We start from the raw sequence: 72,089 nt of genomic DNA, 5'->3' as shown, positions 1-72,089 counted from the left end.
TCAAGCCAAATCCCCTTCCTGGTTGAAGTGTTGGGGGTCAATAAAAAATTTCAGTAGGATTTTAGTAGGATTTTGGGCTCCCAGATATCTATATGATTTTAACTTAAATATCTCTGAAACTACTGAAAAGATTTACACCAAATTCAAAAAGCAAATTTTCTGGACCACCATCTAGCTTTCTGCAAAATTTGGTGTCATTCTGTTCAGTGGTTCGGGCTGTAGTTGGGAAACAGGAAAAATCCCCATGGGCATAACATGGGGAAAATGCGTTTTGGGCCCCACCCTTTTTTCTCGGCCCCCGCTTGGTGGAGCACCCTGAAACTTTCAATACAGCAGCTAAACCATAAAGGGAAAGCTTTTTTAAAATTACGTGAAGGTTCGTCAAGCGGCGACAAAGCTATTGGCAAAACAAAAAATGCTTTTCCTATGGAAACTCTGGTCCGAATTATAACTAGCCTACTGGCTATTGCTTATACAGTCAGTCATGTGATGCAACTGAGTTTACCAGCTCTATACATTCATACTCACAACTCTCATTTGGGCCCATATACATTCATACAAGCAATGAGCTGGCAAATATCCACTGGTCATCAATTTTATTTTACCCTAGGAAACCTTTACACCAGTATTCTTATCACTCCTGTCTCCTGAGTAAATGAACAATATGATAAGATCTAGTAGTAGATTAGAAAAGCGAGGAAATACGATAATGCATTTAACTTTTATTTAAAAGAACCACAGACTCAGAAGGAGTTTTAAGTTTACCTGAATTAATAATTTTATGAGTCAAATCAACATACACATGAATATATCAGAAGTCTCCCATCAGGAAAAATAGTACAGTTAGCTTATAATCAGTTTACATTAATACATTCTTGCAATGACAGCACCTGAGGAGAGAAAAACTGAGAGCAAGTACGGAGCATTAACCCTACAGTTATATTTACCTAGAATGGTGTGAGGACCCCGACATCAGAGAGTCAAGGATTCAGGGCAGGTTCAGGACAAAGGAAAAAGGTGACCTCTTCTAGTGTAAAGCTGGTTCTACTTTCTCCGGTTCAGGCTTGTCCGGACCCCTTCCTAGATGTGCCTTCTCGGTTGTTCAGCGAATTTCCCTAGTGTGGGATTCTTCAGTCAGATTGCAGTGAAATCGGGCAGCATCTCAGCATAGCATCAGCATCTCAGCATCAAGTGTGTCTAACTATCTATAACTTACCTCTGTTATACCAAATTCAAGTGTATGATCCACCCCCAAATGTTTCAATTCCATGTTCACCCGCAATTTGATTGGGCCAAGCAGTGGGGTGAGGACATCACACCATACTAAGTGCAATAATTTTCTTTAGTCTATTGTCTAGTTCCCCGCCCCTTAATTTCAATACCCACAAGCTTTATTCCCACAAGCATTTCACTTGTGGATCGATAAGTCTCTTTTACAATCTTGCTTCTCTTTCCTCTCGTACGGTCAAAATTTGGTTTCCCATGTCCTTGCTAGGCTTAGGGTTTGACAGCCAGTCAATTTACTTCACTTGTTCAGAATAGGCAGACATTTGCGCATGTGTAGAAGTCACAAGGGAACAGACTCCAAGGCCCAAATGTGAACTATTAATAAAGTCAAAGAAGAACACGTTAGAATACAAAATAAAATGAATTCACTGTATACCACTTACTTCTACTCTAACCCCATTTACTTAATAAATCTTTCGCATTAATAGCTTAGTAGAACTTGCATAGATTAGTTTTAGCTCAGCATGTGCATTAGTGTGTTACTTTAATGTGGCCATATTAGAAGCTATTGCGCAGTTGCAAAGATTTCCCCCCCAAGCGACAGAAAACGTCATACTACGTAGATGTAGTAGACAAATGAGCAGAAGAGTTCCCACATTTTCGGCGGCCCATTTAGGACACGCGGGTTATTCATTAGTAAGGCACATAGAAAAGCGTCCCCTAGATACAATATGTTGAATGTGGTGCACTGTTAGTACTCACAGACAGGTTGATTATAGAGTTACAGGTTATTTGAGGGGATTGCATACAAGCAAGATTCTTTTTATGCAAATCTTTCTCTATCAATCCCCTCTCTGATGGCATTTTATGCCATCACTAAATTCTATTAAATCAGATGCCAACTATAGCATTCTGCGAAAGTAACTGGAGCTGAATGCTCTAGACAGGGACTGCACTACCTTTGAAAACTCAAAAATGAGTGTATGACAAGATTAACTGAGCAAATATGAATCTATAGGTGTCTGAGAACAATTTAACATAGCTGTGACAAGTATGTACAACTGATTTGTCAAAAAAACATACAAATATGTGATAAAAATTAGATCAAGGCTTCTTCTTGTTGAAATTTTGTTAATCACACTCCTTTCGAAATCCAAAATGCAAAGTTCATAGTGAAGTAATCCAAATCAAATGTGGAATCATATAACAAAGCTCAATTTTCCCAATGCATTTCGGGTGAATTTCTCACCCTTCTTCAGGGGTAATCTACAAACGAAATGAAATACATATATTCAGTAATGTGTATGAACTTGTAACGAAGTTAAAGATGGAAGGGCTCAACGCCACCAGAGAATATTAAATACTACAAAGTAGAGTCAGAAAGTTGAAGATGTAAACCACATCACCAATAATAGTAAGAGAAACTGCTGAGAATACGAGGAAAGGGAGTGGGTTGTCAGATGCAAAAGTACAGAAAACTGAGGATCACCATGTGGAATGAATGGACCAAACACCACGTGTGGTGTGCTTGAATCAACACTACCTTGAAGCGAGATTGAGCTGGTCTCAAATGTGAGGCTGTAGCTGTAATGTAGGGTTACCTGTAAATGTCAATTAAAAAATGGACAATAAGACCATGGCAATTCTTATGAGTAAGACGATGTGAGCACTCCGACGACTGTCGCAAGTGCGAGGAGATAGAATGAGATAAAATAACTCACCGAGCGTGCTCAGAACACCTGGGACCATAACGCGATAAATGGACAGCTGCGTGCTGCTAAATAAATGCAATGGCAGTGCTGGACTGGTCGTAGTGATACCGTGTCTGCCAACATTGTGGTGTCGTTACCTGCAGGGACCGCACCCCAAGTTTAAAAATTGCAATTGAACACACCATTCACTTGGTATAGTTGTTAAATTAGAGTGCACGCCAGCTGTTTTATTTACCTTTATTCAACTTTAGCATTCTACCATTTCGATGTCTTCAAATCTTTTATTCCTTCCCTTATCTTTCTTAAATTGTGATCCTTTCATTCTTTTGTAAATATTTCCCTTCAATTCTTCAAGTCTTATTTCTTCTAATTTTCTCTTTCTACCTTTCTCATTCACTTCCTACCTTTTTCTTTTCCCACTGCATTTGCGACAACACATTATCATCAGAACTAGCAAAGTTATGCCCATGATTGGCAATAATGTTTGACCTAAGATACCTTTACCTATATTAGAAAACCAACTACTGATGGTGGAAAAACTATTTGTTATTTTCTTCCATACACTGTCAAACTCCAGTGGTTTCAGCTCTTCTTCCAAATGTGTAATATTTTTATTATATCTTGCAATTTCTACACTTTTGTCAGGTATATACGTGCAACAATGTTGCACTTTCAACATTTTACAGACTCCACCCTCTTTTGCCAATAAAATATCAAGGGTAAGTCGATTTTGCAAAACCATAGATCTGACAGCAACTAATTCTGTATTGATCAGTAAAAATCCAACTGACACATTTTTTGAGAATTTAGCAGAACCCCCACTGAAGGTATCAATGCACCAAATATATCACCTACTATTTCAGAAAAACTCTCTCTTTTATATCTAGTTAGTCCACTACTGTCATTATTGCTTCCAGTGATTCTTTTAACATGATAGACTTTAGGGAATACTATTCCGAAATAGCAACTCCTGTACCAGTGATCAGGCAACCGAAAATAGGCTTTGTTTCCACAAATATAATAAATTCCAGGGAATACTGGATCAGTTCCTCGTTTTAGTCCCCAACCCCCAATTACTAAGAAGTTATGTTCACATTCACTGGAACCAATAAATATGTTGTTATATTCTGTTTTAAGTCTATGGAGGCAGATTTTCTTTTCAAAGTCCAGGGACATAGCAGCATGAGTCTTGCCAGTTACTAAAAGGTCTTCCCTTTCAGCCCATTTAGGTATCTGAAGTTTCGGTTCAGAGGCTCGTCTTTGGAAATCCTGTCTCCTGTTTTCTACTAAATTCAAAAATATATTTTCTTCTTCATGTAATTTACAGGTTAAGTTGTGTTTATGTGCTTCAGCTATATCTATTGTCTTCATTGTTAGGAAATATTCACCCATGAATTGTGAGTCTCTAGTACTAAGGACAGGGTTCATGCTCTTTCGCATGGGAACTTCTGAAAATATTATATCTACATTCGAATAATAATACTGCAGTTTTCCAGTTCTATAGAATAGACTAGCTAGTACACTACATGAAATTCCATATGTCAAGGGTAAATGATGATAAGTTACTCCCTCAGCTACTGAGCTTGGCAATTTCATACAAACGTAGCAATCACTGACTTCCATAGTTTCTACATAATGTACTAAGAGAGTTGCAAATACATTTAAATCAGTTTCATTTTTATCTACAGTGTGGTGTAAATCTAGCTCATCTGGTGTTTCTAAGTCTACTCTATCTCCTTTAAAGTTTGCAACTTCTGTGTGTGTGTTAGTACTATTTTGTTTGTCAGTAACCATCAGATAGGGAATAGCTATTGCTAATATCACCCATATTATGAGGACTAATATTAAACTACATATACAGATCCTACAACACTTCTTTATACAGCTTTGTTTTGGTTTTCCAGCAACATTATTATCAGACATCTTGGGCAAGAAGATTATATCTTCTTAACTTCAGAGCCTTGTTTGAGATAACACCTTAGGCGCCTTTTCTTTTTCAGGTCGATGTCACTTCTTCTTTAATTTGTTCAAAACTCAGTTCTTCATCACTTTCTTCATTTAAATCGAGATTCACAAAGTCTTCAAAAATAACATATGTCCATTCAGGGCCCTTGAACTTGTTATTCAATGTCTTCAATCTTTAACTCCTTCGTTTTGGTATCACCTTGGAAGGTCCAGATTGAACAGTTACTTCATTTACTTGATCAGGTTCTTCATTGATTGTCTTAAGTCAATATCTCAGTCTCTTGATAATTCTTGGCCAATTATCACCTTTTCGACTTTTCTTAAACTTTATTGCACTGCCAGGTTTTTCAAGACTCCTCTTATTTTCTTTAGACTTTGGCACCACTTGATCAGCTTCGCCTTCAGATTTCCCCACTATCTGACCTTGTCCAGGGTTTATTATGTCGGCCTGTTCTGCCTGGATGGGTTCATCTACCTTAATCTGACCCTGTTCAAGATTAGTGATGTCTGGTTTTTCTTCTGTATCCTGAACTTGCGTTTCTATGCCTATCTGGCCCTGTTCAGGTCTTTTTACATTTTCACCTTCTTCTGCCTGAACGTTTTCTCTAAGTCCTAACTGTCCCTCCTCAGACTCCATGATGAGGCTTTGAGTTTCTGAGAGAGCAGGTCAGGGAGTGGATCACTCTCTTCTTCCTGTCCCTCATTCGTAGCCATGAGCAAACCCATGTCAGCCCTGTCAACATATAGTTTGAGCCTGTTGACATGGAGCACCCCATGGGGAGCTCCTGGGAGTTTCAAGATCCACTAGGTAGGTAACCTCTCTCTTTTGCTCAACAATTGTATGAGGGCCACTCCACTAGTCTTGGAGGGCTGCTGGGGCCACAGGCTCCAACACCCATACTTTCTGCCCTGGCTGGTAAACAGTCAGCACAGCCTTTTGGTCATGCCAGACCTTTTGCAATTCCTGGCTAGCCCTAACTGGATGTCCAAATATAAGTTAAAATGGGCTGTAACCAACCCCCTTCTGAGGAACCTCTCTGTAGGCAAAGAGAAGGCAGGGCAAAAGTATGTCCCATCTGCGCCTAAGCTTTTCTGGGAGACCTTTAATCATGCCCTTGAGGGTTTTGTTGAACCTTTCAACTAACCCATTGCATTGTGGGTGATAAGGGGTGGTAAATTTGTAATTTACTCCACACTCCTTCCACATAGCAGTCAAGTAACTCAACATGAAGTTTGCATCTCTGTCTGATACTACCACCTTAGGAAAACCCACCCTGGAAAAGGATTCCCAGGAGGGCCCTTGCTACCACAGGTGCTGTGGTAGTTCTAAGGGGAATTCCTTCTGGATACCTATTGGCATGGTCCATCATCAACAGTATAAATCTGTGCCCAGATGCAGTTTGAGGATCCATGGGACCAACTATATCAATCCCCACCCTCTCAAAGGGAACCCCCACCACAGGTAGTGGTATCAGGGGGGCCTTTGTAGTACCACCTGCCTTACTACTGGCTTGACAGGTGGCACAGGAGCAACAAAACTCCTTGGTGTCTTCAGACATGTGAGGCCAATGAAAGTGAGGCACAATTCTGTCCCAAGTCTTGTTTTGGCCTAGGTGACCTGCAAATGGGAAGTCATGTGCTAGTGTCAATAGGAAGCCCCTAAACTTCAGAGGTATAACCCACCTCCTGGTAGCTCCAGGCTTGGGGTCTCTACACTCTGAGTAAAGGAGTCCATCATCCCAGGAGATCCTATGGGACCCACTAGCACTCCCAGCAGCCTCAGTACCAGCTTGCTGTCTGAGGGGTTCAAGAGATGGGCAGCTCAGCTGCTCCTGGCTCAGATCTGCCCTGGAAGGACCCCCTGTCCCCAAGATCTCAACCTGATCAGGTTCAAGTCCCTCTGAGACAGTTCCTTCTTCAGGACTAAGATCATCCCCCTCAAGAGACTGATCTGTCTTCTGAGTCAGGGGGGAAGACACTGCCTTACCCTTACTGCTCCTTCTCTTGTAAGGCGCCTGGTCCATTTTTCCAGGATTCAGGGCCTGCTAAGGGGATGACATTTTTGACTGTGATTCCCAATATTTCTGCATGTCTCCTGAGCTCCATCATTTCCCAACAAGCATTCAACAGTGAGGTCTGCACGTACCACAACCTTCTTAGGGCCAGTTACCCCTCCCCAGGTGAAATTAACAACTGCCAAGGAATGGTCTGTCCTGACATTGCTAGCATTGGTCACTTGGTACATCTCACCAAGTATGATTTGCTCAGGAGCCACAAGATCTTTTGTCACCATCGTGACACTTGCTCCTGTGTCCCTGAATGCAAAGGCCTCCTTTCCATTTATCAAAGGCTGCTGTCTGTATTTGCTCAGATTACTGGGACTGACAAATAAGGAGGCAATATCCATGCCTCCATCACAGATCAGTACAGCCTGAGTAGGGACTCTGACTTGGCCAGAGTCCACCTCAGATCCCAGGGTTAATCCTACTACACCCTTATTCTGAGTACCACCACTTGAAGCTGAACTAGGGGGAACAGTTGCCTTAGGGGCAATGGTGGCTGGAGTTGAGTCCTTGGACTTAGTACAATCACTTGTCCAATGGGTCTTCTGTTTACAGATTTTACACCATGGTTTCTTCTTGCGTTTTCCCTTGTTGGGTTGAGACTCCCCACCAGATGCGAGGTCAGATCAGAGTCCACCAGGTACAGATGCAACAGCTGATTTTGACAATTAGGGACCTGCTCTCTCATAATTAAGTTGTACAATCCTTTAAAATTACATACCTTACTGCAAAGTAACTAGCCCTCCAGAGCCTTAGTAGCACAATCTATAAAGTCAACCCAGTCTTGAGTCTGTGCCTTCTGGGTGTCTCTGAACTTAATCCTATATTGTTCAGGGGTTAAGCCAAACCCATCAATCAGAGCGCTCTTCAAGAGATTGTAATTATCAGCATCTCTTCTCTAACGGTGAGGAGCTTGTCTCTACCTGTGTCTGCAAAGGAGAGCCACAAGATTGCTGCCCACTGCTCCCGAGGGACCCTCTGTACTTTACAGGCCCTCTCTAGAGTAGTTATCCATTTGTGGATGTAATCCCCACTCTGGTAGGGAGGGACAATCTTGTTCAGGTTCCTATGGTCATGGGTATGTTCTCTACCTCTAGGGACACTGTTGCTGCCACCATGGGGCTCTAGCCCCAACTTGTGAGAAGCTCTCTGAAGCTCCAAGGATTCCCTGTCTACGGCCAATTGTTCTCTCTTGGTTCTGAACTTAGCTCTCTCAAAATCAAGCAGTTGGCACTTCTTATCATAAGAGGACTCCCTCTTATGAGAAGCAGAGGTCCTATGAGAAATAGAGCTACCTACTGAAATGCCAGAATGATTAGATTCCTGAGAAGTAGATCTTCTTGGTAAAATGTTAACCCTTTCAGATGGGGTAAAGTGAGGACCACTGAGGTCTTCTCCCTCACCCTAAGGAAAGATTTGATTGTCCAGGTAAGAATCATCTTGATCCTTCTGGCCAGCATCAGAGTCCTGGTCATAGATGTTTTCACTTCCTGTCCTTTCCTCTTCTGCTGCCCCACTCAACTTGCCTGCCTCATCAGACCCTGGAGTCTTTCTGAGGTCATCTAAAAGCAAAGCCTCTGTGAGGCGTTGAGTTATAGGGTTTTTCCCCATCTTCAGTTTCCTAGCAGTACACATACTCCTCAATTCTTGGAATGTGATATGGTCATACTTAGTTGCAAGAGGCCCACTGGCTTCTGCCCTTGAAGACGTACTAGTGTTATGTGGTGTGGCACCTACCTAATTTAGTGGGAACTACTAAACTCTCTTGAGTTAAAGAAAGGGTTTGCTAGACCCTTGACTTACCCAACTCTAAGTTCAGTAGAACTTACTTTAGTCTAAACTTGATTTATATGTACCTATGTACATATAGTGGTTTTCAGTTAGTCACTCAATGAGATTATCTGGTAAAGCAATAGCAAGCTTGAATCCCAACCGTTGCACACCAATGTGAGAAGCTGCCTGGTATATGCTGTCCACTACTTATAGTGGGCACCTTGCACCAGTCCAAACAACCCTTATTGATGATTAGGTTAAAGACAACCTTTATTGAAAGCTAACCTAGTGGTAGCTATGGAGTGCAGCCTTCAGACTAAGTCTCAAAGGAATGTAAAGCAGCTTGTTTTACCAGTATCTATCCTCCTGAATGACCAAATGAAAGGAGAACCACACAAGGTATATATAAAATATATGTATTTATTACTAAACACTCTCTACTAACCTCTTTATGAGATTAGAGAACAAGATACACAATATTAAAGCACTAGAACGACAGTAAATAGCACAATACACAGTGGGCTCCAGGGGGAGACCAGACCATATATGAGGAAAGTGGAATAACAACCCGACTTGACTAGACACAGTGCCTAGAGCACGTACAATCACTGGGACCCCAAGGAACCACCCAAGGTGGTGACACAGGGGACCCACGGAGGACGTGTGCAGTGTGAGAACACAGACGCGAGTTCCGTACAACTCCGTGGGAAGTCGCGGTTGGAATTTTAAAGATTAGGGACACTTAGGAGAGGACTTCAAGAAAACCCTTTGGAACATAGAAGGTTCTAAGGCCAGCACCCTTGAGAGTACTGAGGTACCTATGTTACCTATCGCAGGAGAGCCGGATGCATAGGGGTCAAGTGGTGTCGGAAACGCTCGTTGTTTTCAATGCGCGATGCGAAGAAGTGCTGCTGCTGGGAAGATGAGAAGTGTCTGGTGTGATCCAAGCCTGGATCAGAGTTGAGAAGAACCTGAAAGCAGAGGGGACAGAGTCTGGGTCACTTCACAGTGACCAGGGGCACGATAGATGAATGCCCACCAATGTCGGGTGTTTCAGGTGAGATGAGGTGAAGCTTGACTCTGCAGCCATGAGGACCAGGAGACGTCGATGACAACCAAAGTCTGCAGGTGAGCTGTCCCACGAAGGATGCCGAGTGCTGGGGGTCAGTGGCCAGATTGGAGACCAACAAGCCTTGGCAACTGTAACCCACACGGTCAGAAAATAGATGCTTCGGTGTGGACCAGCAAGGTCCTGGGGACTCCCCAAGCAATGGAGAGTCAGGGCACATCTGGGAAAACCAGGAAAGCCCACTGAAAGTTAAAGTTGCCTTCACAGGGACCCACAGTTCGACGGACCAGGGATCACGAAGGGACCTCGTGAGGAATCACAAAATACCAGCCCACGGAACACTCGTGGATTGTAGGCTGGTAATCTTCAGTGGAAACTCCGCTCAGGATTTGGACTACAAGTAGCCCAAAGCACAGCTTCAGGGATCGCCAAAAGGCATATGCTGTTGCAAATGTGCACGGTGTCCAGGGGTACGGGTTACACGGTCCCCACAAGGGCTGCGGGTCTAAGGTTTGCTGAGAACACTGGTCGACCTTGGGAACCCACCTCCTGTGTTGCAGAATCTTCGGAGTCCTTCAGGAGCTGCGTAGATGCAAACCGGTCCGATACGTTTCAGGTGCCTGCCTTGCAGGGGAGTAACTCATTTACTCCAAGGGAGTTTCTTCAGTCATCCAGCGTAGTGTAGATAGTTAAAGTATTTGGTTTCTGTAGCAGAGTTTCGTCCAGGTAAATCTAAAGTCCTGTAGCCAGGGGTTCCTACTTTATACCCAAGGAAGGGGTGGGGCAAACTCTGGGGACCCACCTATGGGAGGGTCAGAACAGAGTCCACCCATGTCCTCTGTCCAGTTTTGTGCCAGAGCAGGGGCTGATAGCCCCTACAACCGGTTTGAGCTGGATTATGCACAGGGACACCAAATGTGCCCCAGTGCAGACATCAAAGCACTCTCAGAGTGCACCCACCCAGCCCCAATACACTAAAGCCTGTCTGGGAGGTGGTCACACCTCCCTGTGACAGGAAACCTATTGTCCAGCCCCCCCTACTGGAGTTTCGTCCAGCAGAAGGAGGGCAGACTTGTGTCTGTGGCTGGCAGCATCCATTTTGTGATGCCAGGGTTCTGTGAAGCTGGTACCAGTTGTACCGGTGTTGCCATGTTTCTCCCTCTAGTAGGGTGGAATCCTACCTCCCACACCAGTTACTGATGTGGAGGTATGATTCCAAGGTGTTTAACACCAAACACAACATGTTTCAATGCAGCCGTTTTGAACTTAGCATTTACTGCGACGTTATAATGCACTTACGTATATATGGTTGGCTGCATCACAAACAAACAAAATAGGTTCCGAAGGCTGCAGAGGGGCTCTGCTCATGCATGGGCACCCACTCACATACAACCCAGCACCCTGCTTTCAGGATTGTTAAGGCCTGCCATAGGTGCAACTGATAGGTTTATATGTGCAGTGATATGGATAGATATAGGGAACCTATATCTAAGTAAGGGGTGCATACACCACCTTACACAGGCTGCTGTAGCAGACCTGCTGTGTCATTTTGAAGGGGTCCTCAGGGGTGGCATAATACCTAATACATGCTGCAGCCCCTGAGAGGCTTCTGAGGTACCTATGCCCTAGGTATATAGTATACCATATACTAGGGACTTATAAGGGTACCCCAGAATCCAATCTGGAGTGTACCTAAAGTACATGTAATCAATTTAGAGGAGAAAGCAGATAGACTGGGGTCCTTATTAGCAGGATCCCAGTAAGACTAAGTCGAAAACAGTGAAACATCAGCAAAAAGTGGGAGTAACTATAAGAAGCAGATCCTACTTTCCTAAATCCAGAATCTGTCCAACACTTTCTAGTGGGGATAAAGTGGGATACCTGGCTACAGGACTTTGGATTTTACCAGTACAAAATTCTGCTAATACTTCGACTGTCTGCACGACGCTGGACGACTAATGAATCTCCCTTGGAGGAAAGGAGTTACTCCCCTGCAAAAGCAGGACCTAAGCGCATCTGACCGGTTTGCTTCTCCCAAGCTCCTGAGGACTCTGAAGATTTCAGCAGGGTGGGTTTCCGAAGGACCCTGAGGGTGATCTGACCTCTCATCAATTCTGAGACCAGTATTCCTCGTGGAGGCCGTGTGACCCAAACTCCTGTGCACCGCATACACTTGCACATGCATATGCTTGTTAGCGATTCCTGAGCTTGTGAATTGGACTCCAAGTAGACCTGACCCAGAGTAGTATTTGCACTGAAGATATCCAGCCTCCTCGCACTGAGTGCTCCGTGAGCTGGTGCTTCTCAGACTTGCTTGAGGTCTCCTCTCGATCCCTGGTCCGTTGGCCTGTGGGTCCTGGCGAGGGTCACCTTGCTCTTGTGCTTCCCTGGTTGCTCCAGACGTACCCTGATTCTTCATTTCTTGGAGAGTCCCCTGGACCTTGCTGGCCCAAACCGTAACCTGTTTGCTCTGCCCACATGGATTTGATTTGCCAGGGCTTGTTGGTCCTCCAGTTGGAGTGCTGACCCCTCAGCACTCAATATCCTTTGTGGGACATCTCATCCCTTGATTTTGGTCATCCCCGACATCACCTGGTCCCCACGGCTGCAGAGTCAAGCATCCCTTCTTCGCACCTGAAGCACCCGACATCGATGGGCATTCGACTACCGAGCCCCTGGTCACCTGACGTGACCCGGACTCTGTCTCCTCTGCTTTCAGGTTCCTTTCACACACTCTTCGCCTTTCCGCCAGCAGTACTTTTTTGAAATTCTTGTTTGAAAACGAAGAAGGCTTCCGACCCCTATGCCCCCTGGCTCCTCTGGGATAGATAACACAGGTACCTAATATTCATTGGTTTGTTGGCTCTAAAACCTCCTATGTTCCAAAGGGTTTGCTCGAAGTCCTCGTAAAAGTGTCCTCAAACCTTAACTTTGCAATCACGACTTTCCCCTAGAGTTGTATGGAGCACGCGGTCGTGTTTCCTCACTGCACCCGTCCTCTGTGGGCTCCCTGTGTCACTGCCTTGGGTGGTTCCTTGGGGTTCCAACAATTCTACATGCTCTAGGCACTGTTTTAAGTCAAGTCATGATTGTTACACCATTTCTTTTAGTATATGGTTCGGTCTCCCACTGGAGCCCGCTGTGTATTGTGCTACTTCCGAATGTTCTATTGATTCAGTATTGTGTGCTTTATGTTCTAATCTCGAGTAGAGATTAGTAGACAGTGTTATAGTAATAAATACATATTTTCAAATAACTTCTGTGTGGTTCCTCTTTCATTTAGTCCTTCCGGAGGTGATGTTCTGATGAAACAAGCTGCTTTACAATCCTTCAAGATTAAGCCTGAAGGCTACTCTCCACAGCTACCACTAGGATAGCTTTCTAAAGGTTATCTTTGACCTCATACATCATAAGGGTCGTGTGGACTGGTACAGGGTGCCCACTTAGTGTGTAGAACTAAAGAAAATACCAATGCTGACAAATATTTGTGCTATTTGACTGTAGAAGAGAGATGATAAACAACAGAGAGAAAAAGTATTCACATACGATGGTTAATACATTCACGACAACAAAGAAATAAACACTGGGACTCAACTACCCAAATGGCAGAGGAACGAATCTGACAATCAATCATACACCACTCCTCATTCATACAAAACACTCGCACGAAAAACTAAACTCTATATGCCTTTGGTGATAAGTAGAGACAACCAAAGGAATCTCCACACAGGCACACTTTGAAGAAAAAGTACAGTTGAAGGGGTATACAACAAGAATATCAATTTGTAATCAAATTGTAACAACATCAAACAAAGCGCCCCAACGGACTACAAATAAACATGGTTGGAGAAAACAGAAAAAAGGGTCTACGCGTTTCGAACCCCGTTGATTTTAGATGCTGGAGTTCTCTTCAGGACCATAACACCAGAGGGTAGTGTTTGAAAAATGCCCTTTTTAGAATTTCAAAGAGGGATACTCTTGAAAGTTGGTGAGCCCCAGGAGCCGAGCAGAGAAGTACGGCTGAAGAGGAGGAATCAATCCATCATAATCGAATCCAGTCAGAGCGGAGCAATCCGCACTTGATGTAGAGAAAGATGGTCTTCCACACACCGTCTGCGGGGTGGGCGAGCAGCAATCTTCGCCTCTAGCGACGAAACTAATTCGTGGCTGAACACCGGCGTCTTTGAAGGAAGCTTAATTAGCGGACAGCATATATCAGGCCACCTTTTCATAATCAGTAGTACCAGGATCAGGGAGTCCAGGAAGTCCAGGAAGTGCTAACAAAAGGATGAGCCAGGAGCATGGAAAGGTAGACCAGGATCAGAAAGGAATATACCCAGGAGCATCACATTCAGAAACATACCTGTACCAGGGTGACCAGAACTTAGTTGAACCAGGGCCTGCATGTGGATCAGAGTAACCAAAACGATCTAGAAAAGAAGGAATTGGAAGAGGACTCGGTGGAGGACACATGTTTAAAGGCACAGAAGGACCTGGAAGAGAAGAAAGAAGAACAGGAGCAGGAAGACATCTACGTGATTCCAGGACATATCTATTAGAGTATCCCTTTTGTAAATGGTTCTTATTTATGTTTTTTAAGCTGCCAGGCCCTACCCCTCCCACAACCTCTTTAGCCCATGTATAGTACTAGCAAGTATCTGCTGAAAAATCATAACATGCCAAGTGAATAAAAAGCTGCAACTGTTAGACTCTGACCTCTAAGTGATAGAAGACTCTGTCTGATGCTGACACAGTATCTGAGAGTAGATCTGTGGCATCCGGGCTGAAACTTGGCAGGGGAATGAATTTAAAGGTAGATAGGTGAAAATGTGTGTGTTCTGTGAAGTATGGCAGAAAGAGTTTGAGTAACTCAAATGGCTGACATCAGGAAAAATGGTTAATGGATAACAAAAGTGTCAGGTGGATCTTTTAATCAAGTGGAGTTAAACATAAGAAAAAGGCTCTCATATACAAAAGAGGGGGTGATTGAGGATCCAGCTAGATCATCTCAGATAGCCCAAAGAGGGATTCTGTGTGACCCCTAGATATTTGTGCTAACATTCCATGTGTGTGTATGTGAGGTGGATATGAAGCATGTGCGTAGTAGTAAGACTCCTTGTGTTGTAAAAGACTAAGTGCATGGACTAGTGGGATGCCTTTTTCATGACGTGAAGGACACTAGATACAGCTCCCTACACATAGGCCGTGTATTGATTGCATCCTCTTGGATGGAGGGTGGAGACCCTGAACTGAAGTAAGTGAGAAAGGATAAAAGGCTACCTAAAGAAATTCTGTGAGGTCCTTTTTAGCAAATGGATACAGATTAGTTCTTCCTCTGTGAGGACGTAGGGTAGATGTTCGGGGGTAAGTCAGAGATTTCTCTTATTAAAGATGACAAAGTTTCTAAGCAGGGTGACCTTTTGTCTGTGCTTGATGACTGCTCAGGAAGGAGTAAGTCCCTGAGCTTGCTCCCCCTCGCTGCTGCGCGCTGCAATGTGCTCTGCAGCTCTTCTGACTCTGCCAAGCGTTCCCCTGCTGCCCACATTCAGCCGTGTCGGTCCGTGCTCCTGCAGAGTGCTTTTGCCCTTTCTCCTTGAGCCTTGTTGTAGTGTTGTTCTTGCCACTGTTGTCCATATCTGCCTTGCTACTTTGCATCCATTTTCCTATCTTTTTGCCTTTTCTGCCTTGGTATACTGTTGTCAGTCATGTTGCTATCTGCCTTGCTACTTTGTATATGCTCTTCCAGCTTTTGTCCTTTTAAACTTTGTTGTAATGTTGTCAGTCTTGCCGCAGCTGCTAATATCTGCCTTGCTACTTTGATTTTGTTGTCGTAGCTTCTTGTTTCCTTTTAGCCTTGCTGTATTGCAGCCAGCCTCACCACTCACTCTTTTCCCACTCAGGATCACGCTCAGACCCTTGTCCCTACCAAATCCTTAAGCTTGGAAGCTAGAAGACCAGCAGCGAGCTCTCCTCCATTCTCAACGCTTCCATCACTACAGTCAACTTCTCCGAATAATGGAAGCACGCAGAGGTTGGACCCGTTCCCAAGAAGCCATCCCCTGACCCCAATGAGCTCAAGAATTACTGCCCCATCTACCTGCTCCCTTTATCCACCAAAGTCCCGAAACAGACCATCACCCACCAACTCACAGAACACCTGGAGCACAACAGCCTGCTGAACACCCCAAATCCGGATTCCACATGAACCACAGCATGGAAACAGCCCTCATTGCCTCCACAAATGACATCAGAACACTCCTCAACTGCTGAGAATCACCTGCCCTGATCTTTCTCAACCTCTTTGGAGCATTCAATACCGTATCCCACCACACCCTCATCCAGAGACTTCACTGCATTGGAATCCAAAGGGACACCTTCAAGTGGATCACCGCCTTCCTCAAGAAAGAAGCATTCACATATCTCCTTTCACCTTGGAACCCAAGATCATCTTCTTCAGCATCCATCAAAGTTCATTCCCCAACCCCACTCTGTTTAACACTTACGTGACCCCCCAATCAACATTGTCAGAATCCATGGATTGAACATCATATCTTACGCAGACGACATCCAGCTCATCCTCTTGCTATCTGAAGACCCCTCCACCACCAGAGCCAACTTCCACAGGTGCATGATAAGAGTCACTGATTGGATGAGGAACAACTGCTTGAAACTCAACACTGAAGCGATTCCCTATTTTGCGATGGCCTTTTGGGATGAAACATCCCAAAAGGCTTTTTCCCATTCGCAAAAGGGCCGATTTTGAGAATCGGCCCTTTTGCGAACGGGAAAAGGCTTCATACATTTGGTACTATGTCTTCACCGATGGTGTACTGGAGTTGCATTTTGTGTCATGTCTGTCAAAATAACTTTGAAACATTCAAACATTTAGGACTTTTAAACCTATAATTTAGTGCCTGCATCTAAGTCAGTTTTTGCACTAAGGGCCTCATGTCACAAAACCACAAGGTTTCGGGAAACAAAAGTGCTTATTATTATGTAAAAAACCTTTTTCATGATTTGGAAAATTCTTTTTACTAGTAAAGGAACATTTGCAATTTTATCTGAATTGTAAATAGGAGGGTTCATGAAAGGGGTTTCCTCCCTCCCCTTTCCAACTTGAAAAGGATTTTTTTTTATAGTTTGTGATTGCAAATGGTGTTGCAAACCATTGATGAGCTAATGACCCTCGAGTTGGGGTGGTAACTTATTTGCAAAGAAGATAGGGTCTACTTAGGACCCCTTTTACTTTTGCAATCATTTTGGCAACTTCACAGGGGAGACGTTTTCCAAAACTGAAAAAAGTTAAACTAGTACTGGTTACTTTAAGGAACACGAGCTGCTTTTGAAAAAAAAATTAACCTTTTCCATTTTGGAATGCAATTATAGAGATAGTGGTTTGCTGTCCCTTACAGGCCACCATCCCTGTGATTAAAGCCAATCATAGAAAGTTGCAAATTGGCAACTGGCTAATTAATAATTATAGTTACATTATTCTGCAATCCCAGCCGAGTAGATGGGTTTGTTTGCAAAATACTATTCCATTTGCAAAATGTATCTGTGGAATTTGCGACCACTTTTTTAAAATTTCAATAGTATTACATCAGGAACTTTCATGAGATGGATGCCAATTGTGTCCACTCCTTGTTTGCTGTAAGTACCTGTTGAAATCTGCATAAAGCATAATAATAAATAAATTAAGCTGTTTAGACAACAATCAGATACGTATTGAAGTTCTTCTGCTATTTGCATGGCCATTGGCAACGTTGTGCATACTCTCTACTACTTAGCCAGCCACCAGGAGAATAATAAGGGTTATTTTCAAGTTATTTGCAAGGTCACCTGCAATACAGTACAATATTTCTACCATTTAGCCAGCTGCCTGGTCAATATTGAAACTTCTTTGGTACTTGCCAGGCTACTGATCAAATAATAAATAATTTCTGTAATTTAACCAGCAGCCACATACTTATGTTTGCTATTTGCACGGCTGCTGGCCTAATTGTGCATGTCTACCAGCAGCTGAGTAATGAGTGAAGTTTTTGGCCAATAATACAAAACCTCTGCTATTTAGCCTGTGACCAGGTAAACAGTGAAGTTTCCTTGTAATTTGCGCAGCTTCCAGTCAAACACTGCAAAAACTGTGCAGAATATCTACTATTTAGCCAGCAGTTTGGTTAATAGTGATGTTTTTCTGATATTTCCATGGCAGCTGGACAAATAGTATCATTTCTACTATTTGGCCAGCTGCTGGGTAAATAGCCACGACTAACTGAAAATGCAGGCAAATGTCTGCGGCTCTATCTTGATAGGCAGAGCCAGGCACCTGTTTGTGATTGCTTTATTTGCAGCTAGTACTGCTTGGAAATTAATTCACTGTACCCAACGCAGGCACATAAAAACAGGTGCTGAACTTTGTCCTTTGGCAGATAACGGCCCTTGATTTCATATGGTGCACACTTTCCGTTTCTCAGGAATAGAAACCATGAATGCAATCAATTAACCTTGTGACTATGATTTCCACTACTATTGGGACACTTCTATGCAAGTGCCAACTTTGAACCACGGGGAGGAGTCAAGGGGAGGAGTCTGAGACATTCCTATACCTTCAGCAAACATATTTAACAGGTCACAGGCGATGCATCTTACTTCGGTAAAGAATAAAGCGGCTGCAAAACAAGGTAAGCTTCAAAAGTTCCTTTTTAGATAATGTTATCTTGATTATCTTTGCTTGCTTCAGGCCTCTTTCAACTTTGATACTCCACTAGTTTTAGGACTCCAAACCAAGAATGGGAATAGTCAGGAGCATTAAAATCCAGCAAGATCTGGGTAAGCAGCCCACGCAGGCATCAGGGAATGAATCAAAACACAACAAATCAAAGTTGTATTTTAAACATCCACCTTTGTTGTCATATAGAGGCTTCGATCAATGTCACCTGGTAAACACCAGGGCAGTGTGAACTAAAAACTATCCATATAACAGAGGTTTTCCTGATGCAAGGTCCATGGTACACAACACTGTTGAATAAATGACTTTCCTATGTCTCTCTATGTCTGAATGTCAGCTGCAACATATGCAATGTGCTTTAATGTTCTTAGTAAATGGATGAATATAAGTTTTATAAAGCGCAAACTTAGCCCAGGGGCATCAAGGCGCTACGGAACTGGATCGACGAAGGAGATATCAGACGATGTAAACGCTAACAATTCACATTAGACCCAGCAAACGGACAGGTGAAAAGCCAGGTTTTCAAGGACTTCCGGAAAACCAGATGGGATTCCAAAGAGGAAACATTAGAAGGAAGGGAATTCCACAAATTGGCCCCAATCAGGGAGAAGGCCCTCCTCCCCCACCTGGCTCTTCTGGTCCTGGGAACAACAACCTCGTTCTTATTTGCAGATCTAAGGCCCCTACCAGTGCAATATCTGTGAAACATTTTATTGATGTCTTCTGACCCCTTTTTATGTACAGCCTTGTGAACCAGACAAAGGGCTTTAAACACAATTCTCATCCTCAAAGGAAGCCAATGCAGGCTCCTAATAGTGGCAGCAACTGAATGGAATTTGGGGAGGTCCATCACCAGCCTGGCGGCGGCATTCTGTACTAGTTGGAGTCGATGCAGAAGTCCCTTATTAATCCCCAAATAAAGGGCATTGCAGTAGTCCAACCTGGACACCACAAGGGCCAGAACTACCTTTTTATGGGCAGGCAGGGGCAGAAAACAGAAAATCTTCTTAAGAATCCGTATCACCCCAAAACAGGTAGCAACTGTCTTATTTATTTGAGACCCCAGGGAAAGCGTGGAGTCCATAATAATGCCTAAATTCTTGGCAGTAGCACTGGGTATGGGGCAGGAACCAAGCGAATCAGGCCACCAGGCCTCTGACCAAATATCAGTCTTCCCACCGAAGATAAGGACCTCCGTTTTAACTCCATTGAGTCTCAGATAATTCTCAACCATCCACGCAGCCACCGCTCTCATGCAGTTCTTAAAATTGAGTGCTGAGGCAGAGACACTCTCGGTGATGGAAATCAAAATCTGAGTGTCATTGGCATATGAAAGCACTTCCAGGCCAAAAGACCTTACCACAGCAGCTAGCGGTGCTACATAGATATTGAAAAGAGTGGGACTCAATGAGGATCCCTGGGGAACTCCACAAGATAGTTGTTTTGGTGCAGAGAGATATTGGCCCATCTTAACTACTTGCGATCGGTTCAGAAGAGACGAGGAGAGCAAATTGAGTGCAACATCCACTATCCTGATTTCCCGAAGTCTTCCCAGCAATCTGCCAGGAGAGATGGCATCAAAGGCTGCCGTCAGATCCAGGAGGATCAGTAGGGTAGAATGGCCAGCATCAACCTGTTGTCGGATGTTATTAAAGACAATGGTTAGGGCCGTCTCCGTGCTGTGTTCACTCCTGAACCCATGCTGTGACCCATCCAGTAATTGATGTTCCCTCAAGTAGGACCTAAGATGACCATTGAGATGTTTTTCCAGGATCTTAGCTGGAACCGGCAAAAGAGAAATGGGCCGAAAGATTTTTAATTCTGTTGGATCCAGAGAAGCCTTTTTAAGCAAGGGTTTAACCACCGCCGTTTTCCATAAGGCAGGAACCTGGCCGGAGGAAATAGCAGCATTGATGATGGTAGTCAAGGGGGGTACAATGGCCTCCCTCCCTAGTTTTAAGATCTTGAGAGGACAGGATTCAAGGGGGGAGCCAGATCTAACCCCACTTAGCAGCTGCTCAGTCTCCTGTTGCGAGATAGGGGGAAAGGAACATAAATAGCAATCCCTCGGTGGGCCTTCCCGATACTCAGCAGGGAGGCTGATTTTGGGTCCAACTGAGTTTAACTTCTCCAAAGAGGAGTAAATGTCGCTAATTGTAGAATGGAAAAAGGCTGCCATTTTATCACAAAGGACCTGAGAGACCTCTGTAACAGCCGTGGTTGAGGGAGCTAGGAGTGAATTGACGATAGAGAACAGTTCCCTAGAAGATCCAAAGGATTGCACCATCTTGGTATAATAGGAGTCCTTTTCCTTATTGATGGCTTCCTTATATTCCTTTAGCCTAAGTTTGTGCAGATCCCTTTGCACAGTAGTGGGGTCCAGGCGCCACTTTCTTTCCTGCTGCCAACAAACCTGTCTGAGCTTTCTCAACCCCTCAGGGAACCATGGGGCAGAAGGGAACCTCCATGCCACATAGTGCTTTTTAAGAGGGGCAAGGGAGTCCAGGGCTAGCATTAGCCAGCTGGTGAAATCATCATAAATTGTATTAACATCCGCATAAGGGGGGCAGCTATAATTGCTAAGTTTGATGAGCAGATCCTCCTTACTAATCCCTCTAAGATTTCTTTTCATCTCCACCTTGTTCTTAAAATTGGGGTCTTGGTTGGAACTTACAATCTCAAGGGTAAAAGGAATGGCGAAGTGATCAGACTAAGAGAGGGGAATAGAATCCCTGACCTTTATCCTTGGGTGATTGGAGAAAATCCCATCCAGGGTGTGTCCCGCAGTATGTGTAGGGCTCTTACCTAGCTGAGGAAACCCATAGGAGTCCATGACCTCCAACAAGGCCTGCGTTTCGGGACACAGCGTTTTTTCCAAATGAAAATTAAAATCCCCCAGAAAAGGGACCTTTGAGCTAGTTATAATAGGCTCTATTCGGTTGCTGAAACTTTGCACAAAGGATGCCCTAGGTCCAGGGGGCCGGTAAGTAACAACACCTAAAAAACATTCCGTCTGGAGAATTTTCAAAGAGAAATATAGGGCCTGATAGCTGTCTGAAGGAGAGGAGAGGACTTTGGTGGAGCAGGAGTAAATGTATTTATACATTATCCCTAAACCCCCACCCACCCTCCCCTCTCTATCCTGCCTGTCAAACAAATATCCACCGGGAATGGCCTCCACTAAATCCGGTCCAGAGCCTTCTCTGGCCCAGGTTTCCGTAATGAAGACCCAATCGGGCTTTCGAAGGGACACGAAGTCAAAAAACTCACTGGAATGTTTAATAAGGGATCTGGCATTAAGTAAATATCCCTGACGAAAATGATTCAGAGGCAGGGATTTGTGTTCACACTCATCCTCCGTGGGACGGAGAGCAGTACCCAGGAGAAAGAAAGCCTCACAATGAGCACATTTAAAGCTCTGGCCACCCCCCAGGTTCTCTAGGTCCATCAAACTACAGTGGCCCTGCACTTGGGGACGACACTGTAGAAGCGACCCCCTAGAATAACCACGATTGATGCCATGAAGGGGTGAATGGTGGCCAGGGTTTCTGGCGCAGGGCGCAGACTTAGCGCGGACGGGCGCAGACGGGCGTGCCTTTCAGGATCAGAAAATCAGAAAATCAGTCATGCTGCACTCCTCCAGGAGACCCAGGCTGCACTCATACCTCACAACTAGCACCTAAATGATACAAAGCACAAGTCAGAAGACGTGTGCAGTGATCGGCTCCTGCTGTGCTGCCTGCAGTTCATGGATTAACAAAGACAATTGTGAGTTATAAGTATCACAGTTCAATTAATCTGGGATACTCTGATACAATATAGTGTTTGATATGGCTCTTGCACTGGTGGTGGTTACAATATAGTTGTCACATTTGGGATGCACACAAAACACAGCAGCCAGACTCACACTCAGAGTCCCACCCTGTACCCACATCATCTCAAACCTCTAAGAGCTCCACTGTCTCCTCGTCCCCATACACACCATTTTCACACTCTTCACAAACAGTTATAAAGTTGTGCATAATCGAGGTCTCTCTTACCTTAACAACAGCATAAATTTCCAATTCCCTACCAGAAATCTATGCTCTTCCAGCCTTCTGCTCACTGACATACTCTGCATCCACAGAGTCAGAGCCGATGGCTACACCTTCTTGTACCTCACATCCAGACAATAGCCTGGAACAACCTCCCCCCCAAGCTCCCCCTGCACATCAGAGCCATCCCTCCACTCCCTAGATTCCACAACACACTGAAGACCTGGCTCTTTGCCTAGACCTCAGACTCGGCCAGCCCAGTCCCCTCTCATCTCATGCCTGTATACCCTCCAGAGTGAGATGTGCGCTCTACAAAAAGGCAAAATATACCATGAGGAGATATAGTTCAAAATGGTGTGTGTGTCTTTTCTATCCCAGACAGTGTAATTGGGATTAACATCCATAGACGAAACACATGTTGGCTACAGTTCATATATTGACTGAAAGTCTGAAATAAAAGAAAACTGGTTAAGCTTCTTTATGGACTCACTTTGAATCAGTTATTACCAAAGAATTACTACACTGCTATGAGAAATCAAGACCAGTTTGCAGTGCCCCCCTCCCATTTTTTGCCCCCATTTTGAATACTAGATGCTGGTTTTCTGACTCTGATTGTGCCCTGGGCTCAGATAACCATACCCATGGCCAGTGCTCTGTGGAAAAGGTACATGGCAATTACACATAATCACAGTTGGAAATTACAACCTACCTGTAAGTCCGTAGTATATGGCAGGATATGCAAGTTTAGAGGCCCAGTGGCTTTGATGAACTTAAGTGGGCACACCTGTGTTGCCTACTGTCCTTTTAAAGACAGCCCTGATTTGCAGGCTGCTTTTAAAATGAAATGATATGCAAATTCGACTTTGGAATTAAAGGTACTTCTAAAGTCTTGAACAACCTTATTTTTAGGTTGAGCGTTTGAGACCTATTGTAATTTCATATGTTGGGTTAAAGCCATCCCCCAGCTTTTCATTTGTCTATGTCAGTGTCCTTCAAAAATCCTTGCTTGCCAGTGGTCAGTCCTGCCTCTTTGTCCCTCCTTTCCCTCTTCCGTTCCTACCATGCAGCAGGGACTAAGAACTGTCTCATTCCACCATGATTCTTTATCTGTTCTCTGGGGGACTCTTTTCTTTCTTGGTTTCCTGCTCTGTTAGTGTTTGTCAGTGTTCAACTGCAGCTTTCTACCTGCTTACGTTTGAATGTAGCTTTTTTACTCCCATCCGCTCTTTATGCCACAGATACTTTACTGATGCCTTCCCTACAGTGCTTCCAGCTCTGTTGCTTGTATTATTTTTAGATTTATTTAGGCTTTGTGATATTTGCATTAGTTTGGCTTTTTTGTGGTAGAATAGTTTGGTTTTGGCTTCATTTTAAGGTGGGAATGGGCTAGGTTTTTTTTCCTGCCAACCCCTCCCACAGTAGTGCTTGTGTGGACCCCACACCACCCCTCCAATACCGATAAATCAATGTTTTTTATTTTTATTTTTTGTGTATTTTAGGGCGAACATTTGCCCACAATCATTCGCAGGATGTCAAACTGATGCCGAGGCTCGAACACGGATCCCCAGCTCTGAAGTCTGCAGCTCTGGCTGCTGAGCCACGCCCTCTCGCTCTGGCGATCCCTGTTGGAGTCACTCTTTGTTCTCATCAAGCCACGCATGAGCAGCAGCTCGCTCTCCGCGTTTTGTTTCGTTTGTCAGTGCTTTCCAAAAGCATCAGTTACATTACACAATTACAGCTTCATATTTTTTGTAGACACAAGGAGATTATTCAGCAGCTCAGGACATTACTTAAATGTCTTTAACAGAGCTGCTGATTAATTGCCCAGTGTCAACAAAAAATATGAATATGTCACTGTGTAATGTTACTGGTGCTCATGGAAAGTGCTACGAAAGTGAAACAAAAAGCCTGCAGAGAGTGTGAAGGCTTTGTAGTCACTGGATAAAATGCATCAAGTAATGAGGAATTCACGGGACTGATGTGCATGGTGGTGAAGCACTGACTCAGCGTCTCTCTTGAAGTGCCGCTGAGAGTACATACTTAGTCTCTATTTTACGGTGGTATATTGTCTCGGTAACGTAATTGGTGATCATGTAAAGAGCGCCAATACCTTCGGGTGAATTTGCGCTATATAAATATGCAAAAAACAGCATTTGTTTGATTTTGAGGAAGAATTCCATTAAATATATACAGCCTGATAACACTACACTGGTGCCAGTCTCTCCAGTGTAGTGTTATCAGGCCGTATGTATTTAACCCCTTCTCTGCTATGCCTTTTTTCCCCCTGTGCTAAGCCTTTTTTTGGCTATTTAGGGTAGTTTGCGCTTAGGCCCCTGTTACTTTTTGACCACATAAGGTATCCACGCCAAATTTGCGTCCTTTTTTTTCAATATCATGGGAATTCTAGAGGTACCCAGTTTTTTTTTGTTGAAAAATGGGAAAAAAGGGCTACAGATGAAAGTGTCTGGTTTTTCCATACAAATGGTATCTAAAAAGGGGTTGTGGTGCTCACAGAAATTTGAGAAAAAAGTGCATTTTCCAGCTAAATTTGAGGTTTGCAGGGCATTCTGGGTAGAAAAACGTTCGGGGACCCATGCAAGCCATAGCTCGCTAGACTCCCCCGGGTGTCTAGTTTTCAGGAATGTGTGGGTTTGGTAGGTTTCCCAAGAAGGCCACTGAGCCCGGGGCCAAAAACCCAGGTGACTCCTCTTGCAAATCCAGGTTGTTTTGTGATAGGTCATTTTGATGTCTCCTCAATACGTTTTGGGCCCTTGCCTGTCGTGGGTACTTGACCCACCCACATGAGTGAGGTATCATTTATATCAGGAGACCTTAGGGAACACTGGGTGGTAGGAAATTTGTGGATCCACGTAGATTCCAGAACTTTCCCACAGAGAAATTTGAGAAAAAAAGGGATTTGTTTTCAGCTAAATTTGAGGTTTGCAGGGCATTCTGGGTAGGAAAACGTTGGGGGACCCACGCAAGTCATACCTCGCTAGACTCCCCCGGGTGTCTAGTTTTCAGGAATGTGTGGGTTTGGTAGGTTTCCCAAGAAGGCCACTGAGCCCGGGGCCAAAAACCCAGGTGACTCCTCTTGCAAATCCAGGTTGTTTTGTGATAGGTCATTTTGATGTCTCCTCAATACGTTTTGGGCCCCTGCCTGTCGCGGGTCCTTGACCCACCCACACGAGTAAGGTATCATTTTTATCAGGAGACCTGAGGGAACACTGGGTGGTAAGAAATTTGTGGATCCACGTAGATTCCAGAACTTCCCCACACAGAAATTTGAGAAAAAACGTGATTTTTTTCATCAAAATTTTAGGTTTGCAGGGGATTCTGGGTAGTAAACATAGGGGGACCCACGCAAGCCATACCTTCCTGGACTCCCCAGGGTGACTAGTTTTCAGAAATGTGTGGGTTTGGTAGGTTTCCCTAGATAGCGGCGAGCCCGGGGCCAAAACCCCAGGTGCCCCTCCAACACCAGGTAGTTTTGTAATAGGTAATTTTGAAGTCTCCACAGTACAATTTGGGCCATTGCCTGTTGCAGCTACCATGCCTACCCACACAAGTGAGGTACCATTTTTATTGCGTGAACTGGGGAAACTCTGGCTGGTAGGAAATTTGTGTCAGCCCGGTGATCCTACAGCTTTCCCACACAGAAATGTGGGGAAAAAAATAGATGTTTTCAACAAAATTTGAGGTTTGCAGGGGATTCTGGGTAGGGAAATGTTGGGGGACCCACGCAAGCCATACCTTGCTGGACTCCCCAGGGTGTCTAGTTTTCAGAAATATGTGGATTTGGAAGGTTACCCTAGATGGCCACCGAGTGCAGGGCCAAAAACTCATGGGACCCCCCCCTTGCAAAACCAGGTTGTTTTGTGATGGGTAATTTTGAAGTCACCTCAATAGGTTTTGGGCCCTTGCCTGTCGCGGGTACTTGACCCACCCACACAAGTGAGGTGCCATTTTTCTCTGAAGACTTTCGGGAATGCGGGCTGGGTGGAATTTTGTGGATCCACACAGATTCCAGAACTGTCCATCATAAAAATGTGAGGAAAACTTTTTTTTTAACACATTTTGAGGTTTGCAAGGGATTCTGGGTAACAGAACCTGGTGAGAGCCAGACAAGTCACCCCATCCTCAATTCTCCTGGGTGTCTAGTTTTCAAAAATGTATAGGTTTGCTAGGTTTCCCTAGGTGCCAGCAGAGATAGGGTTCAAAATCTGCAGCTAGGCACTTTGCAAAAAAGGGTCAGTTTTCACTGTGAAAATGTGGTGTGTCCACGTTGCGTTATGGGCAGTTTCCTGTTGTGGGCACTAGGCCTACCCACACAAGTGAGGTACCATTTTTCTCTGAAGACTTTGGGGAACACGGGGTGGGTGGAATTTTGTGGATCCACGCAGATTCCAGATCATTCCACCACAGAAAAGTGAGGAAAATGTGTTTTTTTGGACACATTTTGAGGTTTGCAAGGGATTCTGGGTAACAGAAGCTGGTGAGAGCCAGACAAGTTACCCCATCCTGAATTACCCTGGGTGTCTAGTTTTTAAAAATGTAAGGTTTGCTAGGTTTTCCCAGGTGCCAGCAGAGCCAGGGCTCAAAATCTACAGCTAAGCACTTTGCAAAAAAAGGGTCAGTTTTCACTGTGAAAATGTGGTGTGTCCACGTTGCGTTTTGGGCCGTTTCCTGTCGCAGGCACTAGGCCTACCCACACAAGTGAGGTAACATTTTTCTCGGAAGACTTTGGGGAATGCTGGGTCGGTAGAATTTTGTGGATCCATGCAGATTCCAGCACTTTCCACCACATAAATGTGAGGAAAAATTGTTTTTTTTACAAAGTTTGAGGTTTGCAAGGGATTCTGGGTAACAGAACCTGGTGAGAGCTAGAAAAGTCACCCCATCCTGGATTCTCCTTGGTTTCTAGTTTAAAAAAATGTACAGGTTTGCTAGGTTTCCAGATGTGCCAGCTGTACTAGTGCCCAAAATCGGCAGGTAGGCACATTGCTAAAAGAAAGTCGGTGCCTAGTAGGCTTTCTGCCGCCCTGGGGGGAACCTTGGTTGCCCCGATATGCAGAAAGACTGTGGCTATTTTTTGTGGGGGTGGGGGATTTGGTATGCCTTTTCTGGGCAGACCCACCCCCACGCATTAAAAAAGCCAGCATAATCGCTGGCGCCTTGTGGGCTTTTTGCCCACAAGGGGGGGCAGAAAGACTGGAATTTCTTAGGGGGGAGTGGGGGTATCGTCATGCCCATTTTGGGCAGCCCCCACCCCTCCATGAATAAAAATAAATCCCTGGTTTCTTGTGGGCTTTCTGCCCCCCCCCGGAGTGGCAGATTGGTGGCTACTGTGCCATCTGCTCCCCAGGGGGGGCAGAAAGACTGTAATTGTAGCGGGGGAGCGGTGGGGGCATTGACATGCCCGTTTTAGGCAGACCCCACCCAAATTCAAAATGCCCCCCTAAAAATCCCTGGCGTCTAGTGGGCTTTTTGCCCCCCGGGGGCAGATTGGGGGCTACTGCCCCCATCTGCCCCCGGGGGGGCAGAAAGGCTGTAATTGTGGTGGGGTGGGGGCATTGGCATGCACGTTTTGCGCAGCCCCCACTCTAATAAAATTGCCCCAAAAAAAATCCCGGCCTTCTAGTGGGCTTTCTGCCTCCCCGGGGAGGCAGATTGAGGGCTACTGCCCCCATGTTCCCTCTAGGGGGGGCAGAAAGGCTGTAATTGTGGCAGGGGTGGGGGCATTGGCATGCCCGTTGTGGGCAGCCCTCATCCTAATTAAAACTTCCCATAAAAAATCCCTGGCGTCTAGTGGGCTTTCAGCCCCCCGGGGGGGCAGATAGGCTGTCATGGTGGCGGGTGTGGGGTAATTGGAATGCCCGTTTTGGGCAGCCCCACCGTATAAACAAGGGCCTAAAAAAAAAGTCCCTGGCGTTTAGTGGGATTTCTGCCCCCAAAGACTGAATTTGGCCAAATTTGTTGGAGGGAGCAAAGGCCCTTGCCCAAGGGGCTGCTCCCCCCTCCCTGGTGGATCCAGTGGGTGGATCCCTGCTTGGGGATCGCCCTCTTGGAGATTCTCCCCTTTCCAATGATACCTCTCCCATCTTTCTACGTGCTCAGGGGGCTCAGATAGCCCCTTGAGCATGCAGAAAGTGAAACTGAAATGAGCCTAAAGGCTCATTTCAGTTTCGGTTTCTGTGAAATGACGTCAGTGCGACGTGCGCGCTGATCGTCATTTCACAGAAACGGGAAGGAGGGCCTCGGGTGCTGGGGAAGCTCTTCCCCGGCTCCCAAGGCTTTGGAGGAGTAAAAAAAATCCCTCTGGTGCCTGCACCAGAGGGATTTCTTCTGCAATGTCATTGGATGCGCGGGAGCCGTCCGACACACATGAGAACTTGTGCGTCAGACGGCTCCCCACGATCGACGCATGGAAGGGGTAATGAAATTCTTCCTCAAGACACTGCCCGTCCATTGCGCAGCCTCTGATGCGCATTGTTCTCCATTCGCATACATCCGTACCAACCGTCCTGATAAGTCACTACGGGCCTGGGGTCTGATAATGCTGGCGCTCGATGGGGTGGAAGCTTCTTGCGAAGTACTTGTAGGCTTAATATCCAAGTGGAAAGAGTTACAGCGCATCCCTGAATGAATGTTGGCATGAGTTGTGTATTTCTTGAAGTCTTTTTAACAGGGCCCCTTCGTAAAGCACACGTACTTGTACCGATTGGTTGCTTCATTGTTTGCCCAACACCTTGTAGCGGCTAACACCCAGCCACACAGTGATGCCCCCCTCTCCACTTTAACAGCACTGCCGGGAAGGGCTTATGCGAGAGTTTTCTCCTGGTGGGTTGTTGCACATGACTCTTGGTTAAGGCAAGCGAGTAAAGCTACAATGTTTTGCCATTGCTATGTGTAACTGGTTATGGGTGCAAGTTTTGAGATGTTAAAGTAGATTATGATGATGTTTTAAACTGTTTCAGAATGCATTCATTAACCGGAATTATATCGTACCGTAAAGTATGTTTGGAGCAGATAGGGATATATACTTGAAATGATGTCACCTGAAAACCTTGTGCATTGATTGTCTTTGAAGCAAATTGCACTTTACAAATGGGTGCCAGGTTCAATCTTCAAGCACCACAGACTTTTATTAGTCAAGTCTAGCAAAGCAACACGATTGTACTCCTGCCCCCTCCCTTATTGGCGGATTTTATGCAATTAGACTCAAACTTTTAAGTTCCTCCATGGTCCCAAGGATGGGCAACGACATGTTTAAAGCAACTCTTCAATGCGTCTAAGCCATGTCATCTTCCTCACTGTTACTGCATGGCATTTTTGCCTAAAGCTAGATCCCTTAATTCACTCCACAGACATGACAAGTAGAGCCGTCACCAGAAACGAAGGCAGTCGCAGAAGGTAGCCGCAGGAGGGATAGGCGTAGCAGAGACCACGATCGCGGCTTCTGGGGCCCAAGACGTCGCTGCTGTGGCCGGGGTGCCGTTCATTGGCTTACACCAGTGAAGGACGAGACAACCACTTTAGGGTTAAGCGTTTCTTACCACCTCATGTAAGAGGTCGCATTTTTCTTATTACACCTATTTCAATGACTGTAGCAGGATTTTCTAAGCAGCCTTAAAACCGCCATCGACTTCCATGTGCACAAGTCCAGTCGGTGTTCTAGACCGTCTATAACAGGTACCAGGGCTTTGACTGGGTCGGATTCTGCTGGTGCTCAGCACTGGCAGTTCTTAAAAGAAGGTGACGAGACGGGTCCCTATCAGGCTCTCTCCATTTTTACCCTCAGCGTGAAAGGAAACTTTTTTTTTAGGTGTCGCCTGACCTAGCGCATGCAAGACTTATTGAGAGGGCTCCAAAAAGTGCTACCAGGCCAGCCTAGAGCTACAGTGCATGTGCGCGGGCGCCGCGCTTGACCGCGATTACTTTCACTTTCGGGGCCGCGCGGCCGCTTTGATGTTTGATCGCGATTCCTATCACTTTCGCGGCCGCACTGCCCCTTGGCATAGCCAATAGGTCTCGCCTTTGGGACCTTATACGTATTTAGTTATGCAACTGTTGCATGGCTAAACACTTATAAGGTCCCAAAGGCGAGACCTATTGGCTATGCCAATGCTTGTTTAACTCTGCAATAGTACCCGCCATCACTGCTTTTGGTGAAACTTCAAAGAGACTCATTTCTGTTTCATATAGCACAAACTTGGAGTGCTTTATTACAAGAGGACATTTTCATGTTTTGAATCACAGGATGTGGAGCCGACCTGAGGATCGAACCTGCTTTTTCAGCTGTAAAGTAGGCAGCTCTAGATCTGCCGCACAACCTCGCCCACAAAAATGGAAGGATTTTCAATACTATATACAACGAAGTCATAGTTGCTGCTTATTTAGCTTATCCAACTAACAACCATTGACAAAGCCAATAGTCCCGACTTGTTGTAAGTGTAAAGTTACTTGTGATGTTGTATATCTGGATGCAGAGACAGAAGCAGCAAAATACCTCGCTGGCGCCACACTATGCTAACCACAGATTTTTAGCTTAAGTGTTTTAAGCCACGCCCAGCATTAATCAACCATGCCCCTATAAGAGATCCTCCAGTTTTTTCATCCCACTTAACCCCCGCCAGGTACCATTTTGTTTCTTCTGTTGCACTCTTGCCCCATTGCTTATACACCACGTGGAAAACAGTAGCAGTGATGGCACTGAAGACCCAAAGTCCCAGTGCTTTGCTGACATTTGACCTGAGTGACCCCTGAGGCTTCTTGAAGCCCGACCTCTACTTTAATACAGTTGCATGCATTAATATATTTTATTTTCCGTCTTGTACCTTTTAAAATCTAAATGGGAGGTCAAAAAAAAAAAGATCAGCACATTATGTACTGTTGCTTCAACCATAAATGAAACGCATATTATTTGCATAGTGGACATTGCTCATTTTGCTTGTGATAAACTGTGCACAGTGTACTTAATTGCAACATTCCCACAAACGTCTGCAACAAGGACTGCTGGCCTACAGCTAGCATTGGGCATTCCAGTAGGCTTCATGAGTCTACGCTAAGCACTGTGGGGCAGATTTACAAGAAAGTGACGCATCTGTACAGATGCGTCACTTTCCCTGCGCCACCCTTAGAAACCCTTGCGCCACCATAGATGTGCCGTATTTACAATACGGCGCACTATGGCGCAAGGATTGACAGATGCATCAGAAATTCTGACGCATCTGTTGCCGGAAAAGTAACGCATTGCTGGAGTCGTGTCGCAAGCACGACGCAACTCCAGCAATGCGTGTTTGGGCCTATCCCCACTACACTGCGTCACTACTTTCGCCTGCTTGAAGCAGGAGTAAGGTTTTGACGCAGTGGCGTCCTAAGAGTGGCGCAGTGAAATCTTGTAGATTTCACTGAGTCACTTTTACGAGGCCTTCCTGCGTGGGAACGCCCACCCTGCATAGATTATACCTGACGCAGGTATAATGTGACGCAGGGCTTTACAACGTGACGCATCTCCCTAGATGCGTCACGTTGTAAATAGGCCGTATTGTTTGCGCTGCTGTTGCGACAAAAAAGTGACGCAACTGCAGCGCAAAAGTCGCGCAAGGGGCTTGTAAATCTGCCCCTGTATTTCTAATATCCTGCTTATTGGTCCAGTTGGGAGAGTAAGCATTTTCACGTCCATCTCCGAGGCATTAGTGGAGATCTAGGTTTGGGCATAATGTGAAAGAAGAAGTCTTTACAGAATATCTTATGAACCCCATCCCATGCTGCCAACCTTCCCATGCGCTAAAATGACTGATAACAAAAATGAATTAAAACATTGACAAGTGTCATGTCATTGGGCCACACTTGGAGTGTGAGACCGACCAGGATTGAGAAAAAGGACAGCATTGGCCGGATTTGTATCGCGTCTCCATGAGGCTGCCATGTCTCTGAAGAGCCTAGCTGTGGCGGTACAGTTTCTTTTGACACTTTTCCTGGCTGAATGGTGGTCAATAAGCCTTCGCATTTCCTTCGGGTTTCCTTTTGTAGAGCGAGGGCTTTCGATGCTTATGACATAGGATTTGCCTGTGAGGAAAGTCTGGCTTTTGCCTGACCCTGTTTGGTGACCTGCATCATTTTATAGTGATGCAACCAGTGCAACGCAAGGTCAATACTTGAAATGTTTACTTAAAATGAATGTTTTAGGATTACATTCTCTGTTTATGCTGCTCTAGGCCGGACCCAGTCCACCAGGTGCCACAATAACTTGGATGTCGAATCCGTTAGATTGATGTTTGCTATGAAAGAGATCGGTTCAACGATCCCCTGCAGACTTAATCTGTTTTCATCTAAAAATGCAGTCTTATGAAATAGCTTCCTGTGTATCATGTATTTTTTTTGTTTATTCCCATTGCGCACCAGCCAAGTACTGTATTCTTATGTTTTAGGTGTTTGCGTTCCGTTGGGAACTAATTTGTTCCTTGTCTGCTGCGTTCCGTTGGGAACTAATGTGTTCCTTGTCTGCTCGTGTTTCACTCTGGGTGCATGTTCTCGCCTCTGAATGCCGCAGCACTTCTTATAAGAGTTTTGTTTTGTTTCCCTGGCTCAGCACGCCGCCCACTTCACATTCTGCCGCGCTTTCTGTGTGTTTTGTGTTCTTCATGCTCAGCGTAGCACACACTTCACGATGCTATGCTTTCACTTTTTTTGTGTTCCGCATCCTTCACATGCTCGTGTTACACTGTGGGTGGTGTTGAGCTTTTGCGCCCATTGCAGTTCACTTCATCTCGACCGTGCTGTGCCGTCCCTCTACAACCAGCTCCTCGCGACCAGAGTTAATCAAATTAAAAAGATGGCTCATCTGCACCTTTTTTAGGTCGAGGACCGTCCGGTCTGCCGAAGGCAGAACCGGAAGTCGGAGATTTAATGTTTCTTAGAGTGGCTATTTAGCCCGCCTCTCTTTTTGCTTCTCCTCCATTGGCTGGCTTCCTAAACGGAGGCCAGCCATTGGAGGAGAGAGCCGTCCCTCCAAATAGGCTCCGTCTTTTTCAGATTCGGGGGCGTGTTCCGTGCTGTTCTTTCCACTTTTTAGTAACGCCCTTTTTAGAACAGCAGGAACATGCCCCCGAATCCGAAAACGCCGCTCCCTTTCTCCGAGGCATTTCTGCTTCACCTCGGAGAAAGGCGGCGGCACACCCCAAGCAGATGCGTGCCAGTAGTGGTAGCCGTGCTCTGTCTCAACTCACAAGGCTGTTATCTGGAACGGGATCCCGACTTCCCTGCACTACGCGGAAAACTCCTGAAGGGCACAATCAGGGGCACTGCGGTCTCTCAGGCGTAGTGAATGACTATGTCCAATGCTGAAGAAGCTCAGTGCCCGGCAGGCTCCAAACCTCCGCTCCCCAATCACGGGCCCTGCGCTGCAATGGGCACCAATTCCCCGCTCCACAGGCGATCCCAGGCCCAGGATCACCGCCCTGCTGAATCTATCAATTCCTATGGGCAGCGCCGCTGCAAGCGCGTGGCCACACTACAAAATGGCAGACCACCGATCAGGCCAGGGCAACCAGCACTCACCCTGTGCCAGGTAGCTCCTCAGGAGAGCTGCAGCTTAGGGCGTCTTGAGGGCCACACTGCTTCCTCTTCAAATCGCTGCCTAGTCACCCTCTCGGCACGCGCACCAGCTCAAGGTCTCTCAGCTGGGTAATCTCGTAATGGCCACAGCAGTTTCCGCAGCGTTGACGGCAGGCGGAATCAGCGAAAGGGGAGTAAATGCCTCTGCTGCCAACCCACCGGCGCTCCCGCTCTCAGCCGGTTGCACTTGCCCTGCCCGTTGCACTTGCCCTGCCGGCTGCTCTTGCCCTGCCAGCCGCTCTTGCCCTGCCGGCCGCACTCGCCCTGATGGCTGTACTTAACCCAACCTATCGCACTGAAGGCTGCTCTTCCTTGGTAACTCCCCCTTCCCCAGATCTTGTCCCAGGCGTGCTTGTGTACCCTCGCTGGGGGTGGGTGAGGTTGGAGTCCTTTCTGGAGGGAAATGTTAGAGGGGACTCAGACTAGTAGTGTTTTCCAGGAGGCCACAGGGGGTTGGTATGGAGGTGTCCATCCAGGTTAGGGCCCTCTTCATGTGTGGGTTCCAGGTGGTGTTTTCATGGTGAGTTGGTTGCTGATGGGCAGTGGTTTCTTTGGTGCATCTGAGCGGTCTGGTGTCGATTCCTGGTGTTGCAGGGTAAAGAGCCAAGTTTGATATTCGGGGTGCTGGGTTTTGTTTGTAGGGAGCACGAGCTCTGTTTTCGGGGGAGCTCAGCTTCAGAAAGACATGGCACCCTAGTTTCATGCCCCCACACGCCATCCCTGCAAAGGGACCTTTAGCACTAGTGAAAATTGGTGAATAGAAGGTTTCATGTTCAGGAACAGTCTTACTTCTCCCGGCCTCTCTGGCTACCACTTGTGTGCTTTTTCACCCGCTCTTTTTAAATGCTTTAAAACTAATCGATAATGTGAGGACTACAATGTAAGATACATTTTAGCTGTGCCTTGAAGCTGTTTGTAGCATTCCGTTACTTAGGTTACCAGCGTTGGTATAGCGCTGAGTACCATTAGCGTGGCGTCGTGGCACTTTCTCAATCTCGGTTCCCTATCCCACCTTTCTGAGGGCTTTCTCGCCCTATCCCGTGAGTTGTTTCGTGTTTTTGTGTGTGTGCTTCCTGGAGAGCGGAGTGTTGAATATAAAAGTGGAAAGGTTGTGGTTTGTTCTTAGAAGCTCTTTGTAATGTCCTATGTGAGGGGACGGCTGTGCTGAAGGGCTATTCCTTTGATTTGGGCGGTCGGTTGTCCATGCTACAGCCAGTTTACAGTCAGGCTACCAGGGGCCTTAGTGAAAGGAAGGATATGGGCCCCCGGCTGCTGTTTGAATTATACAATGTAGCATAAATCCGGATTCCGTGGGCCCCTCAGGCCTGAGTCCCGGTGACCCTGCGCCTGCTGCACTACCTCACTCTCTATCTACCTAACTCTCTATTTCACTACCTCACTCACTCTCTATCTACCTCACTCTCTCTCACTACCTCACTCTCTATTTCAATACGTCACTCTCTCTCTCTCTATCTCACTACCTCACTCTCTCTGCTAATGCAATAGGTATCACATATGCAAAAAAAAAGCTAATGCCAATAGAAATGACAATGCCATTTATTTAGGGATACAAAAATGATAAAAAAATAATGAGCAATACCAATAGCTCTACCTATAATATTGCCGAGACCATTGCATTGTAAATGCTTGTTTGGCTTTGAGCTTTAAGAACGCCAGCATCCTCAATTAGTTTGCTATCCTAGCACTCACTCGGCATGTGCTGGTTTTCGTTTTTACAACAGAATGCAGGCTTAGCCATCTATAAACCTGCCATCTTGAAAGCACCAATATTTTCACTTTAGAAAAACACTAAACCAGAAGAAGTGCATACAATAGGATTTAGACAATCATATTAAAATATGTAGGCGCCTTTTTTTTAAATTACCCGTTGGCAGCAGGCATCAGAAACAGCCATATAGTGCAGGAACAAGTTACACATCTAATTGGCTAATCGTCAAATGTCATAATTGCATTGGTGAGAGTGCATTTAGGAGGCGGGCTGGGAGTGATTTCCGTTTGACTGTTTCCTTGCACTTTCTTGGAACTACAGGAACTTCCCGTGGAGCAGCAGTTGATCTAGTTGTACAATGGGGTATTTAGGGCCTTTCGGCGCAGCTCAAAGCAGAGGAATTCTACCACCTAACAAGTGAGCATCTGGGGCTTGTGTAAGCAGAGGGCTTGATTTGTAACAGTAGGGCGGAATTTTAGGATTTCTATAACTGGTGTGGTTGAAGTAGAATATAGGTAATTTGTTTATAACACTTCTTACAGCTTGCCACTCCCTCTTTATGCATCTGTGGCCTGCTCTCCCCTTCTTTCTCTCACACTGTTTCTGCTCACCTATTTAGAGTTCATTCACCACTTTCTGCACAAACTACCTATCCCTCTCTGTCTTCCTTTCTATCTATTCTGTGCAGCTCTCACCCCACCTATTCAGCATGTCACATAATTCCACTACACAAATACACTACACAGTTCCACCCCACACAATTCCACAACTAACAATTCCAATGTAACCCACATAATTCCACTCCCCACCAAACTAAAACACATGGACAAAAGACATTGGGGGATATTCTCAATAACGTGTATTAATTATCAAAAATTAGCTTAACGCAACTTCTCACATCGCAGTCGATCGTGGGAAAATAACACCGTGTTAACGTTGTATTCTCAACCCAGCGGCACCATGAGGTAGTCCCACAAGAACGCGCCAAATGACCGCGTTAAAATTAACGCAATGCCAAAAAAATGCAAAACACCAACGTGAAAAAAGTGCCGATGTCCCAAATCGCGATAGAAAAATCTGCGATAACCAGCAACAGTCCTGCAATTCACCTGTGTCATGAGGGAAAATGCACTATAAAAGCAGTTTAAAAATAAACAAATAAAAAATAAACTGCTTAGCACCATGGATGCACCCGGACCGAGTTCAGAGGACAATGCAAACCCCACAAGCCCTACAGATGACCAGCAAGGAACCTCGGGGTCGGGGAAGGCCAAGGGAAAGAGGAAGAGGAAGAGGCGGTTCAGTTTGCAGGAAAACAGATTCATCGTCACGGAGGAGATAGAACACTACCAACAACTGTTCGTCACCTCCAACGTGTCATTGGCAACAAAGACGCAAATATGGCACACCATCTTGGACCATGTGAATGCAGTTGCAGCATCGAGGAGGACAATGGAAGAGGTCAAGAGGCGCTGGAATTATGTGAAGGGCAAAACCAAGAAGAAACTCAATGCCAACATGAAAGCAGCAACGCAGATTGGAGGTGGAGTCCAACAGTACACCAGGAGCTGGATGAAATGGAGAAAATGGTGGCCACAGTTATCAGTCGGGACACAGGGCCAGGAGTTGGGGATCCCAACACTGCTCAACATGACCTGACACCACATCAACAGGGTGGTTGATGATGGACTGTCGGAAGATGAAGGAATCATGCACACTGCCTGGGTAGTTGGCGACGACATTGGTGAAGAGTCCCCGGTGGTCCACTATTACCTTCACGTTGATGGAATACGTGTGCTTTCTGTTGTGGTAATTGTGTGCTGTGGCGGCAGGGGCCACGAGGAGTACATGTGTGCAGTCGATTGCCCCCAACACGTGCGGGAAGCCAGTTATGGCGTAGAAGCCTTGCTTGGTTTCCAGCTGTTCCTGCGCAGTGTGTGGGAAGTAAAGGTGCTGGGGTACCAAGCTGATGATGGCATCCAAGACAGGTGTGAGGAACTTGGATAGGGCTGGCTGTGAGACTCCTCCGACTCTGGCAGTTGTTGGTTGGGAGGTACCAGAGGCCAACAAGTGCAGCACAGCCAGCAGCTTTGTCTGCGGAAGGATGTTGGTTGTCTGCTGTTTTGGTACCGTCAGCCTATGGGCAATGGGGGTCAGGATGCGGAGGAGGGTTGTCTGTGAGGCTGGTGCATTTTCTGAAGGTCCGCTGTCTTTGCCTGCGCTGCCTCTATGGTGGTCAGGGAAGGTGGGTGGGGGGTCTGGGGGGATGGCGGTCATGGGGGTGGTGGCAGTGGGTGTTGTGGCCCTCTTGGGTGTCCGAGCTGCGTGATCAGTAGCTCCATGGCCTCTGTTGTTCTTCTGGTGTGGCTGTGGGCTGGGCTCCCGTTCCTGGTGCAGGTCTTCATCCCACTTAAGACCAGGTAAGAGCAGGTGTTAAATCCCTGCTGCTAACACGCCTTATCGCATGTTTTGGGATCTTATCGCCGATCTGGCTGGTCGTTGAGAATATTGCGATGTGGTGTTTTCATGGCTTTTTGCACGGGAACGCCTACTCTGCATCTCATTAGCATTAGTTGCCGGTGTCATCCGTGGCACTATTTTTTGCGGCTGCTATCGCAGGAAAACTGGTGATATCGGCTGTTAGCACCAGCTTGTGAATGGTGCGATAAATTCATCACCACTTTGGCTGCGATAAAGTGCCGCTAACTTGGCGATAAGTCCTTGAGAATATCCCCCATTGTCATTTACAAACCCAATAGCTCTAACTCTAGTAAATGCGAGACCTAGTGCATTGCATATACTTGTTACATATATATTACCCCTAAGGTCTCCCTGGGTGCCCGAGGGGTGGGGCGCTTTATAACTATAAGCAAGGGCATTATACAAGATGTTTTATATGCCTAGGTGAGGGAAAGGCTGCCATCTTCTTTTCCCCTATTGTATCACATTGGCTCCGTAGGCTAACATGTAAAAACTTTAATAAAGTGTAACTATTGATAGGAGGGAGCTCTAAACATACTTCATAGTATCAAAATGATAATTAGAATAAATCCAAGAACTTGGCAAGGTTCAATTTGTTAGAACTATCACAGAAAATTAGTGATATAAATTGCTTTTCTGATGAGCCAAAATCCAGCCTTCCAGCAGGTCTTTTCTGACTGGCCAGCCTCTGCCAGGCTGAGCCAACCTGCCTTAATGAGGTGTGCAGTGGCCTGGGCTGAGACAAAAGAAGCATCTGGTGGGGGGAGAACTGTAGCTGCTGAACAAAAGGCAAAATGGGGGTGAGCAGCTAAACTGGTCTTCAAGGAGGAAATGACAGGTCATTGGGTCATCCCCACAGCTTGCCATCCCAGCCAGACCGGGGCCCCAGTAATTAATTTAACAGTGGGGCTGGAAGGGGCGTGTTAGGGAAACTTAGCCATGCCAGAGGGATGGTTTAGAGCGACTCCATTTTGGACTTTTAAAGAATAGTTCTTACTGGGTCAACAGTATGCCCCCCTGCTTGTCACCCAATAACACTGAATACAAATGGGGAGAGCTGTCCAGCAACTCATATCCTTGCCTGAAACATGACAAAGAAGAAGAACTGCCCTGCTGCAACCCTGGCCTGCACGCCAAAGAATTGTACTCTGGATGACTGCACCTGATGCGCACAGTGGAACTACAGCTCTAAGGAATTTGCTGTGCGTCTAAAAGTGAAGGAGTGAGTTCCCTGAAAGTAGCAGGTTACAAGAGATCTACCTGCATCATCTCCACCAAGAAGAACCCAGCTGGACAGCATCCAAGGGACTTTTAAGAATTTGGCCAGGTGTATTGTGGGAAACATGGTCTCAACATCCTAAAGACCATCTCAGAGCTTCCAGACCCTTGGATTGGTGTTTTGGACACTTTGAGCCCACAAACAAACCTTCTGGAAGAAGTACCAGAAGTTTGGAGAACTTTTTGGAAATAGTTTCATAAGTTGAACGACTTGTCGTCAAGAGTCAATCCTCTGACGCCAAACCGTGACCCATCCTGCATTTCAGGTTTGTCCCACTGAAAGCTCCGGAGCTCCTGTCATCGACAAGACTTCCAGGTTTTCACCAAGGCCTTACACTGAACCAAGCGGCTGTTGTTGACTCGGATACTGGTCTCAGGAGATGCCTCACTCGACGACGAAAGAAAAAGCTCCAGAAAAAAAACTAAGTGGGAAGGTAAACAGTTGACCAAGGCCTCCTGCTCAGTGTATCCGACCCACACTCCATCACAGTGACCCTCAAGCTTTGACTTTGTCCTGGTCAAGCATGACCAGATGTCCCTAGTTGCGCTTTTTATTTTTAGACACTAGCTCCAACAAAAGTAAGGTGCTGGTCTTCAGGAAGAATACCTTTGCATGGGACCACAGCTGATGGCCTGCAGAACTCGGACCTACACCCACACCGACGACCATTCACGCAACCTCAGCATCATCCTTGACAGCCCACTAACCATGAAACGACAAATCAACGCAGTCCCATCCTCCTGCTTCCACACACTTCGCATGCTCTGCAGAATCTTCAGATGGATCCCAACCAACACCAGAAAGACTGTCACTTAGGCACTCATCACCAGTCACATCGAATACGGCAATGTCCTCTACACCAGCATCTCCACCCAGCTTCTCAGAAGACTCCAGACCAAACAGAACTCTGCAGCCAGATTCATCCTGTACCTCCCCAAATTAATCCACATCACCCCCCACCTGAGAGACCTCCACTGGCTCCCCATCCAGAAGAGAGATCCTCACACATGCTTACGAAGCCCTTCAAGACCTAGGAGCTACATCAACCATTGACTGAACTTTAACCAACCCTGTAGACACATGCGCTCCTCATCACTTGCCCTCGCACAGACCCTGCATCCGTAGCAGTGGCTGCTCCTTCTCTTACATCGCTTCCAAGACCTGGAATGCCCTTCCCCTCCAGCTCTGTACAGCCCCCTTGCTGGCAGACTTCAGAAAGAGACTCAAGACCTGTCTCTTCAATGGAGACACAGTGCCCAGATATCCCTAGGGGTGACAGTGTTTTGCTTTACAAATGATGATTGATTGCGCAGATACAACTTTGATGGCACTGCCACTCTGTGATTTGATCCCTGCTTCTTTTTCCTTAGAGATCTCAACAACACGTTTTGTAACTTCAGGTACTTGACCTTGCCTCTGGACTTCACCCTTCTCTTCTTTCTGCTGTTGAACTGACAATGATGCTACTGGTCTCGATGACCTCTCGACTGGTGGTGCAGTCACCAATGCTCTTCCTCCACGATCATAGACCACTGGAACTTCTTCTGGATTGCTCACTTTCTTGGTGTGTGAGGCGTGAATCCAGTTTGAAACTCCGTGCACTTAACCAGTATTTGTAGTCAGGATCACCTGGAAAGGGCCTGGCACCTAAGTTCAAGACAAGTCTTCAGAACATGCTTCTTTATCACAACCCAATCACTAGGATTGAGGTTGTGGCAGTGATGCAGCTCTTGTGTTGCACCTGAAATCTGATGAGAGATAGAGTGAACCACATCAACCAATCCCTTGTAGTATTCCAAGGTAATATCGTCAGTGATATTCAAAGGTGCATTTGTAGGAACTGCAGGAAATCTATTGCCCTGCCCATCAGTATTTCATGGGGAGACAACCCCGTTTTACTGTCTGGTCTACTTTGAATGATTATCAACACCAAAGGTAATGAATCTGGCTATTTTAGAGACATTTAAGGGCAGACTTTTGCCAATCTACATTTGATGGTACCATTAACCTGCTTTATGATACCAGAGGCTTCTGGTCTGTAACTGCAGTGTAATCTTTGTTAAATTCGTAGGACTGGGAAGATCATTTTCAACACTTCTTTATTGAATTGCGCCCTTCTATCTGACTCAAGAGAAATCAGCATGCCGAACTTGGGTATTAATTCTCAAAATAACAGTTTTGCAACAGTGAGACTGTCATGTCTTCTGAAGGGTAGGCTTGAACCCATCTTGAAAAGATGCACAGGATCACCAGGATATATCTCAGCCCATTTTGAACAGGCATTTTGATCAGATCTACCTGCATCCTATTAAAAAGACTATCTGATCTACCTATGTGTGTCACAGTGACGCATTTTGTCTTTCCTGCATTCAATTGTTGACATATTACACACCTATGGCAGATCTCCTCTGCTAACATCCGGAATATGGGGTTGTACCAACTTTTCCTGAAAAGCCTCACCATTGAATCCCTGCCTTAGTGTGTATATCCATGGTAACATTGTGTCATTGGAAACAACAGACTGTCCGGTAATACTGGTCTCCAATCAGCCAACATACAAATTTAGTTTGCATTTTTATCACAACCTGCTTTTACACAACTGTTTTGTTCTACTTCTGACACATTTTCCTGCACCCTTTTCAAGTCTTCCAATGTGTCAGTGACTTTCATCAACATGGTAAAGGAACTCTACTCTTTTGACTCAAAGGTGAAAATTTTCTTTGAATGTGCAGTCCTATAAAGCACAGTATCTAGAAACTGAAATAAAATATCTGTTGCCTATGGCAATATATCTATTACCACTCTGATGAGCTGCAAATTTGACCACTGCAATCTCTCCTGGCAACTGTAAAGCCTCCAACAAATCCCTAATGTAGGCAGCACCATTTACGATAGGAATGCTGGAGAAGGTCAAAAATCACTGTTGGGACTAAAGTTGCCCAAAATCATGGACAACACCAAACCCGTACTGGCTGTCTGTAAAAATGTCATGGACAACACCAAACCCGTACTGGCTGTCTGTAAAATGGTAAGTTTAATTTGTGCAGTTAAACTGCATGCTCTGGTAAGGGTGATCAATTCGTCAACTTGTGCTGAGGTGGCTTTCTGAAGCTGTGAAGCTTTACAACATCTTTTACATTGCACCCGGCATATGCTGCTCTTAGTGTGCCATTGTTCCCTCTCCAAAAGTTGACCAGCATGTTTATTAAAACAATCAAGTCAGATATGTATGTATTTGTCTTGACACCCAACTCATTAATGCATAAAGTTTTACAACTAAGACAACAATCTAGGGGGCATATCAACAAGCGGCAGCGATAATTATTGCTGGCTGCTCTTAGCGTGGGATTGCATATCGCCGGCTATCGCTGGAAATTATCACCATGCTAGCGCTGTATCAACAACGCATAGCGCAATGGCGATAATTATTCCAGTGATAGCGGTGCTTTCCATGGAACATCGCTGGTTTTCCAGCGATGTTCCATGGAAAACTGCGATATCCTTGGTGATAGGGCCTGTGGTCTAAGCCACACAATCCACCCCCCATGTTAGGTATGCCTTAGTCAGGAATTTAACAGATGTTAAAGTCCTGCGTTAAGGCATACCTAACGCGATTTCAAATATCGCTAACCCTCATTGTGAATATGACGAAGCTGGGTTAGCGATATTTTCCCATGGTGTTTTGTCAGGCACGCCTTCTTTGCATCTCATTAGCGATGCGATGGGAGGCGTGCCTACAAGGGGCGCTAATGCAAGGAAACACGCACTAGCGTGTCCTTGTTAATAATGGGATAATATTATTGCCGGTTTTCGCCCGAAAATGGGCTCTAAAGCGGCAATAATATAATCGCCGCCCCTTGTTGATATGCCCTGTAGTTCTTAGAGCTTTCAGGAAAGGAGCTAAAGAAGGTAATCTTGCACAAGCTGACTAGGCAGGGATTCGCCTACCCAGATAGCCCAAAGTGAAGAACAAACACCCATGAGCAGCCACATCTAGTAGCCCATCAATACGGTTCAAATAAACTGTACCTTGGGGGCTAAAGCATAATACTGACAGGGGTGTAAGTGAGAGCAGAAAATTTGAGTGCTTTGGAGTAAATTCAGGACTGTGGTCTTTGTGTATTGGAGGCAACTTAATGCAATCCGCCCTCTTGTCTAGGTAGGTCACCATAAAAATGAACATTATATACATAAAAATACATAAAATCAAAGCTGCAAGTTACAATAAAATAGCACCATGAACATTGTCTGATTTAGACATTGCAATACACCAGTACTCATTTCATTCAAAAACTTAAAATGCAATACATATATACAAATATGTGCAAGAATTAGGGACTGCTTTTTCTTGTACAGTCTGGCTTTTAGTGAGTTTCCAAGAGAAAAGTTTTTTTGGCAAGTTTCTTCAGAGGTTAAAGTGAATTTATAAATATTTGACCCTTTTCTAGTAAATCTTCCTGTTTAATCTGGTCATTTTTGAAGTCCTCGTTAACGTCTAAGACCAAAATTGGAATATCCCGGAGGTTTTCAAAGTCAACATTCATGGTTCTTGAATGGAGCCACATTTCGTGGTTGAAGTGAAGTTTTTCTACATATTCCAGCTCAATTCCCTGCTCCTCTCCCTGCCTCTATAGCTCAAATGTTCCATACAATTCTCAGGTGTACTTCTAAGGTAGATCATTCCATCCAGCTCAATCTCAGATTCAAATTGATTCAAAAGCCATGTATGCCAGTCCTGATAAATTGCCCATTCAGTTTCATTGATGTTCCCAGATTCAAACAAGTCGGCTGCAAATACATACCGGTCACTGTAAACAGATCGTTCAAAAAATTGTACAGGTCGCTATGCTCCTTGTAATTTTGCTGACACCAGCTTTAACTGCGCCCTTACTCTACTCAAACAAGCATAGGTCTGGAAGGTGTAAGCCCATAGAGTGGGCTTATCATACAGCATTTGGAGTAAGTTGCCACCACTTTTCTGAGAAGTTGAAAGTTCCTCGTGTTCATCTTCATTTGTTTGCACGTTGCACCACCTTGCGATAGGGCTGTGAATAATCTCCCACTCATCAATTGCTTTCTCCAGCATACGAATAAACGTAGATTTTCCAGCGGCTATGTTCCCCTCGATGGACAGCTTCCTGGACCGCTTCTCAAAGCTGCTCTCGAAAACCGGGCTGATGCACATCCTTTTCGGGGGTGTCGCCATGTCGGTGCTGCGTGGAAACCCTTTGTACCGCTCCTCGCGTGAATACTTCTAAATTCACCAGTGCTGTGCAGCGCTCAGTGCTGCAGTGCTTTTGAGAGACCCACTTTTAAAGAACCAATGAACGGCCAGCGATTCCGACAGCGCCCAAAATAATGCACCGCCTCCTCGAAAAGGAAAGAAACAGAGAGTGGAGGACCTCTCTCCCTACAGCTGGGCGGAGGAGTGAAGCAGGCCTGAGGGGGAAAGATTCCTCTACTTCGCGGTAGGAAAGATACATGGGAGCGTTTTGCTTTGCAGAAGGAAAAAAAGCAAAGGCAGGCCCGCCCCTTTAAATCATACTCACATTAAACAAGTTACCGCTCAAGCATGAGCCATCCACAAACAATACATGGTTAGGCTCAATCAGGGGTTACTCTCCAAGAGCGAGGGGCTCCACTACTTTTTCAACCGAGCACTGACTCGGTAAGGTGACATCCCCTTTACTTCTGGATTTAAAGGAGGTAGGGTGCGCACCTAGGGATCACAGTGTTGAGAGTCCTGAGGAAAGCCGGGGTATTAGTTTTGCCAGCTGAAACATGTTGACGCTTTTGCAGAGTGGAGGGGTTGGCATCTCATTCTAAGCTCCCCAACCCAGCATCCACATTTTTTGTTTTAAACCTGGACAGGGTACCTAATATTAAAATTATGACAAGGACTCCCTGATACCAGTTTTATATCACTTTCTCTGCACTTTCTTCTCACCTGTGATCTTACACTGTATGTTGTATTGTCTTCCCTCTCCCTATTGCTCCACCTCCAGTGTTTGGTTGACGCGGAGGTGTGTTAGCAGCCCTATGATGAAGCATGACACAGCTTGCTGTGTGTGAGGGCAGTTTTACTAATTTGGTGCATTTCCCTTACACTCATCCACCTTCACGTAGTGTTATTATCCCTCTTCTATTTGTAATCATTGTAATCTATCCCTGCATAGGCATTTGCATCTGTTGTGTAGGCACATTCTGGATTTTGATACCTTTCTGCATTTGAACATTTCTACCAACATTATCAGAATTATATCAACATTCCCTCTTCCAATGTCAAATTCTATGACAAATATATGACACAGGGTGATCTTTTTCATAGTGGCAATATCTGTTCCATAACCTGTACCCACAAGAACAACTCTACTTCTATCCTGTGACACATTTAGTCCTCCTTGATTTCCCTGAACACCAACCCGTGGAACTGCAGCACCTTGCATATTTCCTTGATTTCTGGCAAAAAAAGACTTCTGGAAACCTTTCTGAGCCAGCTTCGTCTGTGCTAACATAAATTTCTCTTTGATTCTCTTCTGTTTCATGTCTAATTCATCACTGCAATATTTTGCATAACACAGGATCTCATCAACCGATTTGTTCTGCCAGCAGATCACACTTTAAGTTATAGGTGAGCATATCTCTGCTTTCAGTTCTAAAACAAATTGGGATACACAAATTCTTATATCCCTCTCTTCAGGATATTCTCAGTCAGTTAGTCAGTTGATAACTTTATTGCGGTCAAAAGACCATAAAAGTGCAAATACAAAAACAGCACATATGAATAATACATTAAATAGACATAGAACATTAGAAGAAGATTAAACTAAGTGTTATCAACCACAAAAGAATTTAAGATTAAAATAATTTCATAGCACAAATATCAGGTGAAAAATGATTGTCTCCTACGCCACATACCTATAAGATAACGAGATACTGCAAATACAATAGGGGGGTGGGTATCATAGGTTAATGTTCTACAGGCTTGGGAAAAATTGAGAAATTTAAGGTTCTTGCAGATTGGAGTCAGCCAGCATTTTCTGATCGCTGAATAAGCAGGACAAAAGAACAAGACATGAGATATGTTCTCAGTTTTATAGTCGCAGGCAGGGCAAATTTAATTATTAGTCCTTGCCCATTTATTGGTAAATGCCCTAATAGGCAAAGTGCCATGCCTTAACTGGAGATACAACTTCCTGGCCAACGGGGGTTCAATTGCGTCCATAAAATCCTCCATCCTAAAATCCAGTTTCACCAAGAGGAACTCAGTGGTCAACCTACCCAGGGTTGCAGAGCTCAAAAGGGTTTGAAAATTCTGCCTACGTATCAACTCATGGAGTTCTCGCTTGGGTACCCTAGGACAAAAGGTGTCTGGCATTTCCCACAAGTCCGGGGTGCCCAGCCTGATGCTTTCGGCCCTAATGTACACCAGCCAAGGGATCTTCTTATGTTTGAGAGAGAGCCATATCTCGGCTAGTTCAGTTCTAAAGGGGGCCAGCTCTGGGACTGACCAGAGCCTCTTCCAGTACATAACTGGTCTTGCACTGACAGTTTCCTCAATAGGGTCCATACCAAGGTCCATTCTAAGTGGTATCAAAGGTGTACTAGCTGGCAAACCCACCAAGTTCCTCAAAAAGCTTGTTCCACCCTAGAAAGGGACAATAATTGTTTGTGCCCCCAAAGCTCAGCCCCATAGATCACTGCAGGTCTGGCTTGGCGACAATAGATTTCCAGCGCCGGGGACACTGGTTTAAAAGTTGACCCCTTTAATACCTTACTGATCCCCCCCACTAGCTGTGAGAGCTTTAATGCCGACTTGATAATCTGGGAATTCCACAAAAAATTTTCAGTGAGGGTAACACCCAAATAGACAAATGTCTCAACCCTCTCTAGGGGAGTGCCATTTAACGCCGGATTAGGGCGTGTCTGCTTCGGGGGGTTAAATATCATAAATTTGGTTTTTCCCAAATTAATTTCCAGTCCTCGCTGCTCACAGAACTCCACAAAGCCATTAAGTACTTTCTGGATACCCGATGATGTTTTAGACAGCAACAATGTGTCTTCAGCAAACATCAGAGTGGGTACCTTTCCTGTGGCCAATTTGGGGGCGTCGTTGTCTGCCACGCCATTCAAATGGTCAACAAGACCATTAATGTACAGACTGAATAGCGTGGGGGCCAATACGCACCCTTGGCGGACCCCTTTTTTAACAGGAAATTGATCTGTAAGATCGCCTTGCCTGCCACACCTAACCTGAGCGTAGTTGTTGGTGTGTAACCTAGACAGGATAGACAACAAGTAAGAAGGGAGACCTAAAGCTGCCAGCACTTTCCATAGTTTCGCTTGAGGAACTAAGTCGAAGGCAGCCCGTAGATCCACAAACACAAGGTAGAGGCTCCCACCCTCCACCTTAGCTGCCTTCCAATAAAGTACCTGCAGGCGAAATATTTGGTCTATGGTGGATATACCGGTTCTAAAGCCTGCCTGGTATGTAGATAAGATGTTGTTCTCCTCTACCCACCCAAGGATCCTATCAAGAATAATCCTCCCCATTAGCTTTTGTGAGGTGTCGATCAAGCTAATAGGTCTATAGTTAGAAGGGGTGAGGGGGCAACCCTTTTTGTAAACTGGGACGATCTCAGCACCTAACCAGGGAGGTGGCACATCTGCGCCCTGCAAGACCCCATTAAACAACACAACAAGATAAGGAGCCCAGATTTTAGGCTGGGTTCGATAAAGATCCCCTGGCAGTTTATCCAGCCCAGGGGCTTTATTAGGTAAGAGCTTAACTATGGCTGCCTCCACTTCCTTAAGGGTAAAGGATTCAGCCAAGCCGCCGTGCTTAGAGAATCCAGACTTCCCCACTAAATCATCAGACTCAAGGTTATTTGGGATTGATTCCAAGTTTACACACCTTGTGGTATCAGTCTCAAGAATTCCATATAAACCACTGAAGTGATTTTTCCACAATTCCGGGGCAATATTCGGGCCAGGCTCAGCATTGGAACCATGCGGCCAAACAGCAACAATTGACCAAAATAATTTGAAATCCCTAGCTGAGAGTGCTGCACCCAGTTCCCCCCACATAAAGGCCTCCCGTTCCCTCTTAGCATTCCCAATTATATTCTTGTACAAGCTACGTTGAACCCTAATGAAGCCCGCATCTTTGGTTTTTAGAGCTAACAGCAACGCTTTCTTAGCTTTACGACATTGGGCATTGAACCACGGGTGCTTCTTTGTTCGCAACTGACTAGTCCTCATCACCGGGCACAGGACATCCTTCAGTGCGGCCACCAACTGATTATGTATATCTAGAGCCCTGCCCCCAGACTCAGATCCCCCCATTTCCGCAATAAACGGAGACGCAATTTCATACAATTTTGCAAGTTTACATGGGGAGTCTTGCAAATTAGGCCATTTAACCCTACGCCTACAATTGGAAATTATTAAAGATGATACAGTTCTAACTTGAGCAGGTGGTGTCTTATTTAGCCCAAAACTCCCTGGTTTGAGGGATAAAATCAGCGCATTGTGGTCGCTGTCATGCCTGTCAACAACCCTGAATTCCAGCAACCTATCCCAATGCCTGGCTTCCATGAAGACATAGTCAATCACAGAAGACTGGTTTTGACGGTTAAAGGTATTTCTACCAGGCCTGTCAGGCTCCAGCCTCCCATTGCAAGCACGCAATGAGGTGGTCAGTACCAACGACTGTAGTTGCAAAACGAGAGGGGTCCAAACCTTAACTATGGGCATCATAGGATCCGGAATAGAGCAAGACGAATCGACCTCATCAGAGTCACCCAAAGACGGGTCAATAAGAGGCTCAAAATGACAGTTGAAGTCTCCGCACAGGATTATAACAGTGGAGGAGTCAAACATCAATAGCAAACCTAGCAAAGTTTTAATAGCCTCAGATTCCAAACCCCACTTAACTGGCCTTGAATAAACATTAATCAAAGCTATTCTTTGCCTACATAACGAGGTTAATAAAACACACTGGACATCAAGAGAGTTGGTGTCAATGAGCGTTGCCTGGACACCCAGGTGTGTACCAACCCAGATAGACAATCCACCTGATGGTCTTCCTTTACCACTTGAAGTCTCTAAGATTTCAAAAATAGCAAAACCAGGAAATGAACTTTCATTTACCACCCAGGTTTCTTGCATCATGCATATGTCATATGATGAAATAAATGAACCCCAATCTGGTATAGGCAACTTATTCTTCAGTCCTGCCACATTCCAGGAAAGAATTTTAATTTCTGAGCTGTCCGGATGATTCTCAGGAGATGCCCCGTCTCCCAGACCAGGAGCTTCAGTAGTAACATTTAAGTTCAGGACCCCCTTGGAGCCGACCAAGCCTTGTTCGGGCGGATCACTGCCCCCCAAAACAGAAGGTGTACTAATAGGATTCAGATTCGTAGTCTCCTTTTCCACTTTTCCGCTACCTAGCATAGATCCGTCAGCAAGTTGAATGTCACCTGGAGTCTGGTTAAATGCCAGGGAATTAAGCCTAGTATCATAGTCAGTTGGTGCCCCAATATCCATGAAACTAAGCATAAAGTTCCCAAGAGGCCCCGACTGTCAGTCGCAGTCGTTCAAGCCCGACAAAACATTAAATCTATTTGTCACCTCCAAAGGGGTCAGTGAGCCCATAGGATCAGTCCATCTAGGTCTAAAATGCCCAGGCGGAATAATGTCCCACCCGCACTCTCTAATAGGGGCCGATAGATGAGATCTATAGTGAACAGACCAGTTGTCGGTAGGTATAGAATGGAAATTTGGTTGATTGTAGGCAGAGACCACTGAATTCAAAGGAGGACCCACCAAAGATCTTGGATAAAAGTAAATTAGATCATAGGGAATAATGGAGTTGTTACCCTCACCCGGGGGCCAACTTAGAATAAATCTAACAGTTTCTTGGTCTCTAAAATTAACAACAATAATGTCCCCCTGTAGATCCTTAGGTCTACTTCCTAACCAAGGGAGACGCCGGACATACATGATCTCACCATTAAGATTACGAGGAAGTGGTCTATTCTGACCAAGCCAATGCATGACTTTATGTTTTAGTTGGAAGTATCCCTCCCTTTTGCCTTCCACTAGTGCCGGAACTCCAGTGAGGACCACCACATATGGTACTGCTTCCGGAGGGAGTTCGACTGGGCGCCCCCTATGACTACTCCTTCTTCCTTGGTCGTTACCTGAGTGGGAAATACTATGTACCCTCTTGGCCACTCTATCAGCATTCTGCACCGGTGGTTGTATGGGTTTTGGTATAGGTACCCTCTGCTTTATACTGGTAGTAGGTTCAATAATGTTAGATGACTCCCTATTGAGATTAGTATTAGAAGGAACTGCCGAGGTCGAGGGAGGCAATACCGTTTTCCCTAAACCCTTTATTAATTCAGTATTAATACCAATAGCCTGCTCAAGGGTCCCCAGTCTTTGCTCCAACCTAGTTAGTGTTTGTTCTAACGGGAGAATAAGAGATCTAATGAGTTTCTCCATACCACCTAACAAATCAGTAGGTGATACCTCGTTTGGAGGGAGATTTGGGGGGTGGACATAACTACCAATTTGTCTGTGGTTAGTGGTCATGATTTTGAGGTTTTACCAAAGTCAGCATGACTTAATTTAGATTTGGGTGGCTCAACCCCCCTCTTCCTCCTTTTACTTTGTGGCAGACCCCACAACTTAGGTACCTCTTTCCTCCTAGTTTTATTTTTGTGAGTTGACTCTGCACCTTGTAGGCAAGGCTCGGGATGTATTTCCGCTTCATCTATGATTAGGTCATTAGCTGAATGCGAAGTGTTAATAGGGGGGATTGCAGGCAAAACAGGTGTAGGAGATTTTTCGCCAAAGAGCATAGGGGTACTATCTAGGTGGGATATATCAGGGTCCTCAATTATACTAACATTACTCGTGAGGGCTGGAGGAGCTATCTGCAGGGTATCTATAGGCAGAAGACTGCCTTTAATGGATTCAATCGAGCGCCGGCGCTCAGCTCGGCGCTCAGCTAATATGCGCTCCTTGTCACAATCTACGGGAGCCCTTGCAAAATAACCGTCCAGAGTCCCTCTACTCAGCCCCCCTGCTGTCAATGTTGAGCCTGTTGTTGGACTCAGAGCCATAATGCACCTTCGGAGCTACAATAGGTAGAAAACAACCTAACCAACGTGTCAGAGACGGGGCCGGGCCCGACCTCCTCTGGCCACAGAGGGCCCGCCCTTTGCCCGGGCTTGGCCCTGGGCGCTCCCCCGCGCGCTCCCGCGCAGCGGTGAGTAATCCAGCTAAAATGAGGAGGGAAAGGGGCGGGTCAGGCAGGGAGAGCGGCCCAGGTGGAACGGATGAGGCACACAGGGACTCCTGGGAGTTGGAGTCCCTGATCCACCGCTCGCAGCCCTGCCTCAGCAACACACACCCCACAAGGATTCTCTGGAGCAAAGCAGCATCTCCCCTAAGTCCAGCGCACTTTGCAAGCGCTACGAAGCGGGACCCGCGAAGCGGCTCCGGCGAGGAGTGAGCAGAAGCAGAACAAGCAGCAGGTCAGTACGCAGGGTCCACGGCAGCAGCAGAGCATCCCAGCATCAAAGGTCCAGGTGCAGCTTTTGATACCACTGTAAGGGGGCGGGTCAGGCAGGGAGAGCGGCCCAGGTGGAACGGGTGAGGCACACAGGGACTCCTGGGAGTTGGAGTCCCTGATCCACCGCTCGCAGCCCTGCCTCAGCAACACACACCCCACAAGGATTCTCTGGAGCAAAGCAGCCCCTCCCCTAAGTCCAGCGTACTTTGCAAGCGCTACGAAGCGGGACCCGCGAAGCGGGTCCGGTGAGGACTGGGCAGAAGCAGAACAAGCAGCAGGTCAGTACGCAGGGTCCACGGCAGCAGCAGAGCGTCCCAGCATCAAAGGTCCAGGTGCAGCTTTTGATACCACTGTAAGGGGGCGGGTCAGGCAGGGAGAGCGGCCCAGGTGGAACGGGTGAGGCACACAGGGACTCCTGGGAGTTGGAGTCCCTGATCCACGGCTCCCAGCCCTGCCTCAGCAACACACACCCCACAAGGATTCTCTGGAGCAAAGCAGCCCCTCCCCTAAGTCCAGCGCACTTTGCAAGCGCTACGAAGCGGGACCCGCGAAGCGGGTCCGGCGAGGAGTGGGCAGAAGCAGAACAAGCAGCAGCTTAGTACGCAGGGTCCACGGCAGCAGCAGAGAAGAGGTTTCAGTTCTAAAACAAATTGGGATACACATTCTTATATCCCTCTCTTCAGGATATTCACATCCACTGTGCTGCTGAAACACTTGCAACAATTTTTCATAATACTCATGAGCAGTCTCCTTTGGCTCATGGGTAGTTCTTTTAATCTTAAACCAAAGCATATCTTTCGGGAATCACTGCTTCATACTTCTCAATCACCACAGGAGATGGTGTATTTGTCCTTGTCACCCTCGCTGGTTCCTCTTTTTCCCATTGTGCCACAGTTTTGCACTCAGCCCATAAATCAACAGGCATCACAATATCAAAAAACATATTCAGATCTGTCCACAACACCTTTGAAATTTTTATGAATAATTTTACTTGTGTATTCCACTGCACTGGCTTGTCTCTCAATTTTTAGAAAATTATTTGTGAATGCTACCAAATCACCTTGACTACTAAAAACACGTACATACGTTCCTCCTGCTAAGCTGCTAAGCTGTCACTTCTCCCTCATCTCCTTCATCTTACTTTCCCGCAATGGTTACTTCTCTTTTTCTTTTCATGCTTCTTTGTCCATTTGATCTCTAATTTTCAGTTTTACTCCATTTGCAAATGCATTTAACTAGTTCCAAAATGTGCAAACACGTTCCTTAAACCCTCATGTTTTCTATGGCTAGATCGTACAAGTGGACCCTATAGCTTCGATGCAAATGTACATTTTTGGTAAGATCTATTTCATATTTTCGTGCTAATTCAGATAACAGTAAAAGGAACAATTGGTGGACGGAATGCTGAACAATGCAAACATTCACCCCCAATCCCAAAGATCTAGGTTTAATCAATCGTTCTTTTGCTAACCACGCCACCCCAGTTTGGACCCAGCCATATGCAAATCAGTCTTGGGCACATTCCTGATGGGAACAGACCAGCCGGAACTGCCAAGCCAGTTCCTCCCTGGACCAGTAACAAGCATCCTGGGACCGGTTTCGGAGTGCCACCTCTCATCAGCCAGATTAGCTTGAACCCAGTGGCGCAGTGAGCACGGGACCCATATTTAAGCATACCCATAACTCTTAGGGCGACAAATGCAAAAGGAACAATTGATGGACGGAATGCTGAACAATGCAATCATTCACCCACAGTCACAAAAATCTGGGTTTAATCTATTGTTCGTTTGCTTACCAGGCCACCCCAGTTTAGACCCAGCCAAATGCAAATCAGTCTTGACCCTGTTTCTCATGGGAACAGTCCAGTCCTAACTGCCAAGCCAGGCCCTCCCTGGACCAGAAACAAGCATCTTGGGACCAGTGTTGGGGCATCACCCCTCATGAACCAGGCTAGCTTGAATCCAGTGGTGCAGTGAGCATCGGGGTCCCTGTCTGCACATACCTTTCCCACTTAGTGCGACAAAAGCAAAAGGCACAGATCCATGACTGGGGTGAATGCTTGATTGGGTCAGCATTCCGTCCTTCATCTGTTATTTTTTGTGGCGGAAGTGGTCACCTGAGGGTGGCACCCTGCACACCATTGGTCAGGGATGACCCCATGCTAGTCACCCAAGAACACTGGATTAAACTGGGAGACCTGCCCAGCAACTTAGATCCCTGCTTGAAACAAGAAAAAGAAGGACTGCCCTGTTGGAACCTAGGCCTCCACCCCAAAGGATTGCACTCTGGATGACTGCACCTGCTGCACACTGTGGAACTACAGCCCTAAGGACTTTGCTTTGCTTCTAAAAGTGAAGTGGACTTCCCTGAAAGCAACAGGTTAAAAAGAGCTCCACCTGCATCATCTCCACCAGAAAGAACCCAGTGGGGCAGCCTACAGTGGACTTTTGAGGATATGGCCAGTAGCATTGTGGGAAACAGTCCCAACATCTCAAGGACCATCTTAGGGTTTCTAGACCCTTAGATTGGTTTTTTGGACACTTTGAACCCAAAAAGGAACCTTTTTAGAAAAAGCTCTATAGGTTGACCGACCTGTCTGCAAGAGTGAAGCCACTGAGGTCAAATTGCGACCCAGCCTAGATTTCATGTTCGTCCAGCTGAATGCTCAGGAGCTCCTGTTGTCGACGAGAGTTTCAGGATTTCACCTCGGCCTCACGCTGAACCAAGCCACCATTGTCTACTCAGATCCCGGCCTGAAGAGGTGCCTTGCTTGATGGTGAGAGAAAAAGCTTCATAAAAACAACCAAGTGTGAAGATAAAAGCTAGATAGAGTCCTCCCGCTCCATTTCGGTCGGCCTCAAACTTTGACCTTGTCCCGGTCAAGCGCGACCAGATGTCCCAAGTTGGTGCTTTTTGTTTTAAGGCACTAGAAAACATTTACTCTTTAAAAAATCATATCTCCAATACCATACATTGGATTTTGTTATTTTCTATGTCTGTGCTGTGTCTTACTTATTTCATATATTGGTGTTTTTAAATGAATTCCACACCTGTCTCCTAAGTTAAGGTTGCCTGCTCATTGCCAGCTACCCAAGGTTGAGCAAGGGAATAATTTATTGAGACCTTGAATGGACCTTATGTTGCGATTTTGGCCTTATTACTAGTGGTAGTTCCCTACCTACACCTACTAATGTACCACTTTACCACAACTACTAGATTTGGAGTGCAAGCAATTGTTTGAATATGCTATGGAACTTTAGTGTTCCAACTTGGAGATGATTGGGATAGAAGCTTTCCGTATAAGCTTAGCTCTCACTAATTTCTCTTGGTATCAAAACATTTATTTTGTGAAATATTTCAATCCACCAATGATACTCTATTCTGACCCATCAAGTGTTTGAACTCTGGAAGTATTTCGGGGAGTTGGCTGCCAGAGACTAGAAGATATCTAAATAGGTGGGCGAAACCTGACTACCATGCCAGACACACTGTGAAGATATTTTCTTTAGCTATTTCTCTAACCTGTGCTGCTCTACCCAGCTCCGTAAAAACATTGCCCTCTTCAACGCTTTATGTTGTTTCATTGACTTTTGTACAGTACATTCTCTACAACTTTGAAGTGGTTTAAGCCTTTTCGGTTTCCCACTCTTTTCAGCCCTCCTCTTGCCCTGCCACTTTCCCAGTGATCCTTACTTTCTCAATATCCCAATCTCACCTCCATCTTCCATTGCTTGAGCACCTCATTAAGCCTCTGCCCAAGCCTTCTTCTGGTTAAACATCAAGCTCTACCTATTTCACCTGTGCCACCCATCTGCCCTCCCCATCACTATTCTAAAACTGTACTCTCTCCAAAAAGCCTATAAATTCCCCATCATTTTCGACTGCCCTATTGATCATCTTTCCTGACTTCCTGGACGATTGCTCTATACTTCTCTGCATGTATTTATGTATGTATGTATGTAGGTATGTATATGTAACAGCAGCAACACATGGAACGACTCCTGGTGGCCATCAGACCTTGGCCCCACACCCACTCTCTACAACCACACCAGAAACCTTGGAATCATCATTGACAACAAGCTCACCATGAAATCACAGATCAACGCCATCTGCTCTGCCTGCTACCTTACTCTGTGCATGCTACATGACATCTTCAAGTGGCTACCCCTCCATACAAGATGCACCGTGACACAAGCCCTCATCACCAACTGACTGAACTACGACAATGCCCTCTACATAGAAATCACAGCACACCTGGTAGAGAGTCTTTCGACCGTACAGAACGCCACAGCCCAATTCATCCTCGGCCTTCCCCTGCGAACCCACATCACACCCCACCTCAGGAAACTCCACTGGCTCCCTGTACAAAAGAGATGCCAATTCAAGCTCTTGACATACAAAGCTCTACACAACCAAGGACCTGCCTACATTAACAACCACCTGAACTTCCACCAACCATTGCAAAGACTACACTGCGCCTCCCTTTCACTTGCCCATACACCTCGCATCTACTGAAGCAGAAGTGGAGGACTCTCCTTCTTCCACATAGCAGCAAAGATGTGGAACAGCCTACCCACTCACCTCCGGACCATCACCTCACTTCCAGAATTCCAAATGGCCCCTAACACCTGGCTGTTGGAATAAGCCTCTGGAACATGCAAGCTCCTTAATACGCTATCAGATAATTAGCTGTGCTTTATAAATCCTGATTGATTGATTGCATGTGCATTTGAAAATGAGAACTTTGCTGAAAGGGAACCGAATGGTGCTTTGCTGAGTCGAAGGCAATGACACAGTCCACAAGTCATTGAAAGGGCTGGTAGGTTCTTAGAGCAGAAGTGGGTTGTTACATCATTGTGATGTAGTGCTCTTTTAAAAAGGGGTGACTTCGTCTCTTTTTGAAGTACGAGAAGAGTCGGGCAGTCTTGATGTATACAGTAATTTCTTTGCAGATTCTGGGTGCACAAATGAAGAATGTCTGATTTTCTTGTGCATACTTTTTCATCTCCAATCTGATGGTGTCTTGGCAGAGGGCACGCCATGAACCACCAGAGATGAAGAGTTTGTCAGTAAGATAAGCGGGGTGCTGGTCATGATGGATTTGTTGATGCTAATGATGTGGGCCGGCAAGGTTAACAAGTGGAAGTCCATTAGAAAGGGAGACACTTGATGAGACATGCTGCTGAGTCCAGGATGCCCCACAAAGGGCCAGTGAGGATTCTGGGAGATTGAGGAGTACAATGTTTACCCCATCAAGATACTAGAGAAGGAAGGAAGTTATGAAGGCACTTTCTGTGAGGAACAGTATTCCTTTTTTGAATAGAAAGGTGGCACCTGGCTGTCTAGTGTTTTTTCCTTGAGGGTGAAGTCATTGTCCACATTTCTGAGCTAGATTTGAATTAGTTGTTGCTTTTTTGTTTTTGACAAATAATAGAAATTCTATTTTGGTGATGTTAAACTTCAAGTTAAAGCTGGCCCTTAAGCTCTGGATGAAATACAAGCAGTTCCTGAGGTGATGAATGTCTGGAGGGATGAGACTTTTAAATGGAGTCGTGTGACATTGGCATGTTGCAAAATGTAAGTCCTTTTATCAGTGAATGGAGTTCAAAGGGCTGCATGCTAAGGTTGAAGAAGATGAGGGATGAGATGAATCCTGGGGAGACTAAGAAGGTGACAGGGAGGCTCTTGGACCCAGAGATATACATGTGAATAAGCTGGTGTTGGTTTCATAGTTGGAGGCAAACCACTGACGTACGTTGTCAGTGAATCACTTTTGAGACGTCAGGGCAAGGAAGTGGGTGGGCTGGAGGAAGGTGTTAAAAGTGGCTGAGACACTGAGCAATTTCAGTGGGTAGAGCTTTTTTTTCTCTGACAGATATAAAAGGTTTCTGACATAACTGTCTCCATGCTGCAGCATCATCTGGAGCAGAATTGGTAGCTGTGTAGAGGGTTGGGTGGTGTTGATATAATCATGGAGTTGAACATAGACTGCTTTTGCAATGATCATGATGATGGAGGGTAGGTTAGTATTAGGCCATAAACTGGCGAGGTCTTCAGGGTATAGTATGGATATCCTTAGAAGAAGGAGGGTCTGGTATGTCTGGCGAGCCAGGAAGATGCCTTGCGTGCAGAAGGCATTGACGATTGTGAGCAGGGGCAGGAGAGCTTCTCCAGAGAGGACTTTGATGAAGGATGAGGATAAGACATCATCTTCATACTAATTCTCAGACATCTCCTCCCAGACTTCCTCTCACCATTCTTCTTTTCCAAACATCAGAATCAACCCTCTTCAGCACCTTTTACTCATTCTTCCAATATTCAGTCCCTGTCCTGTCTCAATTTTTCCTCACTCCTACTCCACAAAACCTGTCAGATTAGCTGTGCCCTACTTCACCCTTCATCTCACAGGTTACCCTCTTCCGATCACAGCATTTATGACTCACCATCCTCCTTTCCCTAGCATCTTCTAGCCATCTTAGCTAATGAATCTATGTATTGATTGAACTGTCGTAGCACCAAACATCCTCCACACTTCTATCCTGACCCAACCTAAAGCAAAACTGTCAGGAATTTGGAACAGTGGAGGGAGAGTCACATGACGGGCTCTGTGACAGTGGAAGATGGAGGTTTTATATCTCAGTGGAGGATACAGGACTGTTGTGGTTGCATTGTGCTGTAAATGAGCCAAACAACTTTTGCTATGGTCTGCATTGAGGTTAAACACATTCTGCTGCATTCTACACATAGATGAAAACCTTTTTCAGTGTCCTGACCCAACAAAAGCACCTTCTTCTATCTATTTACTATGGCCCTTCTCTTACCTTTATGGCAGACTGGTGATGTCTGCTCCATTCCTGCTCTCTGTATGCCATGGAGGCTGTCTGAGTTGTCAGGAGACAGAAAGTTGCTATTGTTCTCTGACTAATCACTCTAATTGCAACCTCAGCACAAACATCATGGCTGAGATGGAGGTACATAGGGGGAGGAAATGTGGAATTGTGTCAGAGTAGTAAACATCTCTGGTGAACCAATTTTAGGAAATGTTTATGGCTTGCCTGGGTTCTCATTCAGACCCCAGTGTGAAGTGATTAGGCTGCTACATGGTCACTTCTAATTCCCTTATTCTGAAGTTTGAGTTGATCCCAATTAGGGTAGAAACTTTCAAGGATGGGACCGGAGGTATGCAAATGAGCATTAATCATGCTTCAATAGGAACAGTCCCATTCAAGCTGCCATCCCATGTTCATTCTAAACAACAGCACAAGCAACATTATACCAAATTTGACCTAGTGCACCTCGTCAGCAAGTTATAGTTTGAGTCCAGTGGCACGAGGAGCATAGGACCCGTGTCCTGGCACAGCTATAGCACTTAGTATCTAACACTGAATAAAACACAAAGGTGATGGTGGAATGCTTGCAAATGTCCATTGTTAGTCACTCGGGTTGTGTTCCAGTCCATCATTTTCCACCCACTACGCCACACCAGACTGTAGGAAGATGGCCAAGACTGCTTAAGGTCATGAGGGGCCTCACATCTTTACTCGCCTTTATGAGAGGTGCCTTCAGAAGGTAACATGTTGAAAGCTAATCAGTGTCACTGTAGGGAGCAAAATCAGTAACCAGAATACTAATAGGTGTTCAGAGGGGTGATAATGTAAAAATGGCACGAGTGTATCTGCATTTTGTACTGAGCAAGAACCATCTTCATTAAAAATGAGTTATTTGGCATACATGTGGCTTGTCAGGAATCAAACTTTAACAAAAAAGTGAAATTAGGGATTTCAATTTCTGTCACACCATGTGTACAAATTGCGCTGTAAACATATGCTGATTCTTTGCTCTGCTTGAGTGCCTGAGCCTCTTAAAAAGATGTCTAACCCATGGGACACTATTCTGTATAAACCCTGTAATTGCATGCTCTGTGTAACCTAATTTTTCAATTTTTCCCCTTTCAAGTAAAGTATTATTCATATAAGCTCATAGTGGGAAGTCCCAAACCAATTAAATGTCCTGCACCAACTCCTGCTCTTTGCCTGCAATCTGCTTAAAGATAAAGCCTTAAATAAAGAAAAGAAGCGTATGTGCCTGCAATGGGGGAATCTGGGGCTTACTTGAACTAGTCACCCCCTACTGCCAGATGTCACCACCACACAACTATTATTCCCCTCATCATCCCCAGCCCCCTTGACTCCAGCCCATAATTGTTTCACAAAGAATTACCACCTTATAACTTACTTTTAACACGCTCAATGGAGAACAATAGTACTTACCAATGTGACTGGTGAAGTTCAAGGGCTAGGCAGGGGAGGATAAAAGGATGTATGAGGTTTCATGATCCTTCAAGAGACTTTGAGTGAAGACACTTCCTTCCAGAAGTAGCTGCTTTTTATGTGCGCAGAATATAAATTCCATCCTGTTTATTCATTCATTCATTCATTCTTCATATATTTGAAGAATTGGCAAACACAGATTATGTGAAAAAATTGTGTTATGGTCACTGTGTTTGGGATGTTATGTACTAAAAGGCACTGGCTGGGCCAAATATTTTGCTCTCTCATAGAGGGAAACCTCCAAACACCCCTAGATAGTCTTGAGTTTCCTTGATGTTTTGGAATATTCCATTAATGTTCTATTATTACTGCCTGGATACGCATTGATTTTTAATCAATTTATTTGTGAAGGTGTGAAGTAGAATGCATAATTTGTCTCAAATTTTTCTTTCTTTTAACATTTTCTCAGACAGAGGGCCCCCAGATTCCCCCAACTCCCAATTCACTTTAACTCATATTCCTCAATAGCGCCATACAATTGTGTCAGGTATATGCCCCGCCCCCACATCTGTTTCAAAGTTCACCACCTGCCACTGCCCCAAGCAACTGAACCAAGCCTTCTTCTCAAAACCCACTCTCATACACACAAACACATTCGCATACTTGAAGGCAAAAATAATGTTGCACACAGGTTGTGGAAAAGAAATGAAGCACTGCAAAGCTGACAAGTTGAGCTGATTGTTCTCAAGAAGTGAGAGATGTATAACATGTTCTCCCTGACCCTCTTTTCATTGCAGAATCATGTCTTTAAAGGAGAGACTGGAGAACACTCAGTGTCACTTTACTTGGAGTCTTGACGAGGAGCAAGACAAAATTGATATAAGACACATGAAACAAGCTCTCAACAACAGACTTCAACACACGCCTTACAACAACCATTCCACCTTTTACGCGCTGCAGGCCTATATACACCAGCGGGAAGGAAGATACCAGGAGGCCCTTGAAAGTCTTAAGACAGCTGAAGAGCTTTTGGGAGAAGGTCAACAAGCCAACATGATAGGGTCTAAGTTGGTCATCTCTGGTAACTATGCCTGGATCTACTATCATTTGTGCGACTATGAAATGGTAGAGCAATACCTCGACAAATATGACACAATCAGTCAGTACCTTTCTCAGCCCTCTCAATCTACAGCAACTATTCCTGAGCTTAGTGGAATCATTGGTTGGTCCCTAATGGCAATTGGTTTTCGATACGGAGAGCGGGCAGCAAGCAGTTTCAAGGCAGCATTGTCAGAAAACCCCGAAAACGTGGAATACTGTGCTGGGCTGGCTATAGCACTTTATGCAGTGGCCACACGCTACGGTGCAGGTAGAGAACTGAAAGAAAAAGAAGCTATTTCCAAACTTAAGGAAATCATCCACCAAGAGCCAATCAATTATGAGTGTAGGGCCTACCTGGCTCTGCTGCTTAAGAATTCAGACTTCGGTCAAGCACAAAAACTTGCCGAAGATGTGGTGCAGAACAGTCGCAATCCTGATGTCTTGAGGAATGTGGCACACGTCTTTCTACCAAAAAACTTAAAAAGATACCGTGACATTCTAGAGCAAGCCATTTCCATCAATGAAAATAACCTTCTTCATAGAGACTTGGGCTATTTCTATCAGACACTACTAATGAAGAATATACATGCACACATTTTGCCATCAGAAAATGCTATAGCAGCAGGGATCCAGGCTTACAAACGTGCCATTCAATTGGATCCACTTTGTATCTTTGCAAAACTTGGCTTAGCAGAAACATATGGGTTGAATAACCAACTGACCTACCAGCAGGAGATATATGAGAATCTGAAGAGGGAGCTCCCTAATGCCAGTGAGAAATGTCAACAAGCTTTTTATGACAGCTTCGGGCGATTTCTACTCTATAAGAAAGATTTGCTAAATGATGCAGTTAAAATATTTGTAGAGGGCTTCATAATATCTAGTGAAACAAAGAGCGGAAATCAATGTAAATCTGAGCTGTTAAAGATAGTTCAACGGTTTGAGCGAGATGGCAGAACAGAAGAGGCCAGGAATCTCTCACAACTTCTCCAAGAGACCTAGAAAGGAAGAGATATTTTGTAGGAACAACAAAGTAGAGAAGAGTTAGTTATAGCAGCATCAGAATAGACTGCATGCAATTGAATTCTAAATGGATACTTCCTAGGATAAAAAAACCAAAACCATGGATAAATAGAGCAGAAAAAATCTTTTCTGCAATACTAGACCAATGAGAATAGGCCTGATTGAGAAGGTGATCTAGTGTGATCTAATAGTATTAGTACAATGACTATAGCCTCAATCAGTGCTATATTTATGCCAGTATCCAGCCGGACAAAGGCGCATTTTAATGTATACAATATTAAAAAGTACAAAAAAGGCAGTTTCGTGGTTGTTTCATTCAGTAAATACTTAAATGGCGAAACAACTAAGTAGTTGTTTCGCCATTTAAGTATTTACTGAATGAAACAACCACGAAAATGCCTGAGCCTTTTTTGTACTCCACTGTTTGTATGATATGTAAGTCCTAGGATACAGGCTTGTATCCCACTGTCATTTGACTTGCAATGTATGTACCTTTATTTTAATATTGTATACATTAAAATGCGCCTTTGTCCGGCTGGATACTGGCATAAATATAGCACTGATTGAGGCTATATTCATTGTACTAATAATCTCCAATTTTTCAGGGACCCCTGTCTCTAGTAACAAATTAGTTCCCAAGGTCCCTGACCGATTTCCTTTGGGTGCCCTTGTTTCTTATATCTAGTGTGATCTAATGGCACAGAGCCCAATACACAATGTATTTGTGCACCTAAGTTGTACTTTGGTGCGCTAACAGGTTAATTTATTATTTATTAATTACAGGCCCACAGGAAGCCAGTGTGCTAGAATTTCTGTGTCAACAAATCCGTTTACAGGGGCTTGTTGGTGGGCAAGTCTTTGAGGACACACCTGGTGAACATCCACAAGGTATGGGTTTCTGCTATTCACAACCCTTTTACAAGTGCTCTACTGGTAGCTTCCCATTCTGAATATCGAGGACAGGAGTGAATAGATTTTCTGGGTGGAAAGGGGAGTGAACATCCCAAAATTGGCAGGGGTGTACAAGAAATCCTATATCATCTCCACAGGACAATTACTTTCCCGGTGGGAGGAACAAATAAATAAATAAATAAAGTTGACATTTTCAGAATAGCGTGTTTATATGTGAAAAGGTTTGCCCATGTGAAAACTTGCCCAAATCTGTGTGTCTTTTGATTTCTTGCCCTAAGTGTGCCGGCAATGCCCAGACGTGAGTTCCGGGCTCACTGTGCCACTGGATTTAAGCTATCCTGGCTGATGAGGGATAAAACCCCGAAACAGTCCTTGGATGCTTGCTTCCAATCCAGGGAGGACCTGGCTTGGCAGTTCGGCCTGGCCTGTTACCATGAGGGACAGGGCAAAGACTGATTTGCATATGGCCAGGCCTAAACTGGGGTGGCATGGTGAGCAAAAGAATGATGGATTTAACCCAGATCTCTTGACTGGGGATGAATGTTTTGATTTGTTTTGCATTCCCTCCATCAATTGTGTGTCTTCTGCGAATCTGTGACAGTCACAGGTTACCATAAGTACTCCTGGAAGTCTTTGAAAATTGTCAATAAAGTCAGAAACACAATCATATTACCAGCTTCGTCCAATCTGAGTATGTTTCCAGGTTCTTTTATGAATAGGTCCCTCAGCTACAACATAAAACATACAGAAATGATAAAATATTTAAAATATTAATGGGTTGAATGAGAAACAATACATGCCATTGAAAAATATGCAGCACAAATTATATTATTATACAAGTGGATACAATGAGAACATTACACTTGTGGAAACTCATATTAATTCACTCTGAATTTCTGAGGACAAAAATGTTCTATGGTGACAATGGAAGTTTTGAAAAGCCACATCTATGAGAGGTTGTATTTGATTGTTGTGTGATTTGTAATTCTATATATATACAATGTTATAGTACAGTGCTCTGATGGGTTTAGCATGAAGGATGTCAAATAGCATTAACTAAATTATATTAAAAGCTTAGGTCAATGTGTCTGCTATTTAGACATACAATTAAACAGATGCAACATAAAAAAGTTAATCCATAACTGAAGCATGTTAGATTAATAAACTAAAATCCTCTTAACTCTTAACCCCTTCGCTGCTAGGCCTTTCCCCCCCCCCATGTGCTAAGCCTTTTGTTTGCTATTTGGAGCAGTGCGTGCTTAGGCCCCTGTAACCTTTTGACCACATAACGTATCCACGCCAAATTTGCGTCCTTTTCTTCCAACATCTTTGGGATTCTAAAGGTACCCAGGGTTTGAGGATTCCCCTGGAGGGTCCCAGAATGTAGCCAAAATATAGCAACATTTTGTTTTTTGGGGGAAAAATTGGAAAAACGGGCTGCAAATGAAAGCATCTGGGTTTTTCCTTGTAATTGTTATCAAAAAAGGGTTTGTGGGGCTGAAATCACCATTTTCCCAGCTTTTAGGGAATGACAGACATTTGTCAGAAAACCAACATTTTTTACACAGTTTTGGCATTTTTCTGGGACATAGCCTATTTTTGCTATTTTTCGTGCTTTCAACCTCCTTCCAGTGAATGGTAGAAATGGGTGTGAAAGTAATAATGGATCCTAGAAAGCTATACATTTTAGAAAAGTAGACACAATTCTGAATTCAGCAAGGGGTCATTTGTGTAGATCCATCAAGGTTTCTTTATAGAAACTAACAGTTAAATATAGGAAAAATTGAAAATTGGTTGAAAAAAACAGCCTTTTGTGTCAACGTTTTCACCTGTAACTTCTTCTAATTATGACAGCTCTTTGAAAGCAATATACCGTTACATCTGCTGGATCTTCCTGGTTGTGGGGATATATAGGACTTGTAGGTTCACCAAGAACCCGACGAACCCAGAGCCAAAAACTGAGCAGCAATTGGCAATGGTTTTTTATTATGTTCCGGGTATATAGCAATTATTGTGGGAAAATATATACATGGAAAAATCGGTATGAAAGACACCTATGTATTTCTGAAATGGGAACAAATTATAGAGTTTAGAAACAGTACATATTTGCACATTTTCGAAATTGGGAATAAAATCAATCAATCAATCAATATGCTTTATTCGATAGAAAAATATATCATAAAAGCAGAATCAATCCTTAAACAGTTCAAGAAAGCAATTTGACATAGACCTAACAGTGACAATTCATTACAATTTGATAGTTAAAAAGATAAAATTCATTTTATAAAACAAATAAAAGAAAAATGTGAATAAACCCCTAAAATTTGAGTATCATAAAAAAGTGATATACAACAATATAGTACAAAGCAGTTCATGTAGGCCTAATCCATATTATTTGGTGTCAAAAAGCTTTGAACGTAGCACTCATGCACATCCCAGGTATTTAGCCACCCCACAGATCACAGTGTGGGAGGAAGTATCTGTCCTAAGGACAAGTAAAACAGACAGATAGTTTCTTGAGCCCAACAATATACAGACAGGTTTTAACCACTTGCTTCTTATGTGTCTGTATACGGGGCAAGCAAACATAAAGTGGGCAATAGACTCAATGCGAGCTCCACATCCACAAATTTCCACCCACCTCGCGTTCCCCAAAGTCTTACGAGAAAAGTGGTACCTCACATGTGTGGTTCGGCCTAGTGCGCGTGACAGGAAACGGCGTAAAACGCAACGTGGTCACACCTCAATTTCCCAGAGAAAAATGACCCTTTTTTGGCAAAGTGCCTTGCTGTCGTTTTTTAACCCTAGCTCTGCCGGCACCTAGGCAAACCTAGCAAACCTATATATTTTTGAAAACTAGACACCCAGGGAAATCCAGGATAGGGTGACTCGATTGCCTCCCACCAGAGTCTGTTACCCAGAATCCCTTGGAAACCTAAAAGAAATGTCCAAAAAAACACATTTTCCCCACATTTATGTGGTGGAAAGTTCTGGAATCTGCGTGGATCCACAAATTTCCACCCACCCCGCGTTCCCCAAAGTCTTAAGAGAAAAGTGGTACCTCACATGTGTGCTTCGGCCTAGTGCCCGCGACAGGAAACGGCGCAAAACGCAACGTGGTCACACCTCAATTTCGCAGTGAAAAATGACCCTTGTTTGGCAAAGTGCCTAGCTGTAGTTTTTTAACCCTAGCTCGGCCAGCACCTAGGGAAACCTAGCAAACCTATACATTTTTGGAAACTAGATACCTAGGGGAATCCAGGATGGGGTGACTTAACTGCCTCCCACCAGGGTCTGTTACCCAGAATCGCTTGCAAACCTAAAAAATTGTCCAAAAAAAACAAATTTCCAGCACATTTCTGTGGTGGAAAGTTCTAGAATCTGCGTGGATCCACAAATTTCCACCCAACGCGCATTCCCCATAGTCTTCTGAGAAAAATGGTACCTCACATGTGTGGGTCAGCCTAGTGCCCGCAACAGGAAATGGCGCAAAACGCAACGTGGTCACACCTCAATTTCGCAGTGAAAAATGACCCTTTTTTGGGAAAGTGCCTAGCTGTCGTTTTTTAACCATAGGTCTGCCGGCACCTAGGATAACATAGCAAACCTATACATTTTTGAAAACTAGACACCCAGGGAAATCCAGTATGGGGTGACGTAGCTCCCTCCCACCAGGTTCTGTTACCCAGAATCCCTTGCAAACCTAAACAAATGTAAAAAAACCCAAATTTCCCCCACATTTCTGTGGTGGAAAGTTCTGGAATCTGCGTGGATCCACACATTTCCAACCACTCCACCTTCCCCAAAGTCTTCCGAGAAAAATGGTACCTCACTTGTGTGGGTTGGCCTCGTGTCCGCGACAGGAAACGGTGCAAAACGCAATATGGTCACACCTCAATTTCGCAGTGAAAAATGACTCTTTTTTGGCAAAGTGCCTAGCTCTAGTTTGTGAACCCTAGCTCTGCCAGCACCTAAGGAAACCTACAAAACCCACACATTTCTGACAACTAGACACCCGGGGGCTTCCAGAGAGGTATGGCTTGCATGAATCCCCCAACATTTCCTTACCCAGAATCCCATGCAAACCTCAATTTTAGCTGAAAAAATCACTTTTTTCACACATTTTTGTGTGGGAAAGTTGTGGCATCACCGGGCTCACACAAATTTCCCACCACCCAGCGTTCCCCCAGGTCTCCCGATAAAAATGGTGCCTCACTTGTGTGGGAGGCCCAAGTATCCGCGACAGGCAAGGGCCCAAAACGTAGAGAGGCGACATCAAAATTGCCTATCTCAAAACCACCTGGTTTTGCAAGGGGGGGTCATCTGGGTTTTTGGCCCCGTGCTCGGCGGCCATCTAGGGAAACCTACCAAACCCAGACATTTTCTAAAAACTACACACCCGGGGGCTTCTAGGGAGGTATGGCTTGCGTGGATCCCCCAACGTTTACTTACCCAGAATCCCCTGCAAACCTCTATTTTAGCTGAAAAAATCACTTTTTTCACACATTTTTGTGTGGGAAAGTGTGGCATCACTGGGCTCACACAAATTTCCTACCACCCAGCGTTCCCCCAGGTCTCCCAATAAAAATAATGCCTCACTTGTGTGGGCGGCCCAAGTACCCGCGACAGGCAAGGACACAAAACATTTTAAGGCAACATCAACATTGCCTATCAAAAAATATTTTGGGCCCTTCCCTGTCGCGGGTACTTGGGCCTCCCACACAAGTGAGGCACCATTTTTATCGGGAGACCTGGGGGAACTCTGGGTGGTAGGAAATTGGTGTGAGCGAGTGATGCCACACTTTCCCACACAAAAATGTGTGAAAAAAGTGATTTTTTTCAGCTAAAAATGAGGTTTGCAGGGGATTCTGGGTAAGGAAACTTTGGGGGATCCACGCAAGCCATACCTCCCTGGAAGCCTCCGGGTGTCTAGTTTTCAGAAATGTGTGGGTTTGGTAGGTTTCCCTAGATGGCTGCCAAGAACGGGGCCAAAAACCCAGGTGACCACCCTTGCAAAACCAGGTGGTTTTGAGATAGGTAATTTTGATGTCGCCTCACTATGTTTTGGGCCCTTGCCTGTCGCGGGTACTTGGGCCTCTCACACAAGTGAGGCACCATTTTTATCGGGAGACCTGGGGGAACGCTGGGTGGTGGGAAATTTGTGTGAGCCCGGTGATGCCACATTTTCCCACACAAAAATGTGTGAAAAAAGTGATGTGTTTCAGCTAAAATTGAGGTTTGCAGGGGATTCTGGGTAAGGAAACGTTGGAGGATCCACACAAGCCATACCTCCTTGGAAGTCCCCGGATGTCTAGTTTTCAGAAATGTGTGGGCTTGGTAGGTTTCCCTAGATGGCCGCCGAGCACGGGGCCAAAAACCCAGGTGACCACCCTTGCAAAACCAGGTGGTTTTGAGATAGGCAATTTTGATGTCGCCTCACTATGTTTTGGGCCCTTGCCTGTCGCGGGTACTTGGGCCTCGCACAAAAGTGAGGCACCATTTTTATCGGGAGACCTGGGGGAACGCTGGGTGGTGGGAATTTTGTGTGAGCCCGGTGATGCCACTCTTTCCCACACAAAAATGTGTGAAAAAAGTGATTTGTTTCAGCTAAAATTGAGGTTTGCATGGGGATTCTGGGTAAGGAAACGTTGGAGGATCCACACAAGCCATACCTCCCTGGAAGCCCCCGGATGTCTAGTTTTCAGAAATGTGTGGGCTTGGTAGGTTTCTCTAGATGGCCGCCGAGCACGGGGCCAAAAACCCAGGTGACCACCCTTGCAAAACCAGGTGGTTTTGAGATAGGCAATTTTGATGTCGCCTCACTATGTTTTGGGCCCTTGCCTGTCGCGGGTACTTGGGCCTCGCACACAAGTGAGGCACCATTTTTATCGGGAGACCTGGGGGAATGCTGGGTGGTGGGAAATTTGTGTGAGCCCTGTGATGCCACAACTTTCCCACACAAAAATGTGTGAAAAAAGTGATTTTTTCAGATAAAATTGAGGTTTGCAGGGGATTCTGGGTAAGGAAACGTTAGGGGATCCACACAAGCCATACCTCCCTGGAAGCCCCCGGTTGTCTAGTTTTCATCAATGTGTGGGTTTGGTAGGTTTCCCTAGATAGCTGCCGAGCCCCGGGCCAAAAACTCTTGGGACCCCCCATGCAAAACCATGTTGGTTTGTGATAGGTAATGTTGATATCGCCTCAATAGGTTCTGGGCCCTTGCCTGTCTTGGGTACTTGACCTACCCACGCGAGTGAGGTATCATTTTTATCGGGAGACTTGGGGAAACGCTGGGTGTGAGGAAATTTGTGGATCCACGTAGATTCCAGAACTTTCCCACACAGAACTTTGAGAAAAAAGTGAATTTTTCAACTAAATTTGAGGTTTGCAGGGGATTGTGGGTAAGAAAACGTTAGGGGACCCACGCAAGCCATGCTTCACTGGACTCCCCCAGGGTGTCTAGTTTTCAGAAATGTGTGGGTTTGGTAGGTTTTCCTATGTGCCGGCTGCGCTAGGGCCCAAAATCTACAGGTAGGCATATTGCTAAAAACAACTCCGTGCCTAGTCGGCTTTCTGTCACCCGGGGGGTTATGGGGGGTAAGGGGTTGCCCCGATATGTCCCCAAGGGGGGAAAAAACACTGTGGCTCTTTTTTGTGGGGTGGAGGCATTGGTATGCCCATTCTGGGCAGCCCCCACCACCACGCATAACAAAAGCCAGCGTAATCGTTGGCGTCTAGTGGGCTTTTTGCCCCCCCGGGGGGCATATTGAGGGCTACTACCCCTATCTTCCCCTGGGGGGGGCAGAAAGGCTGTAATTGTTGTGGGTGGGGGGTGGCGGCATTGACATGCCCGTTTTGGGCAGCCCCCACCCTAATTAAAATTTGCCCCAAAAAATCCCTGGCGTCTAGTGGGCTTTTTGCCCCCCGGAGGGGCAGATTGGGGGCTACTGCCCCATCTGTCCCCCAGGGGGGCAGGAAGGCTGTAACTTTTGCAGGGAGGGGTTGGGGGCATGGGTATGCCTGTTTTGGGCAACCCCCACCCTAATTCAAATTTGCCACAAAAAAATCCCTGGCGTCTAGTGGGCTTTTTGCCCCCCGGCAGGGCAGATTGGGGGCAGACGCCCCCATCTGCCCCCCAAGGGGGGCAGAAAGTCCACTAGATGCCAGGGAGTTTTTTGGGCAAATTTTAATTAGGGTGGGGGCTGCCCAAAACGGGCATGCCAATGCCCCCACCCTAATTAAAATTTTCCCAAAAAGTCCCTGGCATCTAGTGGGCTTTTTGCCCCTCCTGGGGGCAGATTGGGTGCTACTGTCCCATCTGTCCCCCAGGGGGGGCAGAAAAGCTGTTTTTTTTGTGGGCTGGGGGTGGGGGCATGGGCATGCCGGTTTTGGAAGCCCCCACCCTAATTCAAATTTGCCCCCAAAAAATCCCTGGCGTCTAGTGGGCTTTTTGTCCCCCCGGCAGGGCAGATTGGGGGCTAATGCCCCCATCTGAGTCCACTAGACACCAAGGAGTTTTTGGGAAAATTTGAATTAGGGTGGGGGCTGCCCAAAACGGGCATGCCAATGCCCCCACCCTAATTAAAATTTGCCAACAAAATCCCTGGCGTCTAGTGGGCTTTTTGCCCCCCCGGGGGGGCAGATTGGGGGCTACTGCCCCATCTGCTCCCCAGGGGGGGCAGGAAGGCTGTTATTTTTTGGGTGGGGGTGGGGGCATGGGCAAGCCCGTTTTGGAAGACCCCACCCTAATTCAAATTTGCCCCCCAAAAAATCCCTGGCGTCTAGTGGGCTTTTTGCCCCCCCGGTGGGCCAGATTGGGGGTTAATGCCCCCATCTGCCCCCAGGGGGCAGAAAGTCCACTAGACGCCAAGCAGTTTTTGGGGAAATTTTAATTAGGTTGGGGGCTGCCCAAAATGGGCATGCCAATGCCCCCACCCTAATTTAAATTTGCCAAGTAAAATCCCTGTGTCTAGATGACCTTTTGCCCCCCCAGGGGTGCAGATTGGGGGCTACTGCCCCATCTGCACCCCAGGGAGGGCAGGAAGGCTGTTATTTTTGCGGGTGGGGGGTAGGGGCATGGGCATGCCCATTTTGGGAGCCCCCACCCTAATTCAAATGTGCCCCAAAAAAATCCCTGGTGTCTTGTGGGCTTTTTGCCCCCCCCGGCAGGGCAGATTGGGGGCTAATGCCCCCATATGCCCGCCGGGGGGGGCAGAAAGTCCATTAGACGCCAGGGAGTTTTTTAGGCAAATTTTAATTAGGGTGGGGGCTGCCCAAAACGGGCATGCCAATGCCCCCACCCTAATTCAAATTGGCCTAAAAAAATCCCTGGCGTCTACTGGGCCTTTTTCCCCCCCGGGGGGGCAAAAAGGCTGTCAATTTTGCAGGGGGTGGGTGGGGACATGGGCATGCCCATATTGGGCAGCCCCCACCACAAATTAAAAAAAAATCCCTGGCGTATAGTGGGTTTTCTGCCCCCTGGGGGGAAGATTAGGGGCTACTGCCCCCCAGGGGGGGC

The 72,089-nt window shown here is 45.6% G+C and overlaps 1 protein-coding gene and 1 pseudogene across 1 annotated transcript; one reads left to right on the top strand and one right to left on the bottom strand.

Annotated features, from left to right (window-relative positions):
* Positions 1-18,385: 18,385 nt before the first annotated feature.
* On the top strand, positions 18,386-64,240 carry LOC146854130 (interferon-induced protein with tetratricopeptide repeats 5-like). Its single transcript, XM_085651899.1, has 2 exons — positions 18,386-18,487; positions 61,333-64,240. The coding sequence occupies exon 2, from the start codon at positions 61,337-61,339 to the stop codon at positions 62,636-62,638; it is 1,302 nt and encodes a 433-aa protein (XP_085508025.1). The 5' UTR covers positions 18,386-18,487; positions 61,333-61,336; the 3' UTR covers positions 62,639-64,240.
* Positions 44,089-44,918, bottom strand: LOC146854131 (deoxycytidine kinase 2 pseudogene; annotated as a pseudogene).
* Positions 64,241-72,089: the final 7,849 nt, after the last annotated feature.

The sequence above is a fragment of the Triturus cristatus genome, chromosome 4_1 (genome assembly GCF_964204655.1).
Source record: "Triturus cristatus chromosome 4_1, aTriCri1.1, whole genome shotgun sequence".
Classification (NCBI taxonomy): Eukaryota; Metazoa; Chordata; class Amphibia; order Caudata; family Salamandridae; genus Triturus; species Triturus cristatus.
Note: the sequence above shows the minus strand (reverse complement) of the source record. Positions and strands in the feature narration are given on the sequence as shown.

What these genes read in the sequence shown, in the direction of transcription:
- LOC146854130 (XM_085651899.1), top strand. Translation starts at nt 61,337, where the DNA reads ATGTCTTTAAAGGAGAGACTGGAGAACACTCAGTGTCACTTTACTTGG.